Source organism: Peromyscus eremicus, chromosome 1 (assembly GCF_949786415.1).
Source record: "Peromyscus eremicus chromosome 1, PerEre_H2_v1, whole genome shotgun sequence".
Classification (NCBI taxonomy): domain Eukaryota; kingdom Metazoa; phylum Chordata; class Mammalia; order Rodentia; family Cricetidae; genus Peromyscus; species Peromyscus eremicus.
Window position 1 is genome coordinate 22,374,106 of NC_081416.1, and position 72,089 is coordinate 22,446,194.

At 39.1% G+C, this 72,089-nt stretch overlaps 1 protein-coding gene across 1 annotated transcript; it reads right to left on the reverse strand.

The window, feature by feature from the left end:
* Window positions 1-2,449: 2,449 nt before the first annotated feature.
* On the reverse strand, window positions 2,450-57,591 carry LOC131907297 (cytochrome P450 2C70-like). Its single transcript, XM_059258397.1, has 9 exons — window positions 57,541-57,591; window positions 39,417-39,579; window positions 37,758-37,907; window positions 33,346-33,506; window positions 29,623-29,796; window positions 28,604-28,745; window positions 16,391-16,578; window positions 10,485-10,626; window positions 2,450-2,837 (listed from the first exon to the last, which is right to left on the reverse strand). The coding sequence occupies exons 1-9, from the start codon at window positions 57,574-57,576 to the stop codon at window positions 2,656-2,658; spliced, it is 1,338 nt and encodes a 445-aa protein (XP_059114380.1). The 5' UTR covers window positions 57,577-57,591; the 3' UTR covers window positions 2,450-2,655.
* Window positions 57,592-72,089: the final 14,498 nt, after the last annotated feature.

Genomic DNA, 72,089 nt, shown 5'->3' on the forward strand with positions numbered 1-72,089 from the left:
AATATGATCAAGATCAAGTATATGATATTTCCCAATAGTTAAAAAATGTATCTAATATAGAGAGTGAATATTCTCACTTTTTTTTTTTCCGAGACAGGGTTTCTCTGTGTAGCTTTGCGCCTTTCCTGGAACTCACTTGGTAGCCCAGGCTGGCCTCGAACTCACAGAGATCCGCCTGGCTCTGCCTCCCGAGTGCTGGGACTCTAACTTCTTACTATTATGAAGAGTTCAATATTTCACCAGGAGTCATAAAATTATGGAGAGGTCATCTTTTAGAATAAGGAGGAAGCCTCTTCATTTGTTATTAATTTACGTGGCATGTTGGTCTTAAACAAGCTGTGTGGAGGAAATGTCCAAAAGGTTATGAGGATTTATTGGGATGATCACCAATTACACTAGTGTTCTCTTATTTGCTCCTCAGTGTACATCAAAAAATGCAAAGGTAACTTAAGCCTCATGGTGACTATGTATATCTCCAACCAAGACTACCTGTTCAGGAATCAGAAAGTATGAAGAAGTGGATCAATGTAACCCATGAAAAGGTTATTTAAATCAGGACTATAGTCTTGGAAAAACTCTTCATTATCAGATCTAGTCTTAATCTTTAGCTGTAACAATTCATGATTACCCCCAGGATTTACTGAAGTCAAGGTGTTTATTTGTCTTTCTACAGATGCACTCTATATTCCATTTTGTGTTTTGCCTGGTTCTGAGAATCTGGCAAAAATTTTCTGTCTTAACACTCTAGAATGCCATTTTACAGTCAGCTTTTAGCATCCCAGCTCCTGATCTCAAATTACCAGTCATTTCAAATCTAAAATTAGATCAAATATCAGACTACCCAACAAGAATTTTCCAATCACTCTGCTCTCTTTGTCTGTAAAAGGCCTTACAACATCTATCATTGACGTATGCTCACAAGCAATGGTGTGTGTGTGTGTGTATACATACAGATATATATATATATATATATATATATATATATATATATATATATATATATATGCTTAAGAAGACAGAACAGAGAATCAGAATAAATGTAAACATACAAATAAATAATATTTCTAGAATTAAAGTGAAATATTATTTGCAGATGATAGGATTTCTATACTGCAAAATGTCACTGAAAGGCAACCAAAATTAATAAATATACCAAATAATTCATTTTACCACATATACATGTGTGTGATCCAATAATTATTAATTAACTAGATCTATAAATAAGTTAGATGAACAATTCCATGAGATTTAATGTAATAATTTTCAATATTTCTTAATCTACCAGTTTATATTTACTATTGAGTGGCCGTTGCACAAATAACAAGCCACTCTTAAACTATATGAAGTCATAAAAGATATGTGGGCATAGTAACATATGAAGATTAGCATTTTAAAAGTAATCTAAATATCATTAAATAGATAGATATGTACTTAAATAGGAAATAAATTGGAAAGTTATAGAATAGCCAAGCAATAAGTTATGAGTTATGTTTATATGTTTATAAAACATCTATAATATATCATATAAATAGCACTTACTAAGCACAGTTAACTTTAAACCCATATATACGTATACTTATTTTTGTGTATACGATGTTATATAGAGTCATATGTGAAGTACAGAGCGGTAGCTCTGGAGGAAGATAGGACAAGGGTACCCTTGGAAACTGGGAAATTCAAGTTTTATCTCATGTTACTTGTAGCTAGAGTTTTCCTGCCTGGCCCACCGTCAGGACAAATCTCTATCACCTGCCAGTCCCACAGCCTCAGACCTGACCAAGTAAACACAGAGACTTATATTGGTTACAAACTGTATGGCCATGGCAGGCTTTTTGCTAACTGTTCTTACAGCTTAAATTAATCCATTTCCATTAATCTATACCTTGCCACATGGCTCGTGGCTTACCGGCATCTTCATATGCTGTTTGTCATCATGGCGGCTGGCAGTGTCTCGACTCAACCTTCCACTTCCCAGCTTTATTCTCCTCCTTGTCCCGCCTACACTTCCTGCCTAGCCAATGGCCAATCAGTGTTTTATTTATCGACTAATTAGCAACACATTTTGCCATACAGAACTTCCCACAGCAGTTACTCCTCTTGGTAGGCATGATCTTCCCTTGCTATCTTCCTGTGTGCATACACAGACATCTGCCAGTGTGCTGACATACATGTCCATGCACATCACTTAGGAAGATTTGTACATATAATCATACTTTAATAGGTTATGGAGAAAAGACAAAATGTATACATGACACATTGTCAAGAGATTATTCTCCTAGTTATTGACACAGGATTGAGTCATGATTGGGTTCAATATTTAATTAGTTTTCTTGACAATCACAGAATAAGTTCTGTTTGCTAACTTTTACTAAAACAAAACATGTATTGTCCATTTAGAATGCACCCAAATGAAAATATAGTTAATGATCTGACAAACACTGCAACAAAATTTTATTAGTGCTGAATCAATGAGGGTTTTTAATATTTGAAAATTGGAACTGGTTCCTAAAAATTGAGAAAATTTTAGTGTAGTTCAGAGATAGCAGTTCTGCCATCAAGAAGGATTGCAAGATACAGGTATATAGAACAGGAAAGACCTGTTTGCTCACAAATAGAAGCAGGGTCTCAGTCATCCATGAGAAAGACTACCCAACTTCAGACTGGAATGAAACAAATCTCATAGGATGGAGGCAAAGACAACAGGCCAGTTTGAACTGGGGTGGTATCAATGTCCTCTGGATTGACCAGAGGTTTTAAAATAAAATGCTGTAAAATGTTGGTCAACATTAAAAACAATTCCATGTGGGCCAGACCTTCTCCAATACAAGCTCTTCTTCCTAAAAAAGATGTGACAACTGATAAGTCATTTAATTCTGATTCTGAATCAACACACATAGAATAGCTGCTAATGAATGACTAATTAACCCAGACTAATTACCCAACAACTGACTGCATTTTTGCACTGTCTCGATTTCTTTCCTGTCCTTCCATTCCTCAGGACAAATTTCTTTATTTTCTTTTCTTGAATCTTTTTTGTTTTTTTTTCTTATTTTAATATTTTTATTTCATAAATGAGAAATGTATTTGCATCATTTTTACCCCTCCATTTCCTGACTTCTAGTGCTTCTGTGCCCCACCTTGCTCACTCTTAAAATGGTGACTAATTTAATTATTCTTTTTTTTTTTTTCCAAGACATAATTTATCTTTGTAGCCCTGGCTATGCTGGAACTGTTGTGGAGACCCGGCTGACCTTAACTCACAGAGACCCACTTGCCACCTGAGTGCTGGGAATAAAGGCATATGCCACCATGTCTGGCTGATTATTCTTGTTAAATTATGCATGTGTGTGTTCTATGAATACAGAGAGACACCCTACTGAGTCCATTTTGTGTTGCTCATATGTAGATTTGTTTAATCTCAGTATTTTTATATTTTGACATTAATTTATTAATTGAAATTCTCATACATATGCATAATAAATTCTGGTCACACTTATTCTTCCACACACTTCCCAAATTCCTCAGGGCAAGACCCCACCCTGCAAAGCACACAGTTTCTGAAAAGGAATTGAGGAAGAGCTTACACCTGAAAATGGTGGCACACGCCTTTAGACTCAGTGCTCAGGAGGCAGAGGCAGGAAGATCTCTGATTTTGAGGCCAACCTGATCTACAGAGCTAATTCCAGGATAGCAAAGATTAGAAAGTGAAGGAAACCATCAAAAACAGGAAGTTGGTAAAAATGTATTTGAACAAGAGGGCCATATTCCAACTCCAGTAACCAGAAGAACGTGGCTGCTTTCAGCTACTGGTTCTGACTTTAGAGTCAAGGATGTAAGAAAGGGGTTGTGGAATCTCCCTCCACAGATAAATAAAGCAGCTGAGTCAAGGTGTGTGGTATGGGGGCCCCTGCATGGAGGCGCAGAGAGGCCAGTGTGTGAAGTTGTGAAAATGAATCATGGATTTTGTGGTGATATATTGTGTACCCCAATAAAGCTTGCTTGAGGATCAGAGGTCAGAATCAGCCACTAGATCAAACACAGAAGCCAGACAGTGGTGGCACACACCTTTAATCCTATCACTCAGGAGGCAGAGATCCATCTGGTTTTCTATGGCTTCAAGGCCACACTGGAAACAGAGCCAGGCAGTGGTGGCACACCCCTTCAATCTCAGTACTGGGAAGCACACTCACCTTTAATCCCAGGAAGTAACATTGATGAGTGGAGAAAAGTATATAAGGTGTGAGGAAACAAGAATTAAAGCAGTTCAGCTGAGATCCTTTTGGGTGAGGACTCAGGGGCTTTCAGTCTGAGGAAAAGAATAGGCTGAGGAGTTGTCAAGGTGAGGTTGACTTGCTCTGCTTCTCTGATCTTTCAGCTTTCACTCCAGTATCTGGCTCTGGGTTTTTCTATATAAGACTAAGATTCAAAGAAGATCTGGCATCCAATGTGGGTTAAAAATTCACAAAAAACCCATTGTCTGTGGCTCAGGCCTGAGCTGCACAGGGCCAGGGTCTTCATATGGGCTGGAGTCCCTAACCCACTGGATAAATTTCTGTTGCAACCTCTCTGCAACAAATTCCCCAGGCTTAAGCTCCAAACACCCCAGAATTAGCAGCTTTTGCACATTCTCCAGTGCAGAAAGCTGGCTTTTTGGCTTTTATGTCTCATCTAGTGGATGGTTCTGTCCTCTGATCCCTAGGTAAGTTTATTAGGGTACACAATATATCACTACACTTGGCTTCTTTTCTCTCTAGGTAGGTTCTGATTTTCCTTGGGCCCACTCCTCGGGCTGCTGCCACACTGTCATCTGAATCGTCACTATCAGCAGATTTTGTAAGTTAATTAAGATTTCTTCAAGGAAGGAACTAGTTAAAAGAAAGTTTTTCCCCACATTAAAAAATGAGAAACAATTTACAATGGAGAGCATTTGGTCTCTGTTTGATAATACGATTGACATTCTGAAATGGAACAACTAAATGAGAGGATAATTAATGTTGATGGGATTTATGTAACGTCAATTATAAATATTATTTGTTTGATTATTTTTGTTTTATTATTAAAAAAGTTGATTGATATGAGTGCCAAGATAAAAGTTTTAGAAAAACTTGTTAAAACACATCATAGAGATATTCAGACCCAGACAGAGGAATTTAAAGGTGAACAAATCTCAGCATTGCAATGTATGGTTACAGAGAAACAGCCTAAGACTTTCAAACAGCCAACCTTACCCTATCTAGTAACCTTACGGGAACTGCCAAATGCTCAAGGCTGTGTTAGAGCTGACTGGACTCCATTGCAAATGTTAGATTTTAGGAGATTCAAAGAAGCTATAGTCTCATATGGTATGCATTCCCCATTTGTGAAGCAGATGTTAAACTTGTGGTCCACTTATAATAGAATTATCTCTTAAGACTGGAGAGATTTTGTTACAGCTGTGTTAGAGGCTGGTCTCCAATTACAATGGAGGACCTGGTAGAAAGATGATGCTAAGACCACTGAACAATGAAGTAGGGCTAGAGGTATGGAAATCTTCCAAGATTAACTTCTTGGAGAGGGAGATTATGCTAATGTAGAAAGGCAATCTCTACATGATGACTACACTCTGGCTTTATGCTGAATGGCAGCTTTGAATACTTGGGACAGAATTGGAGAAGTAGGAAAGAAAATTGAGTCATTTACAAAAGTTATACAGGGCCCAAAAGAAACCTTCACTGATTTCTTACAAAGGCTGTCTTCAGAAGTAAATAGAATGATACCAAATTCAGAAGCTAGACAGATAATAATTGAATCTCTGGCTTTTGAAAATGCTAACACAATGCAAAAGAGTAACTAGGCCATTAAAGGCAAGATCAGCACCCTTACAGGAATGGATCTGAGATACAATGAATATTGAATCTCATGACCATGATGATACTTGGATAGGAGAAGTGATTTCCAGAGGTTTGAAGAAAAATAATTATGCCAAATGTTTCAAATGTGGTAAACAAGGTCACCTTAAAAGGGACTGTAGTCAGGGCATTTCTAGAAACAATGTTTTTGCTAAGAACAATTCCAATAGTGTGCTCCTCCCTTTTGGATTATGCAGAAGCTGTGGCAAAGGCAGACACTAGACTAACAGATGTAGTCCAACAAGGGACAGACATGGTAATCCCTTGCCTTTGCTATTGGGAAACACCATTAGGGACCTCTCACAAGTCCCCATGTCAAATTCCATTTGGTTCTTTCCTGCCATTATAGAAGAAACCCCTTCCCAGAGCAATTAAAAAACCTAACACCTATTGTAAAAAACCATACTGTTCTGCATGATAGAACATCTTTAGAAAATAAAACAAAAATTTAGGGAGAAACTATAAATAAAAATTGATAAAGATTAGAAAAGGAAACTGTCCCAAAGTTAGAGTTGAGGAAGGGTTTTGTGTTTGTCTTTCCGGAAAGTAAAAACAACCATTCTGAAGAATTTAAAGAGCTTTGAACAAATAAGCATCTGACGATGAAGCGAGAACTATCTGGAAAAATTACCAAAGAACAAATAGTCTGACCCAATTCGATCTTTGAAGTCTCCAAAAAGATGATGGAACCACATGATGATTCCATCAGGATAATACCACTAAGATGACAATGACAAGCACCACTCAAAGGTCAGTTTTGGACTACAAACTGCTCAGGACAATTTCAAAAGGGCTAGTTGAAATGATCCAGCCTCACAGACTACTCAAGCAAGGACTTGAGACAAGCCCTGCATTTTCCCATTATGCAGAGACTAGACAACAAATGATACAGCTACTTCTCCCAGGACTTGACAATTAACCCAACATTTTTCTTTTTCAGGATCCTCTAAAGATGTTGTTGCCCCCAGACAGCTGGAAATAATTTTAAGAAAACAATGTCCAAATTCCCAAGGGTTAGGGTGAGTGTTTTTTGTCATTCAATGGGTTATGTATAGTTGTCATTGCTTAGAATGGTTGGTTACAAGTTGTTAATTGATAATGGTCAGAAACAAAAGCTAAACAAGGAGAATAGATTCAGGGTTCTTGTTTGAAAAAAAAGAAAAAGAAAAAAAAAGAAGATATAAATAAGAGGTAGATTATTGAATCTACTCTTAAAAAAAGAGATATAGAAATAATAGGATCCAAGGGTGGATTATTGACTCTTCTCTAAAAAAGGAGAGGATATAGATACAAGATAAAAAGGTAGATTATTGAATCTACTTTTAGAAAGCAACTACTAGTTTTAAATATTTTACATTGGATTGGATTTTTGTATATTGTATGCAATTTATGTATATTGATACAAATTTGAGATTGATTTTGTTAGAAAATACTGTACATACATTTCTACTCTTGTTCAAGTTATTATACAGCTCATTTAACAATGTAATATTAATTGCTAGTCCTTGAAAGTTATTATTACCAACAATTAGGATATAAAGAAATGCAAGTTAGCATTTAGTCACCTATTACAATCAAACTTGCAAGTCATATTAGGTATGTTTTTAAGGTCAAACAGAAATATATTTTAGATAAATAGGTCATTTTCAAATACTTCAGAGATCTACAGAATATGGCATTTAAGATGTTTTAATAACATAGATTTTTTTCTTTTTTTATGACTATGACACATGTTTGCTCCTGGCAGCACTCATCTACTTCAGAGAAGATGATGGGCATTGAAGAAACTACTTATGGAGTTTACTTTCTTTGTGGCAAAAGTTATCCACGGGGCAAGAAAATGCTCTTGCCTCAATTGCTGACAGTATGCTCTCCAAAGTGGAGAAGCAGCACACACAAAAAAGGAATGCTGAACCTTCCTAAGACAAGGTAAAGGCCCTTTAGAAAAATCTTGCTTCACAGGTAAGTCTGTCTCATATGCTAGGCCTGTAAGCTGAAGATGGATGTCCCAATGTTGCAGAGGAACCTTGGGTGACCGTCCAGGCAACCAGCTGTTTCTGTCATTTCTCCAGTTTTTTGGAAGTCATTTGTTTCCACTTTCTGCTTACTTAGGTAATATTTCCTTTTTGGGTCTCTGAGGGAGTTGAAGACTAGATAATTATATAGTTTTCCTTGTTAACAAATTCAATAAAGAAACTCACTAAAGATATGTAAGATGTGTAAGTTTTAAAGACATCAAAAGACTGTTTTGGGTTGCTAATACAAGTTAGGACAGAAAAAATTAGATACAACATTTTGGACTCACCAAATTAGAATAAATAATGAAGTATTTTTTCTGAATTTGTTAAATGTTAGTGGACTAGACATTGTTAATGTAATTCTTGCCTGTATATATTATATATACTTATTATACTTATTGTATATAGTTTTTCTTATATTAATTATAACATTCTTTTATTGTTTTAGACAAAAAGGGGAAATTTGGTGATATATTGTGTACTCCAATAAAGCTTGCTTGAGGATCAAAGGACAGAGCCAGCCACTAGATTAGAAATAGAGGCCAGACAGTTGTGGCACACACCCTTAATCCTATCACTCAGGAGGCAGAGATCCATCTGGTTTTCTGTGACTTCAAGCCACACTGTAAACAGAGCCAGGTAGTGGTGGCACACACCTTCAATCTCAGTACTGGGAAGCACACACACCTTTAATCACAGGTAGTGACATGGCCAGGTGGAGAGAGGTATATAAAGATGTGTAGAATCAGGAAGTAAAGCAGTTCAGCTGAGATCCCTTTAGTGAGGACTCAGGGGCTTTCAGTCTGAGGAAAAGGATCGGCTAAGGAGTTGTGAAGGTGAGGTTGCCTGTGGCTTGCTCTGCTTCTCTGATCTTTCAGCTTTCACTCCAATATCTGGCTCTGTGTTTTTTTTTTATTATAAAATAATCTAAGATTCAAACAACAGATTTCACTTCAGATCCTAAGATGCTGGAGATGCCCAAATCATGGGATACTGTAGGAGCCCACAAAGATTCCAACTTGTGGTTTGTTCTATTTAGATTCAAGGTCAGAGAGTCAGAGCCTATGTTGTTCAGGCTCTATAATAGGATGCTGAGGCCAAAGGCATGCTTACCAGTTGTCTTATGCTTCAAGACCTAATTACAAAATGCTTTGCCATTAGGCATGGTTACTGGGTGTTTAGAGAATTAAGAAAGGGTCTATACTTGTTTGTACTTCATACTTTGATCTTGAAAGGGGGAGGTCTCTTGGATTTCCCCTTGCTAGTGTATAAAAATCCCATTTGGAATAAACTCGAGGCAACTGGGTATTGATCCAGAGCCCTCTCAAAGCTATCTTGTGTCTAACTTTTTCTCCATCTATGTCTATATTTTTCCTATCTAGCATTACTCAATTACTTACTCCTCACTTCAAGGACCCTTTGATAGGTCAGGACAGGACCCCAACAGGATATCTGCCAAGGAAAACTGCTAACAGGGTGTGCAACTATCACAAGAAAGAAAAGTATGTTGCAGTCAACAAAGGTGAAAAGAGGTCTGGAGATCTAAAGAGCTCTTTGACATCAGACATGGAGATTCAGTGTTTGGAGTTTGCCCAGATGGCATTTGGTCTTGCTTTGGTCCAGTATTTCCTCACTATGATCCCTTTGCTCCCTTTTAGAACAGTAATGGATATTCTGTGCCATTATGTGTTGGAAGTATGTGATGTGCTATTTTATTTTGATTTTACAGGGGTGATCACAGTTAAGAGATTGCTATGAGTCTCCAAAAGACTTTGAACTTTGGACTTTTAAACAGTGATGAAACTGTGATAGAGTATGGGGACTTTTGAAGTTGGACTGAATGCATCTTTGCAATATGATATAGCTACAAGCTTATGGGGGCCAGGGAGTAGATTGTGGTGGTTCGAATAGGAATAGCTGGTATAGACTCATATATTTGAATTCTGGCCATTAGGTAGTGGCACTATTTGACAAGCATTAGGATGTGTAGCTTTGTTGGAGTTGTATGGCATTGCTGAAGGAAGTGGGCTACTGGGGGTAGACTTTGGGGATTCAAGTGCTCAAGCTAGTACCAGTGTCTCTCTCTTCCTGCTGCCTCCCAATCTAGATACAGAATTTCCAAATACTTCTCCAGCATCATGTCTACCTATGTGCCACCATGGTTTCTGCTATCAAAATAATAAACTAAAGCTCTGAAACTATAAGCCAGCTCCAATGAAATGCTTTCCTTTATAGAAGTTGCCATGGTCATGATGTCTCTTCACTTAACAGAACAATGAGGCAGGCACTCCATGTAGGGTGTTCCTTGAGTTTACAGTGACCTGGATCCTCTGTATGGAGAGAAAGGCCTCAGGAAAATAGAATTTGTTTTAGAAAGAGCACTTGAGAAGCTCAGCTCTGGGTCAGGAATCAGAATCAGTGGGTGAAGGCTCTAATTTGATGAGAAGCAGCCTTCACCTTGGGGTTGCTGCCTCTGGCCTCATATAAATGGCTATTTATACCACCCATGGGAGTCTCCATGCACAGTGCTTCTCACTTCACCTGGGCCCTAAAACACGTGGAAACAAAGTTTGCTTGCCTGCTGAGAAAGCCATGAAGTAGTCACTCTTCTTGAAGTTGCCTCTCTCATCTAGAAAGTGGCCAGGGTCAAACTTCTCTGGGTGGGGAAATTCTTTGTTATCATTCAGGGCAGAAGTCAGACATGCCATTACACTTGTACCCTGAAAGAAAGAAAACCAAAGCTATTTATGATGAATATTGTAAACCTAAAAAAAGTTCCAGCATCTCTCATTTGATCTCTTTGTTCTGTAGATGAGCAGATTAAGGCACAAAAATGAAGTCATTTGTTCCATGTTAAAGAACACATCATACCAGGCCTTGCTGTGGGATAATGCTTTTGTATATTGGTTTAATAAAACGTTGATTGGCCAGTAGCCAGGTAGGAAGTATAGGTGGGATAAGCAGACAAGGAGAATTCTGGGAAGAGGAAGGCTGAGTCAGGAGGTGCCAGCCTGCTGTCCAGGGAGCAGCATGTAATGGCCCACAGGTTAAGCCACGGAACACATGGCAACATATAGATTAACAAAAATGGGCTGAGTTTAAGTGTAAGAGCTATTCAGTAGTAGGCCTGACCTAACGGCCAAGCAATTTTAATTAATATAAGCCTCTGTGTGTTTACTTGGGTCTGAGCAGCTGCAGATCTGGGCAGAATACAGAAAAACTTTCAGCTACAAGGCCTAATGGTCTTATATCCTATAATTCTTTTTCCAGGTCTCTGTGCATTGTCTTCACAGCCACCATCACTAATTTGTGGTCTGATATCAGCAGCTTGCAGAATTGAAGAAGGTTCCTGGAGTGCATTGGTCTTGATAATATTCACCAGTGACATCTCACAGGTTACTGCCATTGAAAATTCTACTTGATTTTGTAGAAGAGGAGGTACAAAGACTGCAAGAGCCAGTTGGGAATGAGGATACCAAGGAAACAAGGCCTTTTAGACACAACAGGACTTGCGTGTTTATGAACTAACCAAGACTGACAGCATGCCCAGAACCTTCAAAGATCTAAGGCAGATAGAGTTCCAGCTCTGAGAAGGGAAGTGGACATATGCTCCCATCCTTAACCCAGAAGCTATCTCAAATTAATAACCACTCACATAAGAAAAATTAGTTTTCTCCAACAGTCTCACTGGGGAAGCCAACCACACTTCAGAGCAGGCAACATGCACAGTAGTAGATGGCCAACAGAAAACTGACTAAATGATATTTTTGGAACATTTTGTTTCATTCATAAGGCATTCTCTTGGCATATATTTTTTTAACTTACAGGTCTTTTGTTTATATACTATGGCTTCTGCTTTGTGTTTTAATGGAATTTCTGTGGGTGCAAATGTGTGCCTCTGCATGTGTCTTTCCTGTGCCTTTTCTTTGTCTCCTTTTCTTTTGTTTGTTTTGTTCTATTCTGGTTTGTTTTTGTTGGTAGTGGGTTTTTTTTTTGTTTGCTTGCTGTTTTGAGTTGCCTGTTTGTTTTCTGATGAGAGAGAAAAAAATGTGTAATCAGAATGCAGTATATGAAAAAAAACTATTTCAATTAAGGAAAACTATTCATCTCATTAACTTCAGAATAAAAGGTGAGTCATTTTTCAAAACCTCATTGCCAATTTCTTCAAAAACCTGCCATCTTCCATCATGTGAGCAGCTGAAAAGGACCTCCCCTTTGGCTGTGTTCTTCCACAAGAAAATTGTAAGACTCTGATGGAAGGAGGAAAGCACTTCCAAATTCAAGATTATGTTTTCACTGAGAGTAGTAGAATTATAGATGAATACAATGAATTAGAGTTTAGTTTTCAGAATCAATGGAGTCTTAGCCTATGTCTTAGCCTTGAGCTCTGTAACCATCCAGAGGTCAACATTTCAGTGGTTCATTTAAATCACACAAAAATTATCACACTTGTATCAGATCACTGCACACATAAATTAACAATATATAAAATGCTTTTTTAAATTTTTTTAAAGATTTAAACTTTTATTTTTAATTGTGTATATTTGTTTTTTTAATTTTATAATTTAATTTAATTTTACATATCAGCCATGGATTCCCTTGTTCTCACCCTTCCGCCCTCCCCCCTGCACCCCCCCTTTCCCCCAGCCCATCCCACATTCCCATCTCCTCCAGGGCAAAGACTCCTCTGGGGATTGAGTTCAACCTGGTAGATTCAGTCCAGGCAGATTCAGTCCCCTCCTCCCAGGCCGAGCCAAGTGTCCCTGTATAAGCCCCAGGTTTCAAACAGCCAGCACATGCACTGAGGACAGGTCCTGGTCCCACTGCCTGGATGCCTCCCAAACAGATCAAGCCAATCAACTGTTTCACTTATCCAGAGGGCCTGATCCAGTTGGGGGCTCCTCAGCTATTGGTACATAGTTCATGTGTTTCCATTAGTTTGGCTATTTGTCCCTGTGCTTTTCCCAACCTTGGTCTCAACAATTCTCACTCAGACAAATCCTCCTCTTTCTTGCCAATTAGACTCCTGGAGCTCCACCTGGGGCCTGGCCATGGATCTCTGCATCTGGTTCCCTCAGTCATTGGATGAGGTTTTTAGCACGACAATTAGGGTGTTTGGCCATCTTATCACCAGAGTAGGTCAGTTCGGGCTTTCTCTCGACCATTGCCAGCAGTCTATTGTGGGGGTATCTTTGTGGATTTCTGTGGGCCTCTCTAGCACTTTGCTTCTTCCTATTCTCATGTGGTCTTCATTTATCATGGTCTATTATTCCTTGTTCTCCCTCTCTGTTCTTGATCCAGCTGGGATCTCCTGCTCCCCTAAGCTCTCTTTCCCTTGACCCTTGCCCTTCATTACCCCCACTCACGTCCAGGTTGTTCATGTAGATCTCATCCATTTCCCTGTCATTGGGTGATCCCTGTGTCTTTCTTGGGGTCCTGTTTTCTAGGTAGCCTCCCTGGAGTTGTGAGTAGCAGTCTAGTCATCTTTGTTTTACATCTAGTATCCTCCTATGAGTGAGTACATACCATGTTTGTCTTTCTGAGTCTGGGTTACCTCATTCAGGATGATTTTTTTTCTAGATCCATCCATTTGCCTGCAAACCTCATGATGTCATTGTTTTCCTCTGCTGAGTAGTATTCCATTGTGTATATGTACCACATTTTGTTTATCCATTCTTCAGTTGAAGGGCATCTAGGTTGTTTCCAGGTTCTGGCTATTACAAACAATGCTGATATGAACATAGCTGAGCAAGTGCCCTTTGTGGTATGATTGAGCATTCCTTGGGTATATGCCCAAGAGTGGTTTAGCTGGGTCTTGGGGGAGATTGATTCCCAGTTTTCTAGGAAAGCACCATATTGATTTCCAAAGTGGTTGTACAAGCTTGCATTCCCACCAGCAGTGGAGGAGAGTTCTTTTTTTTATCTTTGGTGTTAGAGGTTACATACTGGAATTTCCACATGCTAAGAGCATTATGATAATTATAGCATCATAGACATAGACAGCTATGATAGGACCATGAAGGTAAAGTACCTTCAAATTTGACATAATTCCTATATCCATTTAGATAGGGAGTGGGTTCTCTGACATGATGTATCATGGCTTTGGGTATAGGGAATATGTTATTTGGAGGCACTAGATAAAAAAAATAAGGCCACAATTCAGGGTCACTTTGGCTGTACATCAGGGCTTGGCTGCTTAGTGTTACAAAAGGCAGATGATGCAAGGCCATAGTAGCCTTTACTTACCAACTGTCTTTCTGGAGAGGAACATATCCTGATTTCTGGGAGTGAGGGGGCTGTGGCTAGATTGTCTCTAACCTAACAGCACCTACAGTAAAGAGGGTACAGAGAGGAGGAGCGACTTAAAAGTACAGCAGATCTCAAAAAGCATAGCAGCATCTCTTCTATAAGGCTCTGGCTAGGGGATTGATGGCTTTAGTGAAGGAGGTAATCCTATGGCATTCTAACAGCACCACAGCTCAGAGGGTGAGAGCTGAGAGCCATATACTACTATTAAGCAATACCCCAAGAAAGGAGAAGCTGAGGTCCCAATATGTCCAGGGCAAAGAGAACATGATTAGAATACTGGATATTATATGGTAACTCCAAAAATTCCCTCCAAAACCAGTTGACAGAGAAACGCAACCTAAAATAATGCCCATAAAAATGGCTAAACCGCAATGGCAAGAATAGTGCTAAGACTAACACAGTGGAAACCATCTGCAGGTAGTTTAACTTCCTGTGAAATACCAACCCACCGTTACAGGAAGACAGTATAACAAACTGCTCTAAAACAACATTCAAAATGCTTAACAAAGCATAAAATTAAAAAATTAGTAGGCCTGGAAAAGAAGGAAATGTAGCTTTAATGAAGAAAAACTATCAGTAAATGTGATCAGGCTGTGTGATTGTATAGCTTTAGAGTGATCATACTCCAAAATGTTACAAATGTACCTGAGCCCTTGTAGGAACAATTGTAAAAGAACATAGAGACACTGCATTTGTAAGTGAAGGGATTTGTCTTTAATATAACCAAGTACTATAAAATAGTGAATATTAATAAATGGAAAGTGCAAAGACATAAATTCTAGAATTTAGAAGAGCAGATTTGAAAATTAACTACATGAAAGTGAAAATATGGGAATACCAAACATAAAGACATTTGTCAACATAGATGCATATAAACTGAGCACCAGCACTCTACATGAAGGTCTCCAGTAAACACATATGTTCTTAGAGTGGAACTTGGGCAAAACTGTGGATATTCTGAAACATAGAATTTTCTTGAAAAAGGAAAATAGTACAAAGTGGGTTTTCCACTATCATGGTATCATCCAGATGGCAGGTTCCAAGAGGAAAGGATTAAATGATTATATATTGGCTATATAGCATTAGTCTCATTGCTTAAACAACCAGTGTCGAGCTTCGCTTGTAAGGCCCACATAGAAGCCAAAAGGGAAAGGTGTACATCCCAGATGCAGAAAGACCAGAGTGACAGAACCTTAAACTTTCTGGGTGAGATCAACAACATCTTTGGAGACTTTGTGAATTAGGTATGTTTGGGTCAAACATTAAAATATATGGTTAGTTATTCAAAACATTCTCTTTGACCTCTACTTAATACAAAGACATTTTCAGACAGAGATAAGCTCTGTCTTTATCTCTAGTGAACTTGAATTTCAACAAATATTAATCAATATTTAGTAATATTAATAATACAGAGGCCAGAGTATTGTTTCAGTGGAGAAAGTGCTTACCAAGAAAATTTGAGTATTGAGCGGGTGTTTGAGTGGCTTATTTAAACTAGCTGTGTGATGTTTTTAATTTGTGAGTTAATTGAATAAAGTGGTTTTATTTACTAAAAGCAACAAAATTAAGTGTTAATTAAAACTAAGTAGGAAATGGTAGCACAACCCTGCAAACTCCAGTGTTCAGGAGGCTAGAGATGGAATATTATTTTTTGATACAGAATACACCCAAGTTTCAAAATTTTATATACATATATATGTATATATATATATGTATATACATACATATATATATTACCAACATGCTTGATGATATACCAACTTACTAAGATACATAGATGAGTTCATCGAAGCAAGGAAGAAGAAATCCACCATTAGATTGAACTGCTCTTAAGTAAGTGAAACAGAAAGTATGCAGGACAATGGAAATATACAGTGTGGTTAATTGGCAAGAGTATTAGCACCCACTGGAAAGCAAAAATGTTGACAGCAGATTGCATTAACAGACAGGAAGTATGTGAACATATCAATGTGCTGAAAAGTTTGTGAGAACCCAAGCCTGTGGCACTTAGAAAGCTGTTTCAACAGATGACAGGCAAAGGAACATAAAGTGACAGAGTGACATGTTTGAAGTATGATTCTGGCATTTCTGTGGAAGGTCAAGCCACCTACAACAATATTAAATGATTATTTACAGGCAAAGATGCCTAGTGAGGAAACATGAAATGTATCTCACCTTGGGAATGTGGTATCCTCTGAACTCCACATCCTGTGTTGTTTCACGAGGCAAGGGAATGGGAACAAGATCAATGCATCTCTGAATCTCATGCAGCACAGCATTTGTGTAGGGCATGTGGTTCTTGTCCTGCATGCAGGGGCTCCGATGTCTGCCAATCACTTGTTCAATTTCTTCCTGAATTTTAGCTTCCAGGGCAGAAATCATAATTTTTATAAAATGGAAAAGAATTATTTTTGTGTGATTCTTGATCATTTTATGTTGTAGTAGGAAGTAGAGTTGAGGAATCTAAATCCTTTCATTCCCCTAAGAGAAGAAAACCTAATGCATGGGTAACATGATTCTATACATGAGACATGAATGAATCCAACATACAACTAATAGAGATTATAAACACTTTCAGCAAAGTGGCAGAATAGAAAGTTAATATATAAAATCCATACTTTTCATAAGCCAATAAAAAGCACACTGAAGAATAAATTAGGAAAATAAACACATTCACAGCAGCCTGACACAAAAAATAAAACATGCAATGGGGAAAAGAGGACACCTATTCACTACATAGTGCTGTCAAAACTGGATACCCATTTGCAGAAGAATGAATTATATTTATGTTTTTCACTCTATGCAAAAATTAATTCAAACTAGATCAAAGACTTAAATTAAACCTGAAATGAAGAAACTTCTAAGGAAATCATCAAAAATACACTTCAAGAAGTAGATGTTGGGGCTGGAGATATGACTCAGACATTAAGAACACTGGTTGCTCATCCAGATGTCCTGAGTTCAATTCCCGGCAACCACATGGTGGCTCACAACCATCTATCATGATATTGAGTGCCCTCTTCTGGCATGCAAGCATACATGCATGCAGAACACTGTATACATCATATATACATACATAAATATTTAATAAAAAGAAAATGTAGGCAAGAACTTTCTGAACAGAGCTTTGATAACAGGGTACTGGACCCAAGAATCAACAAGACTCTTAGGAGCACATGAAATAAAAAGTCTGTGCATAGCAAAAGAAACTAACAGCCAGTTATTTTTCAAACAGGGCACTAATATTCAGAAACTACAAAGAACTGTAAAAATTAAACATACGAAAATTCTGCCAATCTGCATGTGGGCAGATGAACACAGTTTTCATAAGAAGAAACACAACTAGCTCAAAAGTATTTTTTAAGTGTTCGACATCCCTAGTCAGCAGGAAAATGCAAATTAAAACTACCTTGAGATACTAGTCACCCCAGTCAGAGTGGCTATCCTTAAGGAATCTGACAGCAAATGCTGCTGTGAATATAGGGAAAGGGACCTTTACACACTGCTGATGTGAGTGCAAATTAGTACAGCCATTATGGAAATGATTAGGAGGTTCCTCTGTAAGTTGAAAATATATCTACCACATGACCTTACCATACTACTCCTGAACATATACCCAAGAACTCTTTATGCTACCATATGCACATTTATAGATACCTAAGAACTCTGTACACTACCACATACACATTTATAGTTCCTTATTTATTGGTAGCAAAGAAATGGAGCTAACCTAGATGTTCGTCGATAGATGAATGGATGATGAAAATGTAATACATATAGAGACAGAAGAGTTTTCAGCTGTGAAGGAAAATTACAACATAAAATTGTTCAGTAAAAGAAATCGATAAGGAGAACATAATGCTGAGGTGAACCAAACTCAGAGAGGAGAAGAACTGCATGTTCTTCCTCATAGGTGGACCCTAACCTATTATGTCTATATGTATTGTATAAAGAGTTGTATGTGTGGAGACCAAACCAGGGTAGTATTAGATGATAAGGAAGGATAAAATACAGATAAAAAAGAACACATGGGCATGACAGAAGGTTGGGCAAGTGTCATGGGCCATGGCGTAATATAGCGCATGACAAATTATATTCAAGGGTCAACCCAGCAGGTGAATAATTCTCTGATGGAGGAACCTTATTCAAGCAAGGCTTAAGAGCCACAGATTGAATAATGTTTGCTCTTGTCTGTAATTTCACATGTGAAAAAGCAGCTGTGGAATCTCCCCACTACCTGTACTGTAATGTGTCTATCTCATGATTACTCTCAATCTATGGGAATTTATATCTGTGGATTATCAGGAAATTGCTGTATATTTTTTGACACAGTCAGGGTCTATTGAGTTTCACTAAGAAGGTGCTTTAGTCACAGTTTAGATTTATGATTTAGGAAAACATTTGAATCCAGACTGGTTCAAATTCCTTTAATGTTTATGCTAAAAATTGCAATTACAGGTTTCTTGTACATCAATAGGTGAAACAAAGCTTCAAAAGAACTTTAGATTAAAATCAGGAGCTTTGCTAATGGGTTTAACATATACATTTCCAGAAATAGCAGTTTAGTTCACAAGGACATACTGAGATATCTGGCTAGGTCATACATACAAAAAAAAAAAGGCCAATTTCTATTGCTGGCTAATGATTAAGTCTTTGCACCCATTCCTGACCTCAATTTGTGAAAATGTATTCTGACTAGCCCAGGCTACAGAAAATAACTTGGCTCTGTAGCCCCTAATGAGGACTGCATATAATTAAAAGTTACATACATGACAAAAAGTACATTCTAGAGAGACTGCCAGAACCATATTGGACTAAGAGTTGAGTCTTTGTCTAGTTGGGACCCAGGGGCAAAAACCTGTGCCCCTACACCACCACCCATTGCAGTCCCAGTTTCAGGCCAGTCAGGCAGACAGACCTCCTGCAGTCAGGTCAAAGATAACACTGTCCCCCATCAGACTCTGTAAACCAAGCCCCACTTCCCCCAAATCCAACCCACCCTCTGAGACTGCAACTATTCCCTGAGACAGAGACTACCAGCACCAAATTGAACTAAGAGGTGAGTGTTTAGCATCAAACCTGAACACACCAGCCCCTAGGCTTTGGGGCCAGGGGCACAACCCTGTGCCCCTATACCACTACCCATTGCAGTCCCAGTTTCAGGCCAGTTGGCAGGCATACCTACTGTTGATAGGTCAGACTACCACCATTCCCCACCAGACCTTGTAACCCAAAAGTCCCACCCATCCCAACCCTCCCACATGCCAAGATTACAACTACTCCCTGAGACAGAGCCCACAATGGCCAATTGGACTAAGTGCTTCTCCCTGAGACGGAGTCCATCAGCACCAACTAGACCAAGAACTCCCACTAGACCAAGAGTATCAATCAAACCGAGAGAGTCTACCTCAGACACAGACACCACTTGTACCAAGTGGAGAAAGAGATGGGTAGACACCAGTGTAAAAATACAATCAACAACAAAAATCCCACCATGACTCCATTAGAACCTGCATCAGCAAGACCTGAACATCCCAACACAGAAGAAACAGAAGAAATCAACCATAAAATGACCTTAAGAAGATGACAGAGATCTTTAAAGAGGAAATGAAAAATTCCCTTAAAGAATTCGAGGAAAACTCAAACAAAAATGAGAAGAAATCAGTAAATCTGTTGAAAGCCAAGAGAAAGCAATTAAACAAATGAAGGAAACAGCTCAAGAATTGAAATCTGAAATAAAGACAATAAAGAAGACACAAACTGAGGTAATGCTGGAAGTGGAAAATCTGAGTAAATGAACAGGAACTACAGATGCAAGCATAACCAACAGAATGCAAAAGATAGAAGAGCAGATCTCTGGTGTTGAAGATACGATAGAGGAAATACATCACCAGTCAAAGAAAACACTAAAGCCAACAAAGTCATGACCCAAAATGTCCAGGAAATTTGGGACACCATGAAAAGACCAAACATAAGAATAATTGGGATAGAAGAAGGAGAAGAATACCAACTCAAGGCACAGAAAATATATTCAACAAAATCATAGAAGAAAATTTTTCCCAACTTAAAGAAGGAAATGCCTATAAAGATACAAGAAGGTTACAGAACACCAAATAGACTGGATCAAAAAAAAAAGTTCTCACCACATAATAATCAAACCATAAACATAGAGAATAAAGAAAAATTATTAAGAGCTGCAAAGGAAAAAGGCCAAGTTACATATAAAGGCAGACCCATAAGAATAACACCTGACTTCTCAATGGAGACTCTAAAAGTCAGAAGATCCTGGACAGATGTTATATAGACACTGAGAGACCATGGATGTCAACCCAGACTATTATACCCAGCAAAATTCTCAATCAACATAGATGGATTAAACAAAATATTACATGATAAAACCAGATTTAAACAATATCTGTCCACAAACCCAGCCCTAGAGAAAGCACTAGAAAAAAAAATCCAACCTAAGGAAGTTAGATACAACCATGAAAACATAGGCAAGAGATAGTCCCACACCAACAAATACGAAACAAAGGAAACATACAACACTACCACCAAAAAATAACAGGAATTAACAATAACTGATCATTAATATCCATTAATAGCAATGGTCTCAATTCACCTATAAAAAGACACAGGCTAACAGAATGGATATGAAAATAAGATCCATCCATTTGCTGCATACAAGAAACACATCTCAACTTTAAAGACAGACACTATCTCAGAATAAAAGGCTCGAAAAAGACTTTCCAATCAAATGGAATTAAGAAGCAAGCTGGGGTAGCTATCCTAATATCTAATAAAATAGACCTCAAACTAAAATCAATCGAAAGAGATCAAGAAGGGCATTACATACTCATCACAGAGAAAATCTGACAAGATGAAGTTTCAATTCTGAATATTTATGCCCCAAATACAAGGGCACCTACATTCATAAAAGAAACATTACTAAAGCTTAAATCATACATCAAACCTCATAAATCAATAGTGGGAGACTTCAACACCCCCTCTCATCAATGGACAGGTCTGCCAGACAGAAACATAACAGAAATAAGGGAACTAAAAGACATGTACTTAATAGATATCTACAGAATATTCCACCCTAACACAAAAGAATATGCCTTCTTTTCAGCACCCCATGGAACCTTCTCTAAAATTGACCATTTTCTTGGTCACAAAGCAAATCTCAATAGATACAAAAACATTGAAATAACCTGTATCTTATCAGACCACAATGACTTAAAGTTAGATTTCAACAACAAAAATTACAGAAAGCCTACAATCTCATGGAAAATGAATAATGCCCAGTTGAATCACCAATGGGTCAAGGAAGAAATAAAGAAAGAAATGAAAGATTTCCTAGAATTCAATGAAAACGAATGTACAGCATACCCAAACTTATGGGACATTATGAAAGCAGTGCCAAGAGGAAAATTCATAGCTCTAAATGCCCACTTATTCATTAAGTTGGAGAAATCTCACACTAGTGATTTAACAGCACAACTGAAAGCTCTAGAACAGAAGAAGCAAACTCACCCAGGAGAAATAGATGCCAGGAAATAATCAAATTGAGGGCTGAAATCAATAAAATAGAAACAAAGAGAACAATACAAAGAATCAATGAAACAAAGATTTGGTTCTTTGAGAAAATCAACAAGATAGACAAGCCCTTATCCAAATTAACCAAAAAGCAGAGAGAGAGAGAGAGAGAGAGAGAGAGAGAGAGAGAGAGAGAGAGAGAGAGAGAGCATCCAAATTAACAAAATCAGAAATGAAAAAGGAGACATAACAACAGACAACTAGGAAATCCAGAGAATCGTCATTTCATACTTCAAAAACCTGTACTCCACAAAATTGGAAAATCTGAAAGAAATGGATGATTTTCTGGATAGGTACCACATACCAAAGTTAAATCAAGACTAGATAAACTATTTAAATAGACCAATAACCCCTAAGGAAATAGAAATGGTCATCAAAAGTCTCCCAACCAAAAAAAGTCCAGGAACAGATGGTTTCAGCAAAGAATTCTACCAGATTTTCAAAGAAGAGCTAATACCAATACTCTTCAAATTGTTCCACAAAATATAAACAGAAGGAATATTACCAATTCCTTTTATGAGGCTACAGTTACCCTGATACCCAAAGCACACAAAGATGCAACAAAGAAAGAGAATTACAGACCAATCTCCCTCATGAACACTGACGCAAAAATACTCAATAAAATATTGGCTAACTGAATCCATGAACACATCAAAAAAATTATCCATCACGACCAAGTAGGCTTCCTCCCAGGGATAAGGATGGTTAAACATATGAAAATATGTCAATGTAATATACTATATAAACACACTGAAAGAAAAAAAACACATGGTCATCTCATTGGATCCTGAAAAAGCCTTTGACAAAATCCAACACCCCTTCATTGTAAAGGTTCTAGAGAGCTTAGGAATACAAGGAACATACCTAAACATAATAAAAGCAATTTACAGCAAGCTGACAGCCTACATTAAGTTAAGTGGAGAGAAATTCAATGCGATTCCACTAAAACAGGAACAATACAAGGCTGTCCACTCTCCTCTTACTTATTCAACATAGTACTTGAAGTTCTAGCTAGAGCAATAAGACAACAAAAGGAGATCAAGGGGATACAAATTAGAAAGGAAGAAGTCAAAGTTTCTCTATTTGCAGACTGTAGCTAGAGTTTTCCTGACTGGCCCACAGTCAGGACAAATCTCTGTCATCCGCCAGTCCCACAGCCGCTCAGACCCAACCAAGTAAACACAGAGACTTATATTGCTTACAAACTATATGGCTGTGGCAGGCTTCTTGCTAACTGTTCTTATATCTTAAATTAACCCATTTCTATAAATCTATACCTTGCCACGTGGCTTGTGGCTTACCGGCATCTTCACATGCTGCTTGTCATGGCATCGGCTGGCAGTGTGTTCTTCCTCCGCCTTCCACTTCCCAGAATTCTCTTCTCTGCTTGTCCCACCTATCCTTCCTGCCTGGCTACTGGCCAATCAGTGTTTTATTTACTAACCAATCAGAGCAACATATTTGACATACAGAACATTCCACAGCAGCACACGATATGATAGTATACATTAGTGACCCCAAAATTTCTACCAAGGAACTCCTACAGCTGATAAACTCCTTCAGTAAGGTGGCAGGATACAAGATTAACTCAAAAAAATTAGTAGCCCTCCTATATACAAATGATAAATGGGCTGAGAAAGAAATCAGAGAAACATCATCCTTTACAATAACCACAAATAATATAAAATACTTTGGGTAACTCTAACTAAGCAAGTGAAAGACTTGTATGATAAAAACTTTAAGTCTCTGAAGAAAGAAAATGAAGATGATATCAGAAAACGGAAAGATCTCCCATGCTCATGGATAGGTAGAATTAACATAGTAAAAATGGCAATCTCACCAAAAGCAATCTACAGATTCAATGCAATCCCCATCAAAATCCCAACACAATTCTTCACAGACTTGGAAAGAACATACTTAACTTTGTATGGAAAAACAAAAAACCTAAGATAGCTAAAAAGAATCCTGTATGATAAGGCAACCTCTGGAGGCATCATGATCCATGACCTCAAACTCTACTATAGAGCTATAGTAATAAAAAGAGCTTGGTACTGGTATAAAAACCAACACATGGACCAAAGGAATTGAAGACCCAAACATTAATCCACACACCCATGAACATATGATTTTCCTATACCATGGAAAAAAGAAAGCATCTTCAACAAACGGTGCTGGCATAACTGGATGTCAACATGCAGAAGATTGCAAATAGATCCATATCTGTTGACATGCACAAAACTCAAGTCAAGTGGATCAAAGACCTCAACATAAATCCAGTTACACTGAACTTAATAAAAGAGAAAGTCGAAAGTAGTCTTGAATGCATTGGCACAGGAGATCATTTCCTAAATAGAACACCAGTAGCACAGACACTGAGAGCAACAATTAATAAATAGGACCTCTTGAAACTTAGAAGCTTTTGTACATCAAAGGACATGGTCAATAAGACAAAAAACGACAGCCTGCAGAATGGGAAAAGATCTTCACCAACCCCACATCTGACAGAGGGCCGATCTCCAGAATACATGAAGAACTCAAGAAACTAGACTTCAAAATACTGAACAATCCAATTAAAAAATGGGCTACACAGCTTAACAGAGAATTCTCAACAGAAGAATCTCAAATGGCTGAAAGACATTTAAAGAATTGCTCAACATCCTTAGTCATCAGGGAAATGCAAATCAAAACAACTCTGAAATACCATCTTACACCTGTCAGAATGGCTAAGATAAAAAACACTGAAGACAGCTTATGTTGGAGAGGATGTAGAGCAAGGGGGAATACTCCTCCACTGTTGATGGGAATGCAAACTTGTACAGCCACTCTGGAAATCAGCATGGCGGTTTCTCAGAAAATTGGGAATAAGTCTTCCTTAAGATCAGCTATACCACTCTTGGGCATATACCCAAGGAATGGTCAATCTTACCACAAGGACACATGCTCAACTATGTTCATGTCAGCACTATTCATAATAGCAAGAACCTGGAAACAGCCTAGATGCCCCTCAACTGAACAATGGATAAAGAAAATGTGGCACATATACACAATGGAATACTACTCACCAGTAAAAAACAATATGAAGAAATTTGCAGTCAAATGGATGGAACTAGAAAATATCATCCTGAGTGAGGTAACCCAGACTCAGGACAAACATAGTATGTACTCACTCATAAGTGGATACCAGATGTGAGGGAAGGTATGGCCAGACTGCAACCCACAGCTCCAGAGAGTCTAGCCAACAGGGAAAGACCCTAGGAGGGACACATGGATGACTCAGCGAAAGGGAAGTGGATGAGATTTACATGAGCAGACTGGGTGTGGGGGGGGTAGCAGAGGGTGAGGAGTGGGGAATGAGAACATGGGGAAATGGGAGGGTTGAGCTGGAACAGGGACAGAGTGGGAGGACAGGGAGGGAGATATCATGATACATGAGGACATCATGGGAAAAGGAAGAGGCAGGGTGTTGGGGAGGCTCTCAGGAACCCACAAGGACGACACCACCACCTTGGACTGCTGGCAGTTGTCCAGAGGGTGCCTGGATTGGTACACTCTGGTGATGGGCCTAGCGAATACCCTAACTATCATCAGAGCCTTTGTGCAGTGACTGATGGAGACAGATGCAGAAATCCACAGCCAGGCACCAGGCTGAGCTCCAGGAATCCAGTCGACGAGAGAGAGGAGGGATTCTGCAGGAAGGGAACGTGGAGATCATAACAGGAAGAAGTGCAAAGATGACCAGCCACACTATTGGAGGCCCATGAACTCTAGACTAGGGGCTGTGAAGACCCCACGGGACTGGACTAGGCCCTCTGGATACAGAAGTTGGTTACTTGGCTCGAACTGTTTAGGGAGCACCCAGGCAGGGGGATCGGGATCTGTCCCTGGTGCATGGGCAGGCTTTTGGGAATCTGGTGCATGTGGTGTTGCGCCTTGTGCAGCCTTGGTACAGTGGGAAGGGGCTTGGACCTGCCTAGGGTCAGTGTGCTGGGCTCTGCTGACTCCCCATGGGAGATCTTGATTTGGGGAATGTGGGGTTGTGGGGTGGCATGGGAGGGAGGGCTGGGAGATGGGAGGAGGGAGGAGGTGAGATCTGTGGGTGGTATGTAGAGTGAGTAGAAAATTTCTTAATAAAGAAAAATGAAAAAAAGTACATTCTAAGATTTAAACATATTGCATATTGCAAACATATCCTGTAGAATACAGACTTTAGATAAAAGACAAACATTTTCTCAGGAATGGTGGCTTAAGCCTTATTTGAAAGATTTATGGGCTCCTTGCCTGAAGACTCAGTGCTCTCAAGCTACCCTCTAATTGTTGGGAGTTAGTTCAAAATGTTTATGTAGTCATGGTTTCTTATCATTTACTTAGGAAATGTAATGTGATCCCCAAATGTAAATTTTATATTGCCTGAATGTTTGTGTTGAATATATATATATAGCTGTTGAGACAAAGAGGAGCCAGAGTCACATGAGAAAATAGAGAAGCCAAGATGAGAAAAAGAAATGAAATAATAAAAGTTACCATAAGTATGTGAATGATATTTTTCCTAAGACCCTGGGATAGAAAAAGTTAGTGAAGCCCTTGCTTCTCTGTGGCATTATCTTTACTAACCCTGGAGCAGCCTGGAAGCTGGTCTTTCAGATTGCAATAGGTATGGCTACACTGGAGAAACAAAGCACTTAATAATGGGACCCCAGTTGCTCATGAAATAAAGTCAGCAATTGATAAAGAGCTTGTGAAAATAAAAAGTCTCTTTACAGCAAAGGAAATGGTCAATCAAGTGAAGAGGTGTCTGACAAGACAGGAGAAAATCATTTTCAGGACACTGATGCTGAATTGATATATACAATATACAATGAACACAAAAACAACCCAATCAAAACATGGGCTATAGTTCTGAACAGAGTTCTTAATCAAATTAAGCATAAGAAGCTTGTAAACATTTTTTAAAGTATTCAACATCACTAACCATCAAGGAAATACAAATTAAAACTACTTTGAGATGCTATCTCACTCCAGTGAGAATGGCTACTACCATCAAGATATCTAACACTAAATGTGTTGAGGGTGTGGTCAAGAACCAACCATTATTTGTTGGTGGTGGGAGTGCAAACTGGTCCAGGAATTGTGGAAATCAGTGTGGATATTTCTCAAAAGGCTAAAAATTGGATTACTAGTGACTCAGATATACCACTCTTGGATATTTTCCCAAAAGACTCTATATTTTGCTACAGAGATACTTGATTATTTTTGTTCATTGATGCTCTATCCATAATAGCTAGGAAATGGAGTCAGCCTAGATGCCCATTAATTAATAAATCAATAAGATATTACATATATACACAGTGGTATTTTATTCAGTTCAGGATAAAATAAAACTATAAAATTTTTATGTAAGTGGATAGAACTAGAAAATATACTGAGTAAGAAAATCCAGGCCCAGAAAGATGAATCCCACTTCCAGAGACAGAGCAATGACCCCAGCGGCCCTTTGTGGGTTGATCAGGTTGATCACCAGCTTTGGGTACTCTTACCAGCTTCACTGTTCTTTAGTGTTCTCTTAATAAACTAAAATGATTAGATTTAAGTCACTCTCCAAAGGAACATTGATGTCTGGTGTTGCAAAGCTGGTCAAATACCTATGGTTGACAGTGTTACAGGCCTTTGAGGGCTATTACTGTTGAAAGCTATTACTGTTGTTTTGCAAAATGAATATGATGTGCCCTTCAATTGCCTTCTAAAGATTTATGTTAATATCAATAGATTGGTGCTACTCCAAACTTTGGTCAGAAAGCCTTCCTGTTATAATGGGTGGTAGTTATTTAAAAGACAAGTCAGAAAACATAAGAGACATTTGAATGCTCAGCTATAAATGGGACATCTGTATTATTTTTTCCAAGATTCAGAAAGCACCTGACAGGAGGAGAGAGAAAGAATGTAAGATGGGAGAAAGATGTTTAGTGTGGAAAGTTGTGTACCAGCTGTGACATGGCCATTGCTCTCTTGACCTGTCAGGAGCTAAAATTACCCACAATAATCCACATGAGACTGGTCCCATCAATCTTCCTTCATTGAGAGGGCAGGGGTTCATGAAGCCTAAAAACTTCCTGAGGATCTGTAGGGAGTTAATATTTCCTGAGATGCAGAGAGAGATTTTCTTGAGTAATGTAGCCACTGGTAAATTGCTAATAATTCAGTAAATAACCCCTCACCAGTGATCAGATAAATAAACCTAATTAAAACATTTCTTTATCAAAAATTTAAAAATGACATGAAAGTAAAATGGGACAAGTTGAAAAGAGGAAGGAAGGGATTTACTGGGAAGGATGGGGAAAAAAAAGAATAATGGGAATATAATGAAAATAATTATATATGTATGAAAATGTTGTAATGAAACACATCATTGACTATAATTAATATATGTTAAAGTTTAAAGATAGATATTTTCTGAAAAAGAAATAAGTATGTATTAAGATATATGGGAAAATGTGAGAGGGAGGCTAATTCTATTTGGAAAACTGTTATGATTTTGTCATAACCCAAATCAAGGATTCCAACTTATAGCAGGAAGAACAGTGGCCAGTGCCCTTTCATTCTCTGCTGTGGCTTAAATATTTCATTCTTTCTTTACTGTGATCTGGTATGAATTGGATTCATCCAGTGAGGAATAAGTGCATTGATCATGCAAATGTTGCTAGTACAGAGTCTATTCTAGGAAAGAGTGGGACAGTTTCTAGTGCCATCTGCCCATTTCTACCTGGACATTCATCTGCCCATCTATGATCATACCTGTGACCTCTGGGTGCTTCAGCAGGAACAAAAGCCCATATTTCATTGTGGTACTCATTGTCTCTGTTCCCGCAGAAAATAGATCAAATATGATGATGGCCAGGTTTTCCATGGTAAATTCAGAATTTTGATTGTGTTTTTCCTAATAATTATAAGTGAGAGGAATTAGTTTTGTTTTTTTGTTAGTTTGTTTGTTTGGTTGTTTTAAAGGTTTACAGGTAACAATTCAATACGACACAACATTTTTGTGGGTAAGTTAGACATTAACGAATGTTCTATCTTAAGATAAAAGTAGATGCTGGAGTGAGCACTAGGATTCCTTCACACAGTTAATACACAATTAGAGTTACAAAATTCCAAGGGGTTTTTTTTTGTTATTGTTGTTCCTCACTTTTCACTCACTGGGAAGAAGTAAGTTCCTCTGTGATCTTTTCATGTGTGTCAAGTCAGTTTGTGATAACATCAGTTGTAGCACCTATTGAAACTTTATTACATTTAAAGTCTTCAGGACTACACACATACAAACTTCATTGTTATTTTTAACCTCTTCAGTCCTTACATCCACCACCATAATTCAAACCAATGTCACCTTCTCAAAGACAGATCAGTTGAAGACTACATTTACCATCCTCTAGATTATCCTTCTGTTAATCTAAACTGTGGTTTCCTCAAGGCTGAGCTCAACTGCAAAGGCTTCCTAGAGTCTCTTTAAAGTTACATCTGCTATTCATGGAGGTCCATTTACATATAATGACATGTTCTCATCACTCTTGAATTGATGTGTATGTGTTAGTAAGAACTAACCTTAAACATGGAAAATAGAGATTTTCTAAATCCAAATAAACTGAGAACCATAAGGATCTCTAAATATTCTGTATGACTTGTCTAAGAAATTGGTTTGACAAACAATGACTACTGCTAGAAGGAGCATTAGGTTGAACATCCCAATTTTACCAAGAAGAAGAAAGCTCAATCAGAACTCCCACAAATGTGATGTAGCAAGTCAACATCCCTCGTACCTTTTCCATTTTAATCAGGAAGTGGTCAATAAAGTCATGAGGGCTACTTATGTCCAGCGATTCTTGATGCCTTTTTATTTCCTTCAAAATGAACTCTTTTATTTCAGTACAAATTTTAAAGTATTCATTATGGATTCCTGGGAGACGGTATAAAACAGGGTATGCACTGCACAGCTGGAAGAGAAAGAAACTTGCATTAGTGTAAACAGCACCCCTTCCAGGACATAGTTGTCTGTCCAACAATCATAAAGGTGAGTTTCACATGCCTCCTGTGCTTCTATATGCCTGCCATTTGGAGGAGCAGGCACAGCATGGATCAAATGGTTAGAACAGTCATGCGCATAGCTTGCGAAGCAACTTCTGATCATACTCAATTTCTGACAGCAGATTTCCAAAGGAATGTGTGGGATAATTCCACTGTTCCCTCTATCCTACTGAGAACACTAACATACAGAATGACTAGTCAGTTTTTTCTCAGACAGTAAATTAGTGATAGCAGGTATAAAAGCAGTCTTTATCTCAATTTATCCAGTGCATATTTCTCCAGTCACCTAAAAATTGCAACACCAACAGACATGATGAAGTGGAAGGGGGAAATCTCATGAGGTTCCACTCAAAACAAGTGAGGACTGCTGGGAGAGAGAGAATAAGTCTTCTTGGGGGATGACTCCTAACTGGTTACCTAACACCAAGTGGTCAGCCTGAAATTATATACATATAAGCAACACTAAACAGACCTTCTCAGCAGGTTTTATTTATATATTGATATGATTCTTACATATGTATGCATATATATGTACATGTATATATGTATAAACAGAAGAAAATAGTGTAATTTTTTTCAAGACAGGGTTTCTCTGTATAGTTTTGGTGCCTGTCCTGGATCTAGCTCTATAGACCAAGCTGGCCTCGAACTGACTGATATATGCCTGCCTCTGCCTCTCAAGTGCTGGGATTAAAGGCATGCGCCCCTACCACCTCAGCTATTATTTTTTAATTTAAATTACTAATTCATCACAGATCCAACACTTGCTGCAATTAATAAGCAGTGCATCAGAAGCTCAGTCCAGCATCAGTTCTACTTCTATCCAGTCCTGCAGGAGCCCCTCAGATTCTTTCCCACCCCAAAGTCCAAGGTGGTGAAGCCAACCAAGAGCAAGGCACTTTTAAGGAGGCCTTTGTATCTGCACCAGATAAGCTATGATGGTGGACTTCTCAGTCACATGGTGCTGACCCCACAAATGACAACACCCTTCTTTCATTTCCTCGCAGAAAGTATTCCAATGCTGTGTTCATTGTAATAGAATTAGATGACTGCCAGGACAACAGTATAAATGAATACAAATCTTTCATTTTTATAAAGGGGTCAAGAGGTTGATCAATTTTCTGGTGATAATTTGAAAAGCTTGAAGTCATTATTAATGAATTTGTCTTTGCCTACTGGTGTCATAAAATTATATACATATGTTTATATATGTATATATGCACTTAAAAAGATACCTTGAATTTGAATGAGAGCAGGGGGGGGATAAATATATGGGAAGGTTTTGAGGGAAGAAAAGGAAGTGGAAAATGATGTGATTATATATATGTTACATTTTATATATATATGTATATATATATATATGTGTGTGTGTGTGTGTGTGTGTGTGTGTGTGTGTAGCTTTTTAAATATTCCCACTGGATAGATGTTTAAAATCTGTAATTTTTGAATTTGGGAAAAATATGAAGAAGAGACATTCTATACTCAATTGCCATCTTACTACAAATAAGAGTAAAATATTAATTATATTATTTTGATAAATTAAAGCAAGTCAGAGCTGCTTTAGGTAATGTGTTTCATATTGCTTAGGTTCAAATTGTTGCACCAATACTGAAAGGAGTAAAGTATTTGCCCTCGATGGCCCTTGTTTTGTGGAACATATATTGCTTTTATAATCTATAGAAACATTTGTTTTTCATGGTTGTACAGCATAGGTTCAAAACATTTTCTGACCATGTACCATAGTAAGAAGTGAATTCTGTAGCCTGAAGCTTTATTCCCAAATATTCAGCAAATCATAAAAGGGTTGTTTTTGTTGTTATCCAAAATAAATACTTTGATAAAACTGAAGCCCTCTGATAGTACATTTTCTTTATGTTCTACTTTATATTATCTTTCCCCTTCCAGTACAAACTGGAGTTGATAGTTTACAAATTGGTTAGGAATCATAACAAATAAGAATGAGCAATAAATAATCTAGAAATTATGTAAACAAGAAGAAACCAAAAACCATTTAAACCATCTTTAAATACTGTTGGTTGGTTTTTTCTTTGTTGTTTGTCTGTATGGAAATATGATTTGTGAAAGTTTCACTCTGCATCCCAGGTTGGCCTCAACATTACTATGTAGCCAAGGCTATATCACTATACCCAGCAATTTAGTTGTCTCTACAAAATATAAACTAGTAGTGGACATGGAGAGATGGTTTAGCAGTTAAGAACATGTGCTGCTCTTACAGAGGCCCTGAGTTCAGTTCCAAGCTCTCATGTCATGCAGCTCATAACCACCTATAGCTCTAGGTCCAGGAAATTCAACACATATTTCTAGTCATGAAGGGCACCTGCACTCACACATGCACATGTTCTCAGGTAGATACATAATTTAAAACAAAATCATTTTTAAAATGCTAATACTAAACCTGATCATATATGTAGTTTTTGCTTCTCAGGAGACTGAATCAGATAGATCATGGGTTCAAGGTTAGCCTGGCCTATATATTGAAACCTACAGAAAATAATAATACAAACAAACATGGCAGGTTACAAAGCATACCAACATTTTAATCTCCCATTGGCTATGTCATAATATGTGAACCAAGGAATTGCTAATAGTGGTCTTTAAATGGAGAACTAATGTGAGGATGTGTTTAGCTAAATGGTTACAAAAATCACCTAACAGATGAAAATCAGTTTGGGGCAAGTATATTCTAACAGAAAATAAATAAATAAGGGAGTCAAGGAGGAAAGGATGAAAAGAAAAAAGAGAGTCAAACAGGAAAAGAAAAGATCCTCCAGTAAAGGGGGCAGTTATAGAACAGAATGCACCAGTCAGTGCACAGTTTCTTACTTCCCTCAACACCTTGTAGAAGACTTTTCATATTCCAGAGTTTACTCAAATGGCCTCTTTTTTGAAGATGAAAACTACCCACATTTTCTCAGAGTTCCAGCCCTTCAAAATCTGTTTCAGATGCACAAAGTTCATAACCTGAGTATTAGCTTTTGAACAGTGAAGGTATAGACTTGTGTCATACAATATTTTCACATATAATGGCTTAGTTTGGGTTTCTATTTCTGTGAAGAGACACCATGACTGCAGCACCTCTTATAAAGGAAACCAATTAATTGGGGCTGGCTTACAGTTTCACAGGTTTAGTCCATTATCATCATGGTGAGAAACATGCCAGCATGCAGGTGGGCATGGTGTTAGAGAAGGAGCTAAGAGTTCTAATGTGGATCAGCAGGCAGCAGGAAAAGACAGTGCTACCCTGAGTGTGACTTGAGCATCTGAGAAGTCAAAGCCAACACCCTAGTGACACATTTCCTCCAACAAAGCCACACCTACTCCCAAAAGGCCACACCTCCTAATAGTGCCACTCTCAATGGATAAAGCATTAAAACACACAAGTCTGTGGGGGGCCATTCCTAATTAAACCACCACATATGAATAAAACTGAACTTTACCTGGACCCAAGGAGAATTTAAAATTTCAATATTTCTTTGAAAATTCTTCATGAAGCCTCTGAAAGTGTCATCATTGTAGTCAAAATGACGCTGGAAAATGACAGCGGAGATCACATTGCAGGGAACACAGGCCAGAAGGAAGTTTGGGTCACAGGGAGATCCTAGAACAAAGGAAGTTAGAAGTTAATATACAATCCTCATACAGACCTTAAAATTTCAAATTAAAACAGTTGGGAGTGTGAGATACTTAGAGAGGAATCATCACTGTGAGCTCCATAGGACTGAGAGACACTTTATTCTGTGTCCCCCAAATAAACTATCTGATGAGCTCCATCTAATTTGTAGTCTATAGAAGCTCTTTAAGTCCTCATTCAGAAGAGGAAAACCATAAAGATGGATCACTTAAAATATTTATAAATGTGTTCAATTTAAATCTAATTATGGCTGTTCCTCACAGTGAGTATACAAATCTTAACAAGTTTCAAATCAATTTCTATTCTTCTAAAACCTTTTATAATATGTTTTTTTTTTTTTTTTTTTTTGTTTTTCGAGACAGGGTTTCTCTGTGTAGCTTTGCGCCTGTCCTGGAACTCACTTGGTAGCCCAGGCTGGCCTCGAACTCACAGAGATCCGCCTGCCTCTGCCTCCCGAGTGCTGGGATTAAAGGCGTGCGCCACCACCGCCCGGCTAATATGTTTTATTAAGTCCAAAATATTTAAAAGAGGCAGTGTGATAAATATTTTAAACTTGGAAATGAGATATTCACATTCTCAGCAAACCCATGGTATTTCTTACATTTGCAGTTTCTCTAATTTCACAGTACCCTGGGCAGTTCCATGAGAATGGGGCTCCTCAATTTCCTAGGAAATACCGGAGTGAAGGAAGTGGGGGTTGACAGAGCAGAATGCAGGGTACATAGGCTAAGATCTGCTATGCATAAGGAAATACAGTTCCTTATATTTGTGGGAAAGCTGAGATAACAGGGTAGAGCCTTCTTGTGTTAGAGAGGAAGTGGAAATATCAATTTCCAATTGTCTTCTAAATACAAATCTCAATTAGGTTCTTATTAATTTATAACAATATCATGGATACTTATCTTCATATTTCCCAGAAGAAGCTTCTTTTTTGACAGATTGAGGCTATTACAGAATCCACAACTGAATAAAGAGATTAAGTGACTATGGGGTACCCTAACTGATGTATCTGCAATACATAATAAAGTAGCAGACTTTATACCTAAGCCTCAGGGAAAATCACAGAAAAGGGATACAAGACAGTAAGAGCCAGAGGACAAGGACATCTGCTACTAGAAATTATCTCCTAGACATGACAAAAAAAATGCACTGAAGAATTCTCAATGATATGGTTGCCTGAATAATAGCAGCGTGACAGTAGTTAACTTGGCAACCAGGACAATGGAAATCTCACATGTTCCTATCTACAGATAAAAAAGCTACAAGCAATCAGTGACTGCTAAGATGGACAATCATTACTCCAAGGATAAACTCCCACAGAGGTTGTCCAAATCCCAGTGATCAGGTCTTGGCATATGTACATAAACGCTATGATAAATGAACTCAGTAGATTGAGTATGCAAGTGTGCATATATGTGTTTATATGTGTAACAATAATAAAAACAATAAAGAAGAGCTCATGAATTTGAGAAGGTAGTGGAAGTGATATAGACCAGGACTCATGTACCAAGTTCTCAAAAATAATATTTATATATGCTGCTCTTATTCAGGCAACTATATCATTAAGAGTTCATCAGTACATTTTCCCTGTCGTGTCTAAGGGATAATTTCCAGTAGCAGATGTCCTTGTCCTCTGAGGTACTGCCAACTACAAAGCATGTATTCTTGTGTGTTGTTTTTCACATAACCCAGCCTGATATGAGGACATCAGTAATTGGAGGGGGGGGGGAAGATGGGAATCAACAAACATAAGAAACATGCAACTGCATTTAACAAAGTACACTTAATACAGCTTAAATGGGCTTTTCTTGTGTAAGGATGTCAGAAAATGCAAATATAGCTAAATATTTGAAAGTGTAAGTGGTAGTTTGGAAAATGTACTAAAGAATGTGATGCACACATTACCAGCTCTCAGGTCCATCCCACACGATTCCTTTTGTACCCACATCTGGATGTGCTGTGGGATGTTCTGTATGGCAAATGTGTTGCTAATTAGTCAATAAATAAAACACTGATTGGCCATTGGCTAGGCAGGAAGTGTAGGCGGGACAAGGAGGAGAATAAAGCTGGGAAGTGGAAGGCTGAGAGAGAGAGACACTGCCAGCCGCCATGATGAGAAACAGCTTGTGAAGATGCCGGTAAGCCACGAGCCATGTGGCAAGGTATAGATTAAAGGAAATGGATTAATTTAAGCTATAAGAACAGTTAGCAAGAAGCCTGCCACGGCCATACAGTTTGAAAGCAACATAAGTCTCTGTGTTTACTTGGTCGGGTCTGAGAGGCTGTGGGACTGGCAGGTGAAAGAGATTTGCCCTGACTGTGGGCCAGGCAGGAAAACTCCAACTACATGGACACATGGACTAAAAGGCTCAGTTTGCCTTAGTTTAATGCAGGCAGTAAATTCAACTCATGCTAGCCTTGGGTGACACAGAGACTTCTCATCCTAGACCCACCTCTTAAGATGGAATTTTCAAAGCACTACCTCTTCCCTGTTCTTTCAGAGCATTTGCAGACAAGATTTTTATTGTATTTCATTATATTATATTGTTATATTATAATTTACATATATGCAAAATCACTTCCCTTGTATGTTTGTATCCCAACACATTGTTTTACTTACTTAGGTTTCAAAATATTATTCTAAGAAATTCACAGAGATCACAAAGATCTTCACTGATTTTCAGGCATTGTATGTTTTTATGTTCCTAACATCAAAGACTGAGATAAATTCATCAACCAGAAGTAGAGTGATTGAATGAACTACATTGCATCTAAATCTGCAGAACATTAGACTACTCAGCTACTAACATTCTGGAATCCATCAAGTGATAAACACATGAGGATAAACAACACATTACATTTGAAAATGAACTCATAAAAATAACATACACAATGCATTCAGTATGTTCTTTTTGATTTCTGCACATGCCTGATGCATAGCATGATACTACATATCATCCAAAGAACCTTCATTGACACACTCACTTCACTTCCACATATTTTTCCACAGATCAACCAGATTATGTGAACATTATCTGTAATAATTGCATTTTGTGCAATAAAATGGTAAATATGTATTTAAACAATTTTAGAATATTGATTTAAAACATAATTCACCATAGAAAACAAAATATTATTATTTTAATGATGTTGTTAAAAATATTTAGATACTGAAGATCTAGAGCTATATATTTTTGTGACCCTGACCTCATCCTCTCCTACCTGCTCTCCTCTCCTTCCCACTCTTTCTCCTTTCCCATGCCTTATACTTGCATATGTGCACATGGTCATGCACTGAGATTATTCCTGAGGCTTCTCCATCATTTTATATCCTCCCATGTGAATAATTGTGTAGCTAGAGTTTTCTCTCCAGGTTCTGCAAAGCCCTGGCAGTCCAACAGCCCACTTATAAAATAATCACTCAGATGTTTATATTATTTAAACTGTTTGGCCTAATGGCTCAGGCTTCTTGTTAGCTGTTCCTCTATCTTAAATCAACCCTTATCTATTAGTCTATAAATTGCAACGTGGCTCATGGCTTACCGGTACCTTACATCTCGCTTTTTATGGTGGCGGCTGGCAGTGCCTCTCTGCCTCAGTCTTCCACTTCCCAGAATTTTCTCTTCTGCTTGTCCCACCTATACTTTCTGTCTGGCTACTGGCCAATCAGTATTTTATTTATTAACCAACCAGAACATCACTTTTAACATACAGAACATCCTATATCATAATTGTACCTGATATATTAAATAATTTGGTCACTCTTTATGTTTCTCAAGAAATTAATTGACAGTTTTCTTACTTTTCAAAATTAATGCAACCAAAATGCATGTTTTCCTTCCTGTGTGTATAGTTAGTAACATTTCCAACATTCTTCTGCAGTTAAGTGTGGTCCTGTCACTAGACGGAGTCTACTAATGTAAAGTTCATTTTCTGTGCTACTTCCATGTCTAATTTAAAAATATTTTGTTTTCTGTAGCTTTCTCTCTTTCCATAATCACATGAAAACCAGAAACATGGATAATACTGAAAGTTAATTGGGTAAAAGTTAGTCAGCATGGGTCTTTGAAAAGCTGGCATTATAACTACTTTATTTCTTACTATTGTTGTGTGAGCAGAGTAACCTTCAATTATACTTCTGACCCCATGACTTTTATAAAAAGCCTATTTGTCGTAGCTCTTCTTCCCTATCTGTTGATTACAGAAATAGAAATGCACCATTGGTTTTTCTCAATGCTTTCACCAGACAAAGTGCTTCCTGCTTAATTCGGTCTTCAATAGTTTTCTTTCCCATCCCCATAGACCGTAAGACTGTGAGAGAGAAACGCTGTGTTTGCTTCCATATTTCTCCATTGCTGAAAACAATTCCTGTGGGGACAAAAAAATCTGTTATCATGAATTCTAGTTGAGAGTATTCATCTCAGGAAATAATACTGACTCCTATTCAGGCATAGAAGACAAGGTTGTATCAGACTCACTTATCTGACACCTCTCTTAACACAACCTAGTATTTCGCCAACAGGACTCTAGATTTCGAAGACTGAAGTGCTTGTTTCCCCCATTAATATCTCAAAACCTCAGCATAATTTCGTGAATCTTTAGTTTCCTTCATTTTGCTAACAATGATGTAGACTATGAAAGCAAAATGCTTCCTTTAAGATCACACAGATAGTAAATTGTAGTGAGAACAAGTCAGGGCTAGCTTTTCTGACTGTATGTGAATTTTAGAAAAATCATCAAGAGGTAATTCTCTAGAGAAGTGAATACTGAAATATGTTTGGGTAGTGAAGTGGTTGCCTAGCATGGAGCAGAGATGGGGTAGAAGTGCAAGACTTCTGCATTGGAAGTATTCTCATAAAACTATGTGCCTGGATAAGGGAGATAGTAATTGACAGATTGATTGCTCTTTGTATTTCAACATTCACTCTCTGCTTGCTTAAACTTTTCGTGTATTGTGTTAACCTTGCATCTAGAAATTTTAACATGAATTCTCTAAATTTAAAACATGATCAAGGTACAAGATAAGCTCATTTAAAAATGAAAGATTGTCAAGGAAGAATCTTAGAGAACAATGAAGAGAACAAAATATCCCTTGTCACTTTTGCTGGTACCCAGTGCTCTATCAAAAAATTGAACATCTTTATATCAGCTCCAAAAACCAATAACTAGCATACATTTGGTTTTTAACTATCAGTTTTCAGCTTCTGACTTCTTTGCTAGGGTTTTGAGGGGGGAAATGGAAGGGAGACATGTTGTAATTATGTTATTATAATCTTAGAAATGATTTACAGGAAAAAGCATTTACAATATCAATGTACTACATAAACGTGAGTATTCCTGTGGAACTCTCTTAAAGGAGTATTGATGGTGGTATGTCTTTCTGTATGCTATGAATATGTGTTGCTCTGATTGATTGATAAATAAAGTTTTGGCCTATGGCAAGGCAGCTTAGAGGCAGGTGGGAAATTCAAAGAGAGAGATAGAAAGAAGGCTGGGAGAGATGCCAGCAAGCCACCCAAGGAGCAGCATGTAATATGGCACACAGGTAAAGCCATGGAACATGTGGCAACACATAGATTAACAGAACAGGGCTGAGTTTATATGTAGGAGCTAGTCAGTGGTAGGCCTGAGCTAATGGCAAAGCAGTTTTAATTAATATAAGCTTCTGAGTGATTATTTTATTTAATTATTTTATAAGCACTGCAGAGTCTGTGGGGCTGGACATAAAGAAATCCCCTTCGTATGTATCTTTAAATAATTTTCAATTTTTACAAAATTATTCAAGGACTTATAAATAATTGTAGTTTCTGTTTCCTTGCCTATATGGCTTCATTTTAATATATAAAGTTCTGAATTTGCCCCAACACAGAGCCATACCTAATCCTTGGTTGGCTTTACTGGGTAATGATGATTGCATTTTGCCAGAAAACTCATCTCCCCGGTCAATCAGAGCTTCCTTCAATACTTGGTATCCATGCAGCACCACTGTGGGCTTCATGCCCAGATACACAGTGAATACAGGGCCATACTCTTCTGCTAGCTGGAAACAGAGCAGGAATGATAATGAGAGAAAATATATTTATTCATAATGAAGAGACATTTCAATATTTATCTACTAATTATCTTTAGACCCAGTAATTTTTTTTATAATTTAATTTAATTTTACATATCAGCCACGGATTCCCTTGTTCTCCCCCCCCCCCCCCGCCTTCTCCCCAGCCCACCCCACATTCCCATCTCCTCCATGGCAAAGACTCCCCTGAGGATTGAGTTCAACCTGGTAGGTTCAGTCCAGGAAGGTCCAGTCCCCTCCTCCCAGGCTGAGCCAAATGTCCCTCTATAAGCCCTAGGTCCCAAACAGCCAGCACATGCACCGAGGACAGGTCCCGGTCCCACTGCCTGGATGCCTCCCAAACAGATCAAGCTAATCAACTGTCTCACTTATCCAGAGGGCCTGATCCAGTTGGGGGCTCCTCAGCTATTGGTACATAGTTCATGTGTTTCCATAGACCCAGTAATTTAATTAGAAATTTCACTTAAACAGCCATCATGATTATGGCCTTCTAACACTGCTGTTACTGCTATTCTTCTATGCAACATATTTGCTCAATTTTTTTCCTTTCCCTGTCAAACCTATGTTTGTATCACATTTCTCTTCCTGCCTGCTCTTATAATAAACAATATGTTTTTTCCCCTGAGTATATCACTCTCTGTTGCTCCACCTGTAAACTAATAATCATCTCCTATCATCCATTTTCCATGTCATCCTTTATGATAAGGTCTCTGAGTTTTAACAGTACTTAGAACACAGCAGGAAGGACCGTCTGCTCTCCAGACTGAACCTTATAGAAGGCTTTATACATTCCAATCACCCTTACAATCAGTTGCATGCACAGAGCATGGTGCCTGATGCCAAGCAGCGATTCGTTAATATTAAATGCAAACACAGTCAAGCAACCTGTGAGGAATAATTACATGTTAAAGAAATAGAAACTAAAGCTCAGAGAGATTTTAAAACTTGCCCCAAGCCATCAGTTAATTCTGAGTATCCAGCCCAGGAAGAATGTGCTATGGTGGCAGTAAGTCCTCTGGTGATTGGCTGTCTCAGAGAAAAGATAGATTTCTGGTCATTCCATTAGACTTTAGGGAATGACTGCCACTGGAATCAATGATACAGCAGTCGTTGACTCATTATCCAGAAAATATGACAATAATTCAAAATTCCTGAATCCTTAGTTATGTCTTTGGCTTCAAATCAACATATCCTCTAGGAAAAATGTAGACTTGAGAACTTATAAATCAACAGATTTTTGTAAGTGAACACAGTTCCATTTGCACTGCAGTTTATCAGAGAATAATTGCTTTACTGAAAAGGGACCTTGGACAGGATGTGAACAGAGACTGTTTTGACCCTGAGAATGTCAAAAATCACCTTCTGGATCCCATTTCCTTCTAGCATTATGTAGAGCAAAACTTTGCCATCTGCCCATGTTTGTCTTTTTTTTTTTTAACTTTTTTTAATTAAGAAATTTTTTATTCATTTTACATACCAACCACAGATCCCCCTCTTATCCCTCCTCCCACTCTTCCCAGCTCCCCCCATCCCAGTCCCATCCCCTCTTCCGAAAAGGTAAAGCCTTCCATGGGGAGTCAGCAAAGCCTGGTACATTCAGTTGAGGCAAGCCCAAGCCTCTGCCCACTGCATCAAGGCTGTGCAAGGAGTCTCACTATAGGTAATGGGCTCCAAAAAGCCAGCTCATGCACCAGGGACTGATCCTGATCCTACTGCCAGGGGCCCCTTAAACAGACCAAGCTACTACATATTTATCTTGCTTATGCAGAGGGCCTAGTCCAGTCCCACGTATGCTCCACAATTGTTGCTCTAAAGTTTGTGAGTTCACACTAGCTTGCCCCATCATGATTTTGATGCTTCTTTCTCATAGAATTCCTCTTCTTTCTCTTTGACTGGATTCCTGGAGCTCAGCCTGGTGCTTGGCTATGAATCTCTGCATTTGCTTCCATCAGTTACTGGATGAAGGCTCTATGATGACAGTTAGGGCATTCACTAATCTGATTACCAGGGTAGGCCAGCTCAGGTACCCTATCTATTATTTCTAGTAGTCTAAGATGGGGTAATCGTTGTGGATTCCTGGGAACTTCCCTAGCACCAGGTTTCTTCCTATCCCCATGATGTCTCCCTCTATCAAGGTATCTCTTTCATTACTCTCCCACTCGGTTTCTGTTCCAGCTAGAACATCCTGCTCCCTTATGTTCTCATCACCTATCCCCTACCCTCTATTTCCTCCTATTGCACCCAGTTTACTCAGGAAAACTCATATATTTACTTTTTCCAGGGTGATCCATGTATTAGTCTTAGGTTTGTCTTAATTTTTTTTTCTTATATTTTTGGTTGTGAGCCTAGCCTTTAACGGCTGAGCCATGGATAAGTGAGACAGTTGATTAGCTTGATCTGTTTGGGAGGCATCCAGGCAGTGGGACTGGGACCTGTCCTCAGTGCATGAGCTGGCTGTTTGGAACCTGGGGCTTATGCAGGGACACTTAGCTCAGCCTGGGAGGAGGAGACTGGACCTGCCTGAACTGAATTTACCAGGTTGAACTCAATCCCCAGGGGAGTCTTTGCACTGGAGGAGATGGGAATGTGGGGTGGGCTAGGGGGAAGGCGTGGGGGTGGGGATAGGGGGTGGGTGAGAGGGGGGAGGACAAGGGAATCCGTGGCTGATATGTAAAATTAAATTAAATTACAAAATAAAATTAAAAAAAAATGTTTTTTTCATTCTTGGACTGAGGAAATGGTTTCATGCATAAAACACTTGCTGTGCTCACATAAAGTAAAGCACAGTCACAGACATAGGCAATCTTATCACTCCCATGACAAGAAGAGAAACAGAGAGGAGAATCCCCAGAAGCTAATAGCCATCGAGCCAGAAATACACAGCAGTGACAAAGGCATTGTCTTAAATAAAGTGGAAAATAGGCAGGTACCCAATGTTATCCTCTGATTGCTCCTCAGTGTGACACATGCACACCCACTCAAACACATATCCACACACATGTATACACATCATATACACACACTATCACTCTTCACTTGGGCCTTCAGATATTTGATGAGTAACTAAAAGCAGTACAAAACCTAACACTCTGCCTTCAGTATGTACCTGTTCCCTTTACCTTATACTGTGGTTCAATTCCTGTTGGACTCTATCTGTAGGCTAGGTAAGCATTCAAGTGTTTATCTAAAGTGGCCAAACCTCCTGCTTCAAGGTTGAAGCCATAGACATGACTAAGGTCTTTTCAAGCTCAGGAGGTTCTGTTAGAGAGCCTCTACAGTGATCCTGGAAGCCTTTAGTTATTATCCTAAATCATTAGGAACAGCAATTCTCTACAGACAGCTCACTCTGTGAAGGATATACTTCCTAAATAAGGATAGCCACATCATGGGAATCAAAGTACCCCATCTAGAGTCACACGAGATTTCTCCTTAGTAGTTTAGCAACCTCCTGGACAAAAATGAAATCAATTTTCCCAGCATGAGATGAGCATCATCCCCTACCCTCAGGAACCAGAAACTTCCTCAACACTGATATGTAAGACTATGATGTGAAAACCTGTAAAGTCTTGCCTTTTTTTTCTCACCTGTAAAAAACCTGAAAACTGAACCAGGCGGTGGTGGTGCACGCCTTTAATCCCAGCACTCGGGAGGCAGAGCCAGGCGGGATCTGCACTCAGGAGGCAGAACCAGGCGGATCTCTGTGAGTTCGAGGCCAGCCTGGGCTACCAAGTGAGTCCCAGAAAAGGCGCAAAGCTACACAGAGAAACCCTGTCTCGAAAAACCAAAAAAAAAAAAAAAAAAAAAAAAAAAAACCAACACTGAAAACTGTCAACCTAAAGAAAGCCACTGAGTCTCTCTCTGTCAGAGTGGCTACAGTGATATAAAAATACCCCCACAACAGACTGCTGGCAATGGTCGAGAGACAGTCCGAACTGACCTACTCTGATGATGGGATGGCCAAACACCCTAATTGTCGTGCTAGAAACCTCATCCAACTACTGAGGGATCTGGATGCAGAGATCCATGACTAGGCCCCAGGTGGATCTCTGGGAGTCCAATTAGCAAGAATGAGGAGGGTTTATATGAGAGAGAATTGTTGAGACCAAGGTCGGATAAAGCACAGAGACAAATAGCCAAACAAATGGAAACACATGAAACATGAACCAATGGCTGAGGGGTCACCAACTGGATCAGGCCCTCTGAGTGGGTGAGACAGTTGATTGGCCTGATCTGTTTGGGAGGCATCCAGGCAGTGGCACCGGGTCCTGTGCTCATTGCATGAGTCGGCTGTTTGAAACCTGGGGCCTATGCAGGGTCGCTTGGCTCGGCCTGGGAGGAGGGGACTGGACCTACCTGGACTGAGTCCACCAGGTTGATCTCAGTCTGTGGGGAAGGCTTTGCCCTGGAGGAGATTGGAATGGGGGACGGGCTGGGGGGAAGGTGAGGAGGGCAGGAGGGGGGAGAACAAGGGAATCTGTGGCTGATATGTAGAACTTAATTGTATTGCAAAATAAAAATGAAAAAAAAATACCTTTCCTTGTCATACTGTTAACCTCTATACCTATATCTCTTTTAAGACAAATGATTAAAACCAGTCAGTTGAAACCCCAAGTATTAAGCTTTTCTTCTTGGCCCCTGGTAACATCTGAATGAAATCTAGGAGCACATATTATTTAGTACTAAGTGTGATGGCAAAAGAAACTCCATTTTATGCTAGACATCCACCTTGGTACCCACTAGCCATTTGTCTCTCACTCCAGTCCCTGAATGGTAAGTTCCTAGTAACCCTGACTCTGTGAACCCCCAATCCAGAAATTTACAGTTGTGACCATATTATTTGTTATGATATGACTAACTGCTTTTGGGGGGTTGTAATCTGCTTACTTAGATACCCAAATATTGTTTTGAGTCACCTAACCTCTTAACTTGGCAGAACAGATCAATTTTTCTTGCTTGTATAGATATTAAAGGCCTTCTTGTGGTTTTTATATTAAAAAAATCCTTCCTCATCCCTTCCTTCATAGCATGTCTGAGATTCAACATTGTGGTTATTGTCCTTCTAGTAGCTAATCAATAAATCTTTTAATTATAATTGGATTGAGTCTATGGTCTTTTTCCAGGGGTCACAAACTCTATAACATTTGGATGCCCCAGCAAGATCCTTAGGACACCCTAGACTAAGGCCTGGGGGTTAGGACAGGCCCTGGTAGACTTATGTATCCTGAAACCCAGGCTACAAGGCTGCCAAAAATTAATAGGGGATAGGCCCCTGAGGGAGGAAGCCAAAGGTGGGCTTGATAGGCCCCAGGGAGCCTAGATTTCAACTATGCCACGTTTGCAAACTGAAAACAAAACAAAACAAAATTTTCCAGGTAACACAATTCTGAAGCTCTGACAGATCAATGAGTTGTTCTGTTCTTTTTTGGAGCCTAGACATTTGGAGAGAGAAAGGTGTGATTGAATGCAATTATAGACCCAGTTTCCATAACAGAGGTGATTCTCTCCTGCCTTTCTGGTTTGGGTATATGAATGAAGGTGGTTACCACATGATGGAGTTTATGTGGTCTCCCTGATTCTGTTGTGTTGTCTTTTCATGCTCTTATCTTTTCTGTTAGATTTATGTTTTCAAGTTTGTTGCAGAGATGACAGTCAGACTGAGCACAGCCCAGTCACCTCTGAGCTGCATGCCACATTTTTAGGTTTTCCACAAGGCAGACTGTCTTGGTTGCCTGTTGTGATATATTGTGTACCCTAATTAACTTGCCTGAGGATCAGATGACAGAGACAGCCACTAGTTTAGTCACAGAGTCCGGCAGTGGTGGCACACATCTTTAATCCCAGCACTTGAAATCTCATGCCTTTGCTTGGGAAGCACATATGCTTTAATCCAAGGAAGTAATATGGCAGGGCAGAAAAAGGTATATAAGGCATGTGGAAACACTAACTCACTGTCTTTAAGCTGAGGATTTCATAGAAGTAAGAACCAGTGGCTGACTGTTCTGCTTCTCTGATCTTTCATCTTTCACCCTGATATCTGGCCCTGGGTTTTTTCATTAAAAGACCATCAAAGATTCTAACAACATCTGTTGTCCAACTTGTGGGGAATGGATTCATGAAAAAGACAGTTGCTTGTGGCCTTGCAGACCCTGGCTGAGGTCTGAGCTACATGAGGCCGGAGTCTCCATGCCACATGGGCCAGAGTCCCTAACCTGCTGGCAAAGTTTTTGTTGCAGACTCTCTGCAGCCAACTCCATTACCTCTGGGGGTTTCAAAATCCATAGGAGTTAGTTGCTTTCTTGTGTACCCTTGTGCAGACAGCTGGATCTTTGACTTCTTTTTCCCTGGTGGGTTGTGGGCTCTCCCTGGATTGCCATCTTGGGCTGCTATCATACTAGGTAGCTGCCTTGAAACCCACTCAGGCTTCTACTATTCTATGCAGAAGCAGTCAGCCTCATATCTGAATTGTCATTGTTGGCATATTTGGTGAGACAATTGGGATTTTTTAAAGGGAGAAATTAGTTTAAAAAAATGTTTTCCCACATTAAAAATGGAAAACATTTTTACAATGGATGAAATTTTGTCTCTGTTTGATAATATATTTGATGGTCTGACAATGGAACAATTAAATGAGAAGATAATTAATGTAGATGGGATTTATATAATGTCAATTATAAATATTTCTGTTTCATCATTAAAAAGTCCGTTAATGTAAGTGCCAAAATAAAAATTTAGAAAAACTTGTTAAAACAGATCATAGAGAAATTCAGACCCAGACAGAGAAATTTAAAGGTGAATCAATCTCAGCATTGCAATATATGGTTACAGAGAAACAGCCTAGGGCTTTCAAACAACCAATCTTAATCTATCCAGTAACTTTACAGGGACTGCCACATGCTCAAGGCTGTGTAAGAGATAACTGAACTCCATTGTAAATGTTAGATTTGAGGAGACTCAAAGAAGCTATAGTCTCATATGGTATGCATTCTCCATTTGTGAAGCAGATGCAGATGTTAAACTCTTTGTCTACTTGTAATAGAATTATCTTTTAAGACTGGAGAGATTTGGTTACAATTGTCTTAGAAGTTGATCCCCAATTACAATGGAGGAACTGGTGGAAGGATGAGGCTAAGACCACTCAACAATGAAGTAGGGCTAGAGGTATGGAAGTCACCCAAGATCAACTTCTTGGAGAGGGATATTATGCTAATCTAGAAAGGCAATCTCTATATGATGACCATACCCCTGCTTTATGCTGAATGGCAGCCTTGAATGCTTGGGACAGAATTGGAGAAGTAGGAAAGAAAATTGAGTCATTTACAAAAGTTATAAAGGGCCCAAAAGAAACCTTCACTGATTTCTTACAAAGACTGTTTTCAGCAGTAAATAGAATGGCACCAAATTAAGAAGCTAGATAGATAATAATTGAATCTTTGGCTTTTGAAAATGCTAATGCACAATGCAAAAGGGTGATTAGGCCATTAAAGGCAAGATCAGCACCTTTGGAGGAATGGATCTGAGATACAATGAATATTGAATCTCATGACCATGATGATACTTGGATAGGAGAAGTGATTTCCAGAGGTTTGAAGAAAAATAGTAATGTCAGATTTTTCAACTGTGGTTAAAAAAAAAGTCACCTAAAAAGGGACTATAAACAGGGCATTCCTAGAAACAATGTTTTTTTCAAGGAACAATGGCAACAGAATGCCCTTTCCTTCTGGATTATGCAGAAGGTGTGGCAAAGGCAAACACTGGATTAATGAATGTAGATCAACAAGGGACAGACAATGTAATCCTTTGCCTTTGCCATTGAGAAACTCCCTGAGGGTCCTCTTGAAAGCCCCCATGACAAACTTGTTTCAGTCCTTTCCTGCCACCATAGAAAAAACTCCTTCCCAGAGCAATTAAAGAATGTAATGCCTATTGTAAAAAACCATACTGCTCAGGGTGATAGAATAGCTATAGAAAAGAGAACAAAAAATTCAGGATAAATCATAAATCAAAATGGATAAAGATTAGATGTAGAACCTCCCCAAAGTTAGGGTTGGGGAAGGGTTTTTTTTTTGTTTTTGTCTTTCAGGAGAATGAAGGCATCCAGCTAAGGAATCTGAAGAACACTGGACAAATGAGACATCTGAAGAAAAAGGACAAATCATTCAGAAAAAATATCCCATGAAAATGATTTTCTGCAATGAACCATGACCATGCCTAACAGTGAATCCAAAGTCTCCAAAAAGATGATTTGACCCCACAATGATGAGTCCATCAGGATAATACCCTAAGATGACACACACCACCCAAAAATTGGCTTTGGACTACAAACTGTTCAGGACAATGTCCAGATGGCTAGCTGAGATGATTCAGCCTCGCAGACTACTCAAGCAAGGACTTGAGACAAACCCTGCACTTTTCCATTATGCAGAGACTGTACAAATGATACACCTAACTCTCCCAGGACTTGACAAGTAACCCAAAAATTTTCTTTTCAGGATTCCCTAAAGATGCCCCACCCCCACACAGCAGAAAATAATTTTAAGAACACAATGTCTACATTCCCAAGAGGTGAGATGGGCTATGGATAATTGTCATTGTTTAGGATGGTTGGTTACAAATTGTTAATTGTTAATGGTCAAGAAATAGGCTAAACAAAGGAAATTAGATACGGGTTCTTTTTTAAAAAAAAATAAAACAAAAAAAGAGGATATGATATGATAAGATAAAGGTAGATTAGTGAATCTACACTGAAAAAAAAGATATGGAAATGATTTGTAAAGGGTAGATTATTAAATCAACTCTGAAAAGAAAAAAGAAGATATAGACATAATAAGATAAAAAGTTAGATTATTGAATCCACTTTTAGAAAGCAACTACTAGTTTTAAATATTTTACATTGGATTGGATTTTTGTATATTGTATATATACAAATTATGTATATTGATACAAATTTGAGATTGATTTTGTTAGAAAATATTGTACATATATTTCTGCTCTTATTTAAGATATTGTACTTATACAACTTATTTAACAATGTAATACAAATTGCTAGTTCTTGAAAGTTATTGTTACCAACTAATTAGTACATAAAAATTGTTCATAAGGGAGATTAGTCTATAATTCTCTTTCTTTGTTGCATCTTTGTGTGGTTAGAGTCTCAGAGTAACTGTAGCCTCATAAGGAGTTTGGTAATATTCCTTCTGTTTCTAATATGTGGAACAATTTGAAGAGTATTGGTATTAGCTCTTCTTTGAAAATCTGTGCTGAAACCATTTGGTCCTGGGCTTTTATTGATTGGAAAACTTTTAATGACTGTTTCTGTTTCCTTAGGGGTTATTGGTGTATTTAAATTGTTTATCTGATTTTTATTTAACTTTGGTATGTGGTACCTATCGAGAAAAGTGTCCATTTCTTTCAGATTTTCCAATTTTGTGGAGTACAGGTTTTTAAAGTATAAACTGATGATTTTCTGGATTTCCTCATTGTCTGTTGTTATGTCCCCATTTTCATTTCTGATTTTGTTAATTTGGATGCTCTCTCTCTGCCTTTTGGTTAGTTTGGATAAGAGTTTGTCTATCTTGTTGATTTTCTCAAAGAACCAACTCTTTGTTTCATTGATTCTTTGTATTATTCTCTTTGTTTCTATTTTATTGATTTCCGCTTTCAATTTGATTATTTCCTGGCATCTATTCCTCCTGGGTGAGTTTGCTTCTTTTTGTTCTAGAGATTTCAGGTGTGCCATTAAGTCACTAGTGTGAGATTTCTCCAACTTCTTTATGTGGGCACTTAGTGGTATGAATTTTCCTCTTAGCACTGCTTTCATAGTGTCCCATAAATTTGGGTATGGTGTACATTCATTTTCATTGAATGCTAGGGAGTCTTTAATTTCTTTATTTTTTCTTTGACCCATTGGTAATTCAGTTGAGCATTCATAATAGCCAGAACCTGAAAACAACCTAGATGCTCCCAACTGAAAAATAGATTAAGAAAATGTGGTACGTATACACAATGGAGTACTACTCAGCAGTGAAAAACAATGACATTATGAAATTTACAAGCAGATGGATGGAACTAGAAAATATCATCCTGAGTGAGGTGTAGTGGGTAGCCATTTCAGCTTTGATCTGGAAGTTCCAACCCCCATTAAGACTTCGGCAACTGTCACACCCACAAGGCGGGGCCAAGGGAGGTAGGTGCCTGGAGACCCAAGATCTGGATGGGCCAGCGCTCTCTGTTCTGGGACCCTGAACAGTGGAGGTGGGCCAAGCAGAGCTCCAGAGAACACCACTGGACTGTGATACATCTTCCCCAGACCCCGCGACCTACCTATCCCTTAATTTGTAAGTTACGCCATTAAATAAATCTCCTTTTAACTACGTGGAGTGGCCTTAATAATTTCACCAATATCTGGTGCTCACGTGGGGCAAATTCCAAAGGTCTGGGTGGCTCCCACCCTCAGCCTCCTCCCCGGCTAGCGGGTACCTAAACCCGCCTACAAAGTTCCATATAACCAGGGAATGCCTACATGATGCGAAAGAGGCACTCCCCCGCTTCCTGAGTGCCAGCTCCGGCTCCCGCCATCTTGACTCCAGCGAGCTGCAGTCAGCCAAGATCACCAGCAGGCCCTGCTTTGGAGCTATACCATCGCCGCCTGCTGTCTGAAAAGTGCTACTACACCCACCAAAACCACGAAAGGTAAGCATATTGTTTCAAGTAAAAGTACTTGATAATTTTACACCTTAAAATTGACTAACTATAAGATATTATGGTAGATTATTGTATATACTAGTAAACAAATTTAGTAAAATAACAGCCTTAGATAATTTACACTGTAATTTGCATTGTTATGGATTCTTATATGTTGATACAAATGTAAACTATTTTTATATTCCTGTTTAAGATAATTTGTATATTGATACAAATACAGAACTATATTTGTTAATAATGTACATATATTTCTACTCTTATTTGAAATATTTGTATATTGATACAAATGTAAATTTATATCTGTCATACTTTATGTATGTTCTACTTCTGTTTAGGAGATTCGGTATATTGACATATATTTAAGATTATTGTCATATTGCATATCACACTATATATTCCTAACTCTGTTATAAATATCTTGTGTATTGTCACAATTTTGAAGTCCTCGTTCTTTACCATACACTTGCTTATAGACTGTTTACCTTGTTTACGTGAAGCCTTAGTCCTTAGGTTATTTTGGTAGATAAGACTTATAGATTTATAGTCACCTATGCTTGTCATCTCTATAGACTAACCTAACATTAGTTAGGTTATCCAGATTTACAGATACATAGGTCAGATGGACAGGTAATCTTAAAACACTTCATAGACCTAGAGAATATGACATTTAAATAACTTAGAATTCTGTTGACGTGAAACACAATTGCTCCTGGCTGCACCAATTTGATTCTGAGAGAATGTTGGGCTTCTAAGACATTTCCATTTGGAAGTTTGTTTTCTTGGCACAAAATGGCCTACTGGGCAAAGAACTGCCCTTGCCTCGACGGCTGACAGTACAAATACAATGCTGTCCTTTCTGGACAAGCAGGACACAAGGAAAACGACCACTGTACTCTGCCAAGACAGGGTAAGATGGTCTTTCAGAATTCCTGCTTCTGAAAATGGTCTGTCAGATACTTTAGGCCTGTAGCCAATTTGAATGCACCAACAATGCTGAGAAACATTAGGTGACTGTCCAGGCTGCCAACTGTCTCGGTCTACTCTTGCAAGATTCCCGAAAGTTGCTTGCATCCATCTACCATTTCTCAGGTACCATTATACTCCTCCTCAGGTCTTTGATGGGATTGAAGACTAACAGTTATAGTTACAACTTAGTAGATAGAACATATTAAGTATTAGATTCAGGTTCTTTAGGATAGGACACCTTTTGGAATGATCTTTGTAACATGCCATTTACCTATGCTCTATACTTCTCTAGATTTTAGTATGTGTTTCTTGCTTGATATTATTTGCATTGGTTGTAGTTCCATCTTATCTAGGTCATTATCCCTCATTATTCCTGGACAATATTTGATAATCATTCCTTTGTATATAGTCTTGTATTAGGTTAGAACTTCCTTATTTAGACAAAAAGGGGGAGATGTAATGGGTAGCCATTCCAGCTTTGATCTGGAAGTTCCAACCCCTATTGAGACTTCGGCAACTGTCACACCTACAAGGCGGGGCCAAGGGAGGCACCTGGAGACCTGAGATCTGGATGGGCCAGCACTTTCTCTGTTCCGGGACCCTGGACAGTGGAGGTGGGCCAAGCAGAGCTCCAGAGAACACTGCTGGACTGCGATACACCTTCCCCAGACTCCGTGACCTACCTATCCCTTAATTTGTAAGTTACGCCATTAAATAAATCTCCTTTTAACTACATGGCATGGCCTTAATAATTTCACCAATAGTGAGGTAACTTGACTCAGATGGACAAACATGGTATGTACTCACTCATAAGTGGATACATAAGCAAAGGATAACCAGACTACAACCCACAGCTCCAGAGACGCTAGCTAACAAGGAGGACACAAAGAGGGAGGGATGCATGGATCACCCTGAGAAGGGGAAATAGAGGAGATCTCCATAAGTAAACTGGGAATGAGGGGTGGGAAGTGGAGGATAGGGGATGGGGGATGAGAACATAATGGAATGGGATGGTTGAGCTGGAACAGGGATGGAGTGCAAGAACAATGAAATAGATACCATGAGAGGGAGACATCATGGGAATAGGGAGAAACCAGGTGCTAGGGAAGTCCCCAGGAATTCCCCAAAACGACCCCAGCTTAGACTACTAGCAATAGTGTAGAGGGTGCCTGAACTGGTTTACCCCATTGATCAAATTGGTGAATACCCTAACTGTCATCATAGAGCCTTTCTCCAGTAACTCATGGAAGCAGATGCAGAGATCCACAGCCAAATACCAGGTGGAACTCCAGGAGTCCAGTAGAAGAGAGAGAAGAGGGATTCTATGAGCAAAGGCATCAAGATCATGATGGGAAAACCTACAGAGACAACCAAACCAAACTAGTGGGAACTCATGAAATTTAGATCAACAGCTGTGGAGCCTCCATGGGACTGGACTAGGCCCTCTGCATAGGCAAGACAGTTGTATAGTTTGGTCTGCTTAAGGGGTCCCCTGGAAATAAGACCAGAATTCATCTGTGATGCATGAGCAGGTTTTTTGGGGCCCACTACCCATGATGGGACACCTTCCTCAGCCTTGAGCAGGAGGAGGGGCTTGGACCTGCCTCTGTAGATGAACAGTCTTACTAAATAAGAAACACAGAGCCAATTACAGTTAAAAGCCTAGGAGGTCAGAGCAGTAGCTGAAAGCTAAGACCTAAAACCTCCTTTCTTACCCTTAGCTGCTGCTGTCGTCCTTGCCCTCAGCAAAGAGACCTACTTCCTGTCTGTCTGTCCTTTTATTGACTTTCTGTTCTGCTTTCTCATTGGTTGTAAACCCAACCACATGACCTCTCATCACTGCCTGTCTGTACAGACCTCCAGGTCTTCTATGGTTGGTACTGAGATTAAAGGCATGTGTCTCCATGCTGGCTGTATCCTTGAACACACAGAGATCTGCCTAGCTCTGCCTCCCAAGTGCTGGGATTAAAGGCATGCACCACCACTGCCCAGCTTCTGCTATGGCTTGCTATTAGCTCTGACCCCCAGGCAACTTTATTTATTAACATACAAATAAAATTACATTTCAGTACAAATAAAATATGACCATATGACTCTACTAAATGTATACCCCCATGGGAGGCCTTACATTCTTATAGGAGGGAATGGGGGGTGGATTGGGAGAGGGAGGTTGGATGGGGCAAGAGGAGAGAAGAGGGGGATCTTTGATTGGTATGCAAAATGAACAAAAAATTTTCTTAATAAAAAAAGTAAAACAAGTCATTTTGATTTGCATTTCCCTGATTAGGGATGTTGAGCAATTCCTTAGATGTCTTTCAGCTATTTGAGCTTCCTCTATTGAGAATTCTCTGTTTAGTTCTATAGACCATTTCTTAATTGGACTGTTGGGCATTTTGATGTCTAATTTCTTGAGTTCTTTATATATTCTGGATATCAGTCTTCTGTCAGATGTGGGGTTGGTGAAGACCTTTTCCCATTCCGTAGGCTGTTGCTTTGTCTTGTTGACCATATCCTTTGCTCTACAAAAGCTTCTCAGTTTCAAGAGGTCCCATACGACTCTGAGATACCACCTTACACCTGTCAGAATAGCTAAGATCAAAAACACTGAAGATAGCTTATGCTGGAGAGGATGTGGAGCTAGGGGAACTCTCCTCCACTGCTGGTGGGAATGCAAGCTTGTACAACCACTTTGGAAATCAATATGGCACTTTCTTAGAAAATTGGGAATCAATCTCCCCCAAGACCCAGCTATACCACTCTTGGGCATATACCCAAGGAATGCTCAATCATACCATAAGGGCACTTGCTCAGCTACGTTCATAGCAACATTGTTTGTAATAGCCAGAGCCTGGAAACAACCTAGATGCCCTTCAACTGAAGAATGGATAAAGAATATGTTGTACATATACACAATGGAATACTACTCAGCAGAGGAAAACAATGACATCATGAGGTTTGTAGGCAAATGGATGGATCTAGAAAAAAATCATCCTGAATGAGGAACCCAGACTCAGAAAGACAAACATGGTATGTACTCACTCATAGGAGGATACCAGATGTAAAACAAAGATGATTAGATTGCTACTAACAACTCCAGGGAGGCTACCTAGAAAACAGGACCCCAAGAAAAACACAGGGATCACCCAATGACAGGGAAATGGATGAGATCTACATGAACAATCTGGACGGGAGTGGGGGTAGTGAAGGGCAAGGGTCAAGGGAAAGAGAGCTTAGGGGAGCAGGAGATCCCAGCTGGATCAAGAACAGAGAGGGAGAACAAGGAATAAGAGACCATGATAAACAAAGACCACATGAAAATAGGAAGAAGCAAAGTGCTAGAGAGGTCCCCAGAAATCCACAAAGATACCTCCACAACAGACTACTGGCAATGGTTGAGAGAAAGCCTGAACTGACCTACTCTGGTGATAGGATGGCCAAATACCCTAACTGTCATGCTACAAACCTCATCCAATGACTGAGGGAACTGGATGTAGAGATCCATGGCCAGGGCCCAGGTGGAGCTCCAGGAGTCCAATTGGCAAGAAAGAGGAGGGTTTGTATGAGTGAGAATTGTTGAGACCCTAGTTGGAAAAAGCACAGGGACAAATAGCCAAATGAATGGAAACACATGAACTATGTACCAATAGCTGAGGAGCCCCCAACTGGATCAGGCCCTCTGGATAAGTGAGACAGTTGAGTAGCTTGATCTGTTTGGGAGGCATCCAGGCAGTGGGACCGGGTCCTGTACTCAGCGAATGAGTTGGCTGTTTGAAACCTGGGGCTTATACAGGGACACTTGGCTCAGCCTAGGAGGAGGGGACTGGACCTGCCTAAAGTGAATCTACCAGGTTGAACTCAATCCCCAGGGGAATCTTTGCCCTGGAGAAGATGGGAATGTGGGGTAGGCTGTGGGGAAGGTGTGTTGGGGGGGGGGGACAAGGGAATCTGTGGCTGATATGTAAAATTAAATTAAATTATAAAATAAAAAAGTAAAAAAACCAAAAAACAAAAAAAGTAAAACAAAAAGAGTGAACACTAATCACCACATGATAGAGTCAATATTAGGCTATTTTGAGATTTTTCTCTGCCAACAGAATTATTCCAAATCTCTTCACTTTAGCCTCAGGCAGACCCTTCAGGCAAAAGCAAAGAGCAGTCACATTCTTCACCAAAATATCACAAGATCTTCAGGCAACTTACTAAAATTCTTCTCCTCTGAAACTTCTTGTTCCAGACTTACACATTTCAAATCACCCTCAGCACCACTGTCTTCCATGCTCCTACTAATATGGCCCATTAAGAAGTTCTTAAAGCACTCCACTGCTTTCCTAACCTCAAGTCCCAAAGTCCAAATTCCTCCCAACAAGAAATGGTCAGGCCTAGCACAGCAATGTTCCACTCCTGGTACCAACTTCTGTCTTAGTTAGAGTTTTATTGCTGTGAAGAGACACCATGATCATAGCCTCACTTATAAAGAAAAGCATTTAATTTGGGCTGGATTATAGGTCCAGAAGTTTAGTCCATTATAATCATGGCAGAAATCATGATTTTCCCCATGATCTTGAGACTTCTTCCATGCCCCCAAATACTAGGACCACAGGCCTGGAAGTTTCAAATGTGCACCCAAGATAAAGTCAATATTTCTAGTCTGTATCTGTCTCAGCAGATTTCCAATCTACTAAAGACTGCAAACTGCTCCAAACACACCAGACTCAGGGAGTTCTTTGGAATCAACCAGTCCTGGACTTGCTGAAAACCATTGTAACCCAGATGCTTCTGGTGAAATTTCCTGCCTGCTTGAGCCCCAGCTTTGGGCCAGCATTCCAGACTTGTGAAAGCTACGTGCACTTCACTAGCCCCAGGTATTCAAACAGAACCTGGGCAGCAAATCACATGTACCCTGCCCTGTCTCAGCCTTTAACCAGCATTTGAGCCTTCCTAGGCCCTGACAATAATGTCCTAATTTCAGTTGAGAAGCAATTACTGAAAATAGTATGTTGTTGCTCCTCTCCACAAAGGGCTGGAATGTTAGGTCCATGGGAAACTAGTTCCCTTCTATGAAAGAAGCCATTTCCCTATCACTGTCAAAGAGACAAATGACTATCTGTGATATCTATTAGCATACCAAAGCTCATGCTGCTTCCAGAATCCTTCAGTATCACAAATACTTGTTAAAATTGGAGAGTAACAAAAACATACAAAAAAGATTACTCAAGAAGGGGGCTTGGACCTGATTAAATGGATTACTTTGTGGCCACCAAATTTTACCTGGATAAAACAAAAGTTTATTTTCTCTGCCTCTCCACTTTACACATCCTATTTTTATGCATCATTTGTAAAAGTCAGTGTCAAACACTATAGATCTCAGGGGCCCTAAAATTAAATTTCCTAACTCATTTTCCTAGAGCCAGTGGGGAATGTAATGAACTAAAATCCTCTCCTGTTATTATTAATGTTACCATAGGCTCTTGCATCATAAACTGGCTAAGCACATATATAAAAAAGTCAGCCAGGCGGTGGTGGCGCACGCCTTTAATCCCAGCACTCGAGAGGCAGAGGCAGGTGGATCTCTGTGAGTTTGAGGCCAGCCTGGGCTACAGAGTGAGTTCGAGGAAAGGTGCCAAAGCTGCACAGAGAAACCCTGTCTCAAAAAACAAACAAACAAAAAATTCAACACAATTAAAACATTAACCTTTAGCTCTACATAAATGTGAATCAGTGATGTGATTCATATGGTCTAGAGCCGTGGGAGACTTTATTAGCTAAAGAAACTCCATTTTATGGTAGGGACCCATTAGCTGTTTGTCCCTAACTCCAGTTCCTGAAACACAAGCTCCCAGTAACCATGACTGAATGATCCCCACCAAGAAATACACAGCCATGACCATCTACTTGTTATGATATGACTAATTGCTTTTTGGCTTCTGTAACTTTCTTATACAGATATTCAGAGATTGTTTTGAGTCTCATTAACCTCTCAGTTTGGCAGAACAGACTAGTTTTTGCTTGCTTGCATAGATATTGAAGTTCTTTTTGTGGTTTTGCTTAAAAAAAAAAAACCCTTTCAAATACCCCTCATTATGACATGCCTGGGATTCAGCTTTCAAGTTGTCATCCTGCTAGTTGATAATTAACACTTTTTTTTCCAATATAAATGAATTGAGTCTATGGTCTTTTCCCAGGGCTCATAAACTTCATAATACTAAGGATGTATATCATTTACTCATTGAAAATCACTGAAAGGAAGCTAATCACACTTACCATGGTCAGAGACTTGATGATATTTTTAATATCCATTTGTAAAATATTTCCAACAATTGGAAAAGGAGTGGGTCCAGGTGGGAGCTTCCCTTTGCCATGGTGTTGATTCCATAGGAAAAGAAGACTCAAACAAGAAAGGCAAATCCCCAAGATTATGAAAAGAGCCATTGGTATACTTTGAACAAATGCACTGGAAAGCTTCCACTCCAAGAGTCTATAAATGCAGCTCCAAAGAATTAAAGTATTTGGACTTTGGATGTGATCTCTTTATCTTCAGTAAACATAGGTCTGTATAAACAAAACTTCCCATTTCCTAACATTGTGTTGTCATTTCAACATAACCCTCCCTTCTTCAGAGCGTAATATGAATTACTATAATTTAACAAATACTATCTATGATGACTATTTTTGGTTGTCAACTTGACTAAATCTATCATTAGCTAAAATCCAGAAATAGATGTCACACAAGTGTTTTTTGCTTAATTTGAAGTGGGAAAATCCACTTCTAATCAAGATCTTAAGTCTGAAAGACAAAAACCATTAATCTGGGCCACATCTTCTACTGGAAATTTATATGAGGACATGGAATAAGGAAACTTATGTTCTTTGTCTGCTTGCCCTCACCTTGCTAGCAAGTCTACTCCTTCACTGGCATTAGAACCTACTTCTTTAGGATTCAAGCATATACTGAAGAGCAGTTGAAACATCCAGCCTTATGGATTGAACAACTACTGGATTTTTGAACTCTCTGTTCACAGCCAACCATTGTTGGATTAGCTGGACCCTAGTCTGTAAATTATTCTAAAAAAATCTCGATCTATAATGATAGAAAGATTCATTCTATAAGTTCTATTACTCTAGAGAACCCTAAGTAGTACAGATTTTGGTACCAGAAGTGGTTTTAGAGAAACAGAATTATAAAGATGAATCTTTTAAGTATGTATGTTACTGGCTGTGCAGCTGAGATCCCACTGTCTCTGATCTCAAGGGAAGGGGGTGAATAGATACAGAACCAAATGGCACAGGCTCTGGGAGGTTGTAAGCAACCTTATTTATTAAACAAAAGACTGAAGTATTTATGTGTGTATTTTTTGGCAGGCTCTGCTTCCAGCTGCTGTAGTGTTTCCTGGTTGGCTCTGGGTCTTACATCAGTAGTTGTCTTCTTGGGGGTCCAGTTTCAGGCTCCTCTGGGTCAGAATACTACTGCGCATATCTGTTTGCTTAAGGCATCGCCCAGTGCTTTTGGCCTTACCTGCCTCATATCACCTTTTTTTTTTTTTTTTTTTAGTTTTGTGCCACTAGTGGGAATTAGAGTCCTTTATTATAATCTTGTTTTCCCTACCTCAGGGGTCCCCAACATGGCCACTATGCCTGTCTTAGGTTGGACTGCCTAACAGACTCTTAACCATCTTTGGCTACCAGCCCTGGGAGGGTGGTTCCCCTGGAAAATGCCTAGGGTGCAAGAGCATTAGACAGAGGCATCAAGAATTTCTGTGAACCAAGCTCTTATTTCTTCCTTAAGGGGGTGATGATCAGGGTGTTCCAGAGCCATTGGCAATTCAAGGGTGGTTTTGTTGATGCAGCACTGCCATGAAACATGTTGTAAGAAACACTTAAGCAACTGAATTATTAAGAGTATCATTCCTCCTATCATTCCTCATGCTATAATTTTTGAATGGTCTAGGATCGATTTTATGTGATTCCAAATTTGAGCAAAGAATGTTGTAGACACCTCCAGTGGTTTCACATGCGTGGAGTTCAGATTAAGATTTCGTTAGAGAGTTGTACTGAAAGGTTTAAGAACTTTTTGCTTCATGATCCCAATATGATTTCCCTTAATTTACTCCTGGCTTGTGTCATATTTGAGACCCAGTAAGGGGTTAAATAAAAGGAGGAAAATTGGGGATCACAGTTTCCTCTTACCAGCCATCTTAATGTCTGGATTTTGCCATCCAATAAATCTAATTGTTGTAGATTGTATATAGCTGTAAATTGAGTATAGCTGAGTGGAAATGGGAACTAATCAGCTGTTGAGTGCTTAATGCTCAGGCTGATTCTTCTATGGCCATATTAAGTGTAGAGGTAGTGGCTCCCATTTGAACCAGGGAGGCTGTGGCTGCTGCACCACCTGCCATAGCAAGCAGAATAGTGGCAGTTATAGTGGCTGCTCTTCCAAAGTCTCTTTTTATTCTGGTTTATTCCATCAATTCCATTCTATGAAATTGTGTCACATTATTTAGCAGTATCCAAATGAAAGCAGGAATATGTACCAACTCTGCATGAAGGGCCTCATTTGCAATCCAGCAGGCACTGAACCAGTGTTTTGTCTCAATGCAATTCATCTCAGGCTGTGAAGAATTGGTTAATATAAAGAAAAAGGGGGTCTTTACATGGATAGGGGTGCCGTTGAAGGTAAAATTCTTTTGTTGTTTAATAGAAATGTAGGACTCAAATGATTCATTAGCAGTAAAAGATCCCTTAAAATAAGCTCCTCTCCTTAAAATAGGAATACTGTCATATCTAAGTAAGCATTGGGTCCACACAGTGGCCAACTGCCGAACATAGGCCTAACAGCCAATGCTGGAGAACGGTGAGAGAAATTAAAGGGGCCCAGCGACAACTACTCTTCAACTAACTCTCTCAATTCTGATAGTTTGGGTTCTATAATAGGCCACTGGTCCACCCACACAGGCTTCTGTGATGTCCAATTTAGTGGTATAGGCCTCAGAATACTTATACCTATGCAGGGGGCAGTGGCCCTTAGAATTGGGAGTGAAGGCTAGAATTTCTACCAGATTGACCTGTCTTGTCATGTGTTATTATATCCTCATAAAAGGCCTTATCAGTTTTAAATGCAATTTCAGAGACTTGCTGAAAATAAGCATGCAGGCCAATTTGGGCTTGGGTCATGATTAATATTGGCCTCTGCCAGTCATCATGTCTAGGGATATAGCAATATTATATTGAATATTTAGGTGTGTCTGTGCTTCAGCTTGTTCTTCATATGCTGCTCACCAATTAAGAAAAACTGTGGGGTCTAATACAGCTTTCATTGAATGTGATCAATCATAATAGTTTTGTAAATGCATTGTCCAATGTCACAGTACCTGTTCAAAATATGGCAAGTCAAGGTCTGACTCATTGGCAGCCTTACGGATCAAGGAAAGATCAGCTAGAGGGGTAAGAATCCGTGGCTGAGCAGCTGCATTGGCCCCAACATTAACTGTAAATGCAAAAGGATTGTTTGGGTGAAAACCAGAGAATGTAAACTGAGGAGTGTCCTGCTTGGTGGTCTCTATTATTCCTGAGGGGCAATGGGGAACAGAGAGTGGAGAGGTATCCTGTAAGTTTCCCCAGGGATAAACAGTACATCGTAGTTCATTGTCCTTAAGGATGGATTTCCTGGGTATTTTCTTGGAGGAAGGGGATGTCTGTGGAGTATTCTCTTCCCCATCTGAGATAAGGCCCTTGTAACGCAGTGGGGAGGTGAGGGACAATGAGGAGGATTTTTGTTCCTCACAATGGTCATTAAAGGACCAGATGACTTCTGTAAAGCCTGATGTTGTACAAGCTATGATTCCCAAAAGTATTGGGACAAAGGCTGCTTGGGATGTTTATCCTTCCTGCACTTCTTGTTTCCTAGTTAAAAAGAGGACTGGTAGCCATATTGATGGATTCCAGATGTTTTCAGGCAATGTCCAGTGTGTGATAACAGAAGCCTCACTCCAAAACTTTTCCAGATGGGAAATTTTGTTTCCCTGGTCTGAACTAAGGCTTTAAAAAGGCACCCAGGAAGGGGTATTGGGATCCATCCCTGGTGCACCAGCAGGCTTTTGGGAGCCCGGTGCCTTGTGCAGCCTTAGTGCAGTAGGGAAGGGCTTGGACCTGCCTAGGCTCAGTGTGCCTGGCTCTGTTAACTCCCCATGGGAGACCTTGATTTGGGGGATGTGGAGATGTGGGATGGCTTGGGAGGGAGGGCTGGGGGGTGGGAGGAGCAGATGGGATCTGTGGGTGGTATATAGAGTGACTAGAAAATGTCCTAATAAAGAATAATGAAAAAAAAAAAAGAAAAAAAGTTGGGAGGGAAGTATGTTGAGGAACCTCAAAGGAATAGGAGAAAGGGAGTCAGGTATGAATAATAAGACACATTGTATGTAAATATATATATATATATATATATATATATATATATATATATATATGATTTTTTTCAAATAAATAAAGAAAGAAAAGAAAAAAAGAGCTCTGAGCTGGGAGTCTCTGGCAGTGAGAGAAACAGAAATCAGGGACAAACAAACTAAAAGAGTCATTAATCTGCTGAGCAAATGTTCCCAACACCTTGAGGAGGTGTCAGGGGATTTATAGCCTCTGTAAAAACAAAAGCCTGGCCATAAGTTTCAGAAGCCAGGCAGGTTAATACCTAACAGTGTGTGCTCTACAGACAAAACTGACAGGGAAAGGAGTGAAAAGATAGGGAGAGTGCCGGGGACCAGCCTCAGCAGTTTCGAGTTTCTTGAAGGGCAGGGGATATCTGGCAGGCACAAGGAAAGACTTGGACACAGGAGTTGGTGCAAGCTGATAAGTCTTGTCAGATCTGGAGATGTGCATCTTCTCTGCCTCCTCCTGATCTGACTCAACCCCAGTCTTTTATTGTAATAATACAGGAAATAGGGGATGAGAAAATTCAACAGGTAATTGGGTTCTTCACAATGGTTTCAAAAGTTCTTTTTGTAAATCAGCAAAGTGTACCCCATGATCCTTGATTGCACATAGAAGTTTCCAGGAAAAAAGTCAAAGCATACCAGGTTATTCTTTCGCAGGTTAAAAATTGTCAGAACATCTGAGGTAATCACTCCAGAGGCCATCTACTTGTGGTTTCTCAGAAAACGCAGAAATACAAACCATGTTTAAGGTACCAGACTGCCAGCTTCCTCTCAGCTTAAGTCCTTCTTCATCACTCTGTAATTCATCAAGCTGTCTTCTAACTAGTTCTGGGCAACTCTTGTCTTTTATCCTATCTATATGTCACTCCATCTACAGTTTTCTGCCACCAGCCTTCTGGGTTTTTCCCATGACCTGCATAACAGCTTTAACTCCTGCCATTGTCACAATCTCAATATCATTTCTAATTTCATGGAAACCACCGCAGGAGAGAGAAAGAAAATCATGAAGAGTAAATAGAGTAGGAGGATCACAAGAACCAGTAACAGTTGGATGGGTGAGAACATGACATGCATACGCCATAAAGTCTGCTCTCAGGACACAAGGGTTGTTTTCTCCCTGGCCCACAGAAGGCCGACTTAGTAGAATATCTGGTGGGGCAGGCCCGGAGGGATTGATGTCCTCATTCTCAGCTACCTCCAGCACAGATTCCACTGGCAACATGTCAGGCAGGAGAGAGAGAGAGAGACACCCCAATACTTACTGCTTTGGGGGGAAAAACAGAAAACTGAGAAAAGGGGTCTACTCACTGAAAAACAGTCGAAGGAGGCATGTTGTAATGCCTAGTTGTAACAGGAATCATGACAGCAAGCTGGATAGCAATAAAGAAAAGAAAATACCCAAAGTGCAAATCTCAGGTAGGGTTTCATCCACGTTGAGCACCAGAAATGTTGCTGGCTCTGCAGCTGGGATCCCACTGTCTCTGACCCCAGGGGAAGGGAGTGAATAGACACAGAACCAAATGGCACAGGCTCTGCAAGATTGTAAGCAATCTCATTTATTAAACAAAGGACTGAGGTATTTGTGTGTGTATTTTTTGGCGGGCTCTGCTTCCAGCTGCCGTGGTATTTCCTGGTTGGCTCTGCGTCTTATGTCGGCAGCTGTCTTCTTGGGGGTCCGGTTTTAGGCTCCTCTGGGTCAGGATACTACTGTGCATGTCAGAGCTCTCTGTTTGCTTAAGGCATGGCCCAGTGCTTTCGGCCTTACCTGCCTCATATGTGAAATAGGCTTTCTAATTTTCCAACACTTAAAATTATTGAAGCCTCTACAGTTACTGAGGCCTTTCCTGGAAGCTTGGAGAATATTAAAAGCCCATGGTGTGAACTACATCACAAATTTAAGGAGATAAGTGAATTTGATTATCCTGATTCACCAGTAGGGAGTGGAAATGGATTTGGTGATGCTGTACAATAAACTTTTAATAGTTTGGGGGGAAATAATGAAAATACCACTCCTTGGTTGGTTGTTCTTAGCATCTCTGGGTAAATGGACAAAGGATAGGGATGAGCTCCATTGAAAAAAATTAACTAACTTCTAATATCTCAGAATATGGTAAAGGACAACAATAAACTTGGTAATAAAATTGTCTGACTCCAGATGGGCATAAATAGTCAAAAGGTTTCTAAGTGTTCTTTGGAATAAAATCTTCTCTCTGGCAGTTACAAAGCTCAAGTTGCAGAAAATCAAACCAAAGCCCTCATCACAAAATTGGCAGAATTAAAGTGAAAATTCAAGTTGTAGCCTCAAAGAGTGTCAGCAGTTAAAATAAGGCCATTAATTAGTAAAGAATAGGATCCTGTAATTTGGATTGGAGATGTGTGGAAAGATCCTATTAAAGTTGGGAACTTTGAATACTCACATTGTCAAGGGATTGTCTCACCTGAGGAAGTAGTCTCTCCACTCTGAGCAGAAAGGTACTCACATCTGAAACCCTTGAAATATTCATGGCTGCTAAACCAGCAGTGACCTTCTCTGAAGGGAATACCAGGGAAGACAATACTGATGTTACTCAGGACCCACCAATAGTTGCCTCTAGTTGTATAACCAACTTGATGCAAACCAGGTTTTCTATAGGGGAGGAAGAAACTGTAGTACACAAGGAGGTTTGCTACCCTACCAAAATGCTTAATGATTTTGCTAATTCATTCAAGCAGAAGTTTGGTTAATATGCGTGGCAATGGATTTTAAGAGTGTTGGATAATGGGGGAAGAAACCTAAAACTTGATCAAGGTGAGTTATTGATATGGCCCATTTAAGTGATGATTCTAGGTTTAATATGGACGTTCATTGTTAAAGAAGGTGTCAAGTTTGACAGAATGGTTGGGTGAAGGATTTGTCAAAACATAACCTACTGAAAAAGAGTAAGAGATGCCTGATATCCCTAAGCTTAGTGTTCAAGGGATTTTAAGGCTTGGAGAAATTGTAATGCTAGCATGGGTACATGGAATAAAACCCAATCCTCCACAATATGAAGGCCCAGAAGACACACTCTTCACTAATGCTATAAGACACAAAATAGTGAGAGGGGTACCAACATATTTGAATAGTTTTCTTGTTGCCCCTTTCCTTGGGCCAAACTTTAGGATTGGAGATGCTGCTGCTGGGTTGGATGAATTAAATGCAATGCATTAAATTGGGCCCCTTAGTAGTAGGGGCCAAGTGGCAGCACTAAATCACAAAAGGCAAGGTAATTGTAACTAATATAATTGACAGCATAGACAAAAGAATATTTGTTCATAAGGACCTAACTTGTACTGGTCAGCATAAGAAATGTGAATTTTGTGGTGGAGTGTCTAGTACAGATCTTCGGTACTAGTTAACCCATTGTGGTATTTCCAGTCATGAAATAGAAAAGAAGCCTACTCAATATTTGTTGGATCTAGATAAGTGGAAATATTCTCGAACAAATGGACAAAAGACTATACTGGATCATGGCAAAAGGGAATCTCAGTCCATACCAATTTCCAAACTTGAGCCAGTTTGCAGAAGAAGAACCCCTTGAATAAAGGAGTGACCATATCTCCCTAAGGAAGGACCTAAATAAAATATCTAAAAATTTTAAAACTTGCCTTTCTCTAGTCCTTCCCAAAGGCCAATGACCTTTTACAGGGGTAGCTATACACTGGAGGAAGGAATCAATTAGACTTTCTGGGGTGTATTGGATACTGGTTGTGAATTGATGCTGATATCAGAAGATTTCATGAAATCTTGTGGCCTTCCAGTTGATGTAGGGGCTTATGGAGATCAGGATAAAAGGAGAATTGGCTGTGGTCTGACTCCAAGTAGGTCCAGTGGGTCCCATTCTCATTTAGTCACAATTTCCCCAGTTCCAGAATGTATAATTGGGATAGATATACTTAGAAATTGGCAGAATTCTCACATTGCTTCAGTGACCTGCAGAGTGAGGGTTTTTATGGTTAGAAAGGCTAAATGGAAGCCTTTAGGTTGCTTCTTCCAAGGAACATTGTGAATCCAAAATTTATCACATTCTTGGAGGAATTGCAGAAATTAGTGCCACCATTAAGTACTTGAAAGATGCAGGCATGCTGCTTCCCAAAACATCTCCCTTTAGCTCTACTATCAGGCTAGTGAAAAAGACAGATGGATTGTTGAGAATTACAGTTGAATATTAAAAGCTCAACCAGGAATGACTCTGATTGAAGCTGTGAACGGCATGTGGTGTCCTTACTTGAGCAGATTTATACATATTCTGGTACATATTATGTAGCTATTGATCTAGTAAATGTTTTTTCTTAGTACCTGTCCATGAAGACCAACAGAGTGCCATTTACTTTCAGTTGGCAAGTTTAGAAGTATATACTTACAGTTTTACCTTAAGGATATATTTACTCTCCAGCCCTGTGTCATAACTTGGTGAGAAGAGACCTTGATCATCTGTGTCTTCCACAAAATATTACCTTGGTGCCCTATAGTGATGACATTATGATAACTGGACCATGTAAACATGGAGTAACAACCACTTGGGACTCATTGAAAACACATCTGTGCATCAGAGGATGGGTAATAAATCTAACCAAAATTTAAGGGCCCTCTACCTTGGTGAACTTCTTAGGAGTTCAGTGGTGCAGATAATATAGAGATATTCCTTCCCATGTGAAGCATAACATATTGCATCTCCCTGGCCTCTCTCACCAGTAAGAAAAAAGGACAACATTTAGTGGACCTTTTTTGATTCTTGATGCAGCATACTCTTTATTTGGGTGTGTGACTTTGACTCCTATACCAAGTGTCTCCAAAAGCTACTAGGTATGTATGTGTCCTGGTACAAAAGAATGCTCTTCAACAGGTGCAGGCTTCTGTGTAGTCCACCCCATCACTTGGATATATGATTTAGAAGTATAGATGGTACTAGAGGTGTCATTAGCAGATAGGAATACTGTTTGGAACCTTTGGCAGAATCATAGTGAATCACAGAAAAAAAAATTGGAGATTTTGGAGTAGGTCTTTAAAATCATATGCAGACAATTATTCTCCCTTTGAAAGAGAAGCTTTTGGACTGTTATTGGACTTTATTAAAAACTGAACTTTTGACAATGGGCTACCAAAATACTGTGCAGCCTGAGCTGCCCATCATGAGCTCAGTATTATCTGACTCACCATGTCATAAGGTAGGACATGCACAGCAGCCATCTATCAAATGGAAGTGATATCTCTATCTCTATCTATCTATCTATCTATCTATCTATCTATCTATCTATCTATCTATCTAATCTATATATCTATCTATGATCTAGCCCAACTAGGTAATGAAAGCACAAGCAAGTTACATGATGAAGTTGTCCAAATGCTTATTGTTTCTACTCCCATTACAATGCCATCTGCTTCCAGGTATGAATGCATAGCCTCACATGGTATTCCTATGAATAGTTGACTGAGGAAGAGAAGACTAGTGCTTGGTTTACTAATGGTCATCCACATTATGCAGACACCATCCAGACATGGACAGGTGCAGTACTACAACCCCTATTGAGGACAAGCATGAAAGACCTTGGCAAGGGAAAATCTTCAGAGTGGGAAGAGCATTGGGCAGTGCACATGGTTACACATTTTGTTTGGAGGAGAAATGGTCAGATGTAGGATTATTCACTGATTCTTGGATTGGCTAGATGGTCAGGGACTTGGACAGAGCATGATTAGAAAATTGATGAGAAAGTCTGGGGATATTTATCTCCAAATTGGTGAAAGATATAAAAATAATTGTGCCCCATGTAAATGCTCATCAAGTTGTGACTTCAACTGAGGAAATGTTTAATAATCCAGCAGATAGGATGACCCATTCTGCAGATGTCAGCCTTTTCCCTCAACCATTCCCGCCATTGACAAATGGGCCCGTGAACAAGGTAGTCATGGTTGTTGAGACTGGTTTTATGCATGCCTAGACAAAATCAGAATCTACTGACCAAGATTGACCTGTCAACAACTGCTGCTGAGTGCCAGATCTTCCCACAGCAGAGACAAACACAGAAATCCAGATATGGCACCATACTTGGGGTGACCAGTCAGTGACCTTGTAGTAGATTTACAGCATTGGACCACTTACTTCATGGAATGAACAATGCTTTGTCCTTACAGGAGTGGATACTTATTCTGGCTATGCAGTTGCCTTTCTTGTACATAATGCCTCTGCTAAAACCACCATCTGTGAACTTATAGAATGGCTTATCCACTTCCATGTTATTTCATACAGTATTGCTTCTGACTAAGGAACTCACTCAGATAGAGAAGCATGACCAAAAGCACAATATTATGGCATCCATTTTCTTCCTATGTTCCCCACCACCATGAAGCATCTGTCCTAATAAAAAGATGGAATAGCTTTTGGAAGTCATAGTTACAGTGCCAATTAAGTGTCAGCACCTGGAAGGCATTGATGGGGTTCTCCAGAAGGCTGTATATACTTTGAATTATAATCTAATATATAGCACAGTTTCTTCTTTAGCCAGGATCCATAGGCCCATGCATCAAGGTAAGGAAAAGGAAATAGTTACACACACTATCACCCATAGTGATCCACTAGGAAAACTTTTGCTTCTTTTCTCTTCATATTAAGTTCTGCTGGCCTAGAAGTTTTAGTTCCAGTTATGGGAACACTCCTGTCAAAAGCCACAACAAACATTTCTTTGAACTGGAGCTCAGAATTTGCCCTGGCCACTTTGGACTTTATGTACTCTTAAATCAACAAACTTAGAAATAAATAAATGTTAGGAGGGGTAAGTGATCTAGATTGCAGTGGAGAAATTAGATTGCTTCTCCACAATGGAGTTAGGAAAATTTATATCTGGAGTGAAGGTGATCACTTAGAGCAACTCTTGGTGATATAAAATCCTGTGATTAAGGTCAATGGGAAACTACAACAACCTAAACCTGGCAGGATGACAAGGGGTACAGACCAGTCAGGAATGAAGGGATGGGTCTTTTAGTCAGGAAAAGAGCCAAGACTACCTGAGATGTTTGCTGAGGTTAGAGTAAAAATAAAATAAGTAGTAGAGGAAGATAATTATAAATATCAGCTAAGGCCACATGACCAGCTACAGAAATGAAGATTATGAATTGATATGTGTTTAAACTGTATTTTGTTAAGAATATTCTGATACAGACATTTGTATTTTCTTTCAATTTCTTTATCATGTTATATAACATCAATTAAGGTAATATGGTAGGTTATCATATTTCAGTTTGAGATTCTACAAAAATGTCCAACAAGGAACATTGACACCTATCTAAATTTATAATGCATTTTCATTTGTACATGAGACAGTTATATCATGTTAGCCATAATTATGACCTGCTTAAAGATATGATACATATGTAATTTTATGTGTTATAGTCATATTAGTTTTAGGCATTATTATGACTTGGATATTGTTTTCATTTGGAAATTATTCATGGTATGAAGAATTATGATTGAGTGTAAAGTTGAGAAGGGATGGACTTGTAATGGCTAATCTTGTTTGTCAACTTGACTAAATCTGAAATTAACTAAAATCCCCAAACAAAGGTCATACAAGTGGGGGATTTTTCCTTGATTTGAAGTATGAAGATCTACTTCTAATCTAGATCTTGAGGTAAGAAGTCAAATACTTTTAATCTGGGCCACAACTTCTACTGGAAGTCTACATAAAGGCATGTAAGAAGGAAAATTATGTTCTTTGCCTGCTTTTCCTCACCTTGATAGAAAGTTCATTTCTTCACTGGCATTAGAGTCTACTTCTTCAAGATTCCAGCATATGCTGAAGACCATGGAGACATCCAGCCTCCTGTTCTAACAACCATTGCATTCTTGGGCTATACGTTCACAAGCAGCCATTGTTGGAGTAGCTGGACTGAAACTCATAAACCATTCTAATAAATCTCCTTTCTCTTTATATAAAGAGATTTACTCTAAAATTTATGTTATTCTAAAGAATACTTAATAATATAGGTGCTATTTGGAAAGAGAAGCTGACTAGAGAGAAGAGTGATGAAGAACCTCACAGTATATAGGAAGAGAATGACTGTCAAAAGTCATGAGACTCTTGAATGAAAATACCACTGTGGATCCTTTTAGTTTGTAAAATGAACACATGCTAATTATGTCTACATAAAATAAATGATTATAAAAACAAACATACAGTGATCAAAGACTCTGTGATATTAATGGTGGAATAGACAAGTTACTGTAAGATATACAATAACAGGAAAGAAAAAATTTACAGTCAACTCATCTAGTATTTGTTTTTTTGCTACATGACTGATGACAATCACAATGCTTCACAAATGGCTCCTTGAACAAAAACACAAAGCAAAATGTAGACAAGCTTATCTTTATTATTTTTGTTGTCAGATATATATTATCTTGATTTTCCATGGTCTATGACTCAAGAATGAGGTACCATCAGCAATGGGGTCTTACCAATGAGTTTTAAAGGATAACCCAGAACAATTGCAATAACCTGTAATATTTATATGTCTATGAGGCTTCACTGGCCAAAACCAACAGTAGAGGTAACTTGTGGCTGGTATAAAGCTTTTTATTTAGTAGACTTACTATCTACTAAGGGCACTATTACCACAATTTAGAGCAACTCATTTAAATTCTTTTTATGTATGTATATGATGTAGGAAATTTATCTATACTGGTTAAATTTCATAGAACTGTAAGGTGCTGTACACACTAATGGAAGAGAATTATGATCACCAATCATGTCCAGCTTTGAACCTTTTATCAAACAGTATGAAAGACAAAGGCCCCAGTGCTATAGTGACATGAAAGTACGAGTGATACAGTGATATGAATATAGTGGGAGTTACCAACCACTTTCTGAGTGGATTTAAGACCCAGCCCACAAGACAGAACCCATAACTGAAACTATTATCAGGGCCTAGAACCTATAGCTATATAGATTATTTATGCTAGGGGAGAGCCAACTACTATTACTTTAAAGGAACATAGTACTTAACTGAATACTAATGATCATGTTGGTTTTATTTATGTTTACAACACATTAAGTGGCAATTAACACCAAGACACACAGCTATTTAAGATACAGAGAATAAGAGCCTGTAAATTGCTCAATGCCAAATGGGTCAATTTCTTCAACATCATCACATTCTAAGACTCAGGAATCACTGCAGATCCAGGGCCAGAATGTTGTAAGAGCCAGAGATCATGAATGACTACAAAGAAGAAATGCTTTGCAGACAAATGTGTAAAACATACATGAATTCAGTTGTGACAACAAACACAAGACATGTAGAGGATCAAGCCAGATAAAATGTCCCAAGTATGTGTTGGATGAACATGATTGTGGTGATATTTTATTTGTACTCTAACAAATAAAGCTTGCCTGGAGATCAGAGGATAAAGCCAGCCACTATATTAAACATAGAGGTCAGGCAGTGGTAGCACAGGCCTTTAATCGTAGCATTTGGGAGGCAGAGATTCATCCGGATCTCTGTGAGTTCAAGACCACATTAGGAACAGAGCTAGGCATGGTGGTACATGCCTTTAATCCCAGCACCAGTTAACTATAGAGGCCTGGAGATCTGAACAGACAGACAGGAAGTGATAGAGCTGAGTGGAAAGAGGAAGTGATGTAGCTGGGCAGAGAGGAAGTAAGATGGCAGGGCACAGAAAGGTATGTATGTGTGAGTATACATGAAGTATCTCTTTCTTAGGCTGAGGATTTCCTAGGGGTAAGAACTTGTGGCTTGGCTTGTTCTATTCCTCTGATCTCTCAGTTTTCACCCCAATATCTGGCTCTGGGTTTTTTATTAATAAGATCTGTGGTGATATTTTATTTGTGCTGAAATGTAGTGATATTTTATTTGTATGTTAATAAAATTTGCCTGGAGATCAGAGGAAATAGCAAGCCATTTTAAATAAACACAGAAGTCAGGCAGTGTTAACACACACCCTTAATCCCATCACTTGGCAGGCAGGGTCTCTGTGTGTTCAAGGCCATACTAGGGAACAGAGCCAAGTATGGTGACACACGCCTTTAATCCCAGTACCAATCATAGAGACCTAGATGTCTGTACAGACAGATAGTGACAAGGAAGTGAGGTAGCTGGGCTAAGAGCCAATGAGAGGGCAGAACAGAAAGGCAATAAAGGCATGGGTAGACAGGAAGTAGCTCACTTTGGAAGCTGTGGCATGGTGAGGTAAAGTTTGCTGGTCGCTATACCTATTTCCCTGATCTCTAAGGCTTTCACCCCTATATTTCACTCTGTGCTTTTTATTTAATAAGACCACTTAGAAATTTGTCTATAATTGGCACCCATGTGGCAAGAATTCATTAAAAAACCATTGGTGGCCTTATAGGCTG

Coding starts and splice junctions, on each gene's coding strand:
- LOC131907297 (XM_059258397.1), bottom strand. CDS start 57,576: ATGGATATTAAAAATATCATCAAGTCTCTGACCATG. Junction 37,908..39,416: donor TAAAGCCAACCAAGGATTAG/GTATGGCTCTGT, acceptor TTGTCCCCACAG/GAATTGTTTTCAGCAATGGA. Junction 29,797..33,345: donor TAAATTCTCCTTGGGTCCAG/GTAAAGTTCAGT, acceptor TTTCTCTTCCAG/CTGTGCAGTGCATACCCTGT.